Genomic DNA, 72,089 nt, shown 5'->3' on the forward strand with positions numbered 1-72,089 from the left:
TATTATTACCTCTAGTCTGGAGAATTAAAGAACATGAATGACCCTTTGCTGCAGAGACTAATTTACTGCAATGTCTACCATTTCCAAGTAATTTTTCAAGATCTTCCAGAGATATTAACTAGAAGGAATCATAAAGTAGTAGTGTCACAGTGTTCTCATTTCATGATCTAGTTTTGCAGAACTATTTTACTCACGCAAGGGAAGAATGTGGACCTTAGAGTAATCACTTCTTGGTCCAAATCATAGCTTACCTACTTAATAGCATTGTTTTGAAAAAAATCACTACATTTCCTTGGACCTGATTCCCAACTTGGAAAAGGAAATAAGAATGAGGTAATTTGTAGGTTTAAATGAAACAACATTTAATATGTTGATACAGTTTATGGCATTTAAAGAATATTTAAATTCGTGAACATTCATTAACATTTATTACCTTCTTAAATCATTACCATAACCAAAATTATGGTAATGATTTAAACAAATTTCATGCCAACTTTAAACAAATTTCAAACAATTTAGTTCTTTGGAGCAATGTTTTAAAGTACATACAATACCCAAGATAGTAACGGAATTTCTAAAGTTACAAATAGGCTTTATTCCAAAAATTTGGATCACATAATCACATTTTCATATGTAAATCAACAGAACCATCATCGAACATTTACTGAATTTATACAATATTTTTGTATTGCACAAAATTTTATTTAACCCACAATGTAAATGAAAGCCAAGAAACTCCTCTCATTTGCTCCCTCACACATTGCAATTTAAGTCATTTGATGTCACTGAGTTATTTGCCAGTTTCACTACTCGTACTCCTTTTTGTAAGAGTATTAACATTGTAGTTTTTGCACAGGTGCGATACTAACAAAATATATGCAAACATGTCTGTACTGTACAATTTCTCTATGCGTAACATTTTATTCATCTTCATATTGGTCCTTTATAATGACTTGGTAATTGATATTGTGAATTATCACTAATTTATGAAATGCTCTGAGAGTTCTTGCCAAAGCCTAAACAATTTTATTAATTCCATTCAACAAACACATCTAGTGTGATCTAGCTCTGTGCTAGGTATTAGGCATAACTAACAAATAAAGGCATTTTCCAGCTCTGCAATTCCTGTAAAATTTCAAAAGAAAATACACTGCCTTAGCAAGTATGTATTATTTAGTGATGGACAAAACACCAACCTCTGCTTGTTTGACGTTCCCAGTATGCAAACTCACATGAGGTGTAGTAATACTTTGTTATATATAGGGGTATGTGTATGTGTGGTGTTATACACAATGTGTAGCTTAATATGCTATAAGTTGTTATTATAGCTTAAATTTCATTCATTATTCCTTTTTTTGACAAAAATATTCTTACTAGTCTCCCTTCAAACTTGTGGATAAGTTCAATTTCAATTTTAAAAACCTTGAAATTATAGTCTGTTACTTTAACTCTTGGCATTTGCATCTCTACATATTAGCATTTTCTTAAGACTATCAGCCAGAAAAAATATCACAAAAACAAATTATATGCTGAAGTCGATATAAAAGTGCAACTGTTATTAACTTCTGTCTTTACATTTTTGTTTTCAACTGAATACATCTGACATTCTCACTGATTGAGTCTGTAATAAGTAACATTGTTTAATTTGAGCTTATAAAAATACATTTCTACTAATTAATTTTACTTGTAGATTTAATTTTTTTCCTGAAAACATGGACCAAGGAGACAGAACAAAAATATAATAATTATCATCATCATCATTATCAATAACAAGAAATAAACAGTAAGGAAAATATACAGGAACTGGACACCTATATAATCCTTTAGGAAAGCAAGATGTTAAAAAGAATAGAGAATAATCTGTTTACTAAATGGAATATTTTCAAAGGAAAAGAAATGTATCAATTCAAACCTTTGACAGATATTGCTTGAGACAATTTATAAGTTATCCAAATTATACTGCCCCAGATCTCTTGTAAATGTTAAAAAATCAAATAAAATTTCTGAATAATTAATATCTACTGTAGGTATTACATTAGTTTTAGGTCAATTTTATGATATAGTTTATTTGTCTAGTTAAATATAAAGAGATATTGGATATATTGAGGCCCTTTGTATAATTATTATATCTATATATATGCCTATTGTATATTACTATATTTCAATGCACATTTTATATGACTGAAAGTATAATTTTACCATGTAAACAAGCATATAATAGTATTCTTGTTATTTTTATCCTTTGAATGTTTTGCTATTACTATGACTTATTAGATGGCATATTCTCCTCCCTATCATAACATTATTCTATGGAAACAAATGTCCTCCTGCAGGGCAACCTATTTTATGTTGTGGTTTCTAGGCAAGCACTATAATGAAAATATGGGCCCCTGCTGAAAAGTATTTGTAATAAACATAGAAAATGACTTTTGAAATATTAGTAAAGAGATTAAAATTAAATAAGAAATAATTTTTGAAAATATTAGATGCTGACATTTGAGACAAAATAATTAACCAGCCTGTTCCATGGGAGTCATTGTTGGAAGTAATGAAGGTAAGTTACACCAAAGAGACCATTTTGTGTGAAAGCCCTGCCCATATCCATCCCTCTTTCTTATAATGCATCAGGTTAGGTGGTTGAAAATGATAAAAATTTCTCATAAAAAAATATGGCGAGCCTATTGAACTCATAATCCTGCCTGAGGCTAATGTTGACTGGCAGTACTCCTTTGGACGGGGCTGGAGGTCACATACCTCAGGTTCCACCATCTGCAGAGTGCTTGCTGAGGCACTGACTTCTGGCCTACCCCACTTGCCCCCATTTCCTCCGGCACCATGCTTGTGACCTCTGTGGTGATTTACAGAGGGGCATATTGCTCCTGGATTTTCTGCCATGAGGCCACTGCTAAGGGCAGGAATGGCCCTTAAGATGACAGTTCTGAAACCTTGAAACAGATCTCAAAAGTTTCTCTCTAGAGGAGTCTCATTTACCCTCTACAGGAGCAATAATAAACTTTGCCTTTCTCCTATTAAGTTGCCTTATGTGTACTGACTTTTCATATTTACCTTTCTAATCATACAAATTCCATTGACGACTCAATACATTTTTGCTGAAAAGAAGTATCCTCTCTGCCATTTTTTTTTTCTGCAGTTATGGAAAATGCTCCAGCAAAAAGCTATATCATGTATATGCATTCTGCATTGAATCATGTTATATGAGCAGCATTGTACTTCTTTACTTAGGAAAGTTGAACTGTAAACTCAAGACATGGCACTGATCAAATATTTGCTAGGCTCCATCCAAAGAGATAAGTCTAGATCAGTTAGGTGAGTTTCTGAGGAGAGTAAATGGATATATGCAATGTTTAAATCTTTTCTTGACTGACTATAGGAGCTTCCAGGCTAAATAAAACATCTGGGATATGTAAGTTACATCTGGGATATGTAACTCATTTTTCCTCAACAGCTCAGTGGGAGGCCAGAGGGTGAGGAAGAAGGGGAGAGAAGACAGGGATGTGTGGTATCTCAAAGGAGTTGCAAAGTTTGTCAGAGCCATATTTCTAGGATTTTCATTGGACATATTCACCTCAAATTAAGGGCTATTCACTTTATGCAAAACTGAAAAAAAATCAACACGAGTATCTAGGAAGATACTTGTCTTAAGTAAAACTCAGTTATTAAGGTTTTTCCACTGATGTCTACAAGGTCCAGACACATAATATAAATACATGAAGCTGATCAGGTGGGAACTGTGGTAACCCGAAGAGCAGAGCATAGTTTTCATCTGAAAGTGTAAGCCGCTACCCAGTACCAGGTGACCATTGACAGGCAGACCTTTGGGTCAAGTGTTGCCACGTTTGCTGATTTTTTCACAGGAAGTGAGATTTCCCCTCATGAAATCAACTAATTTTAAAGAGAGAGTGAATACATTTTTAACACAGTGTAGACAAAATGAAATGTCTTTATGGGTCACCAACTTATCTCCTCTGAGTTATCATTAGAAATGTCAACTATTGCTGTATATATGAAGTAAGGATGCTTTGAGCTGTAAAACCAATGAACAGAGAACGTGTCAATAGTTCACTTAACAGTCCCAGGGTTGATTCAGTGGCTCAGTGATGTCTTCTAGAAGTCAGGCTGTTTCTACCCTGTGCTCTTCTACCTGCAACATTTGGCTTTTCATCCTTAGGCTTTTCTCATGTCCAAAACATCCCCTAGCATCTCGTCTTTACACATCCGCATCAGAACAGGTAAGAAAATGAGCTTTCCTGCATTGCCTGTTTCTATTTATCAAAGGGAAAGTGATTCCCCTTCTGCCCCTCAGAACACTCCGACAGACTAGTTCTCATTTTGTAGGCCAACACTGGACCAAATGCAAGAGAGGCTGGGAACATGAGAGGCTGGCCTTTTGACCTTAAAGTAGAAGATGGGCAATGTGAAAGAGGGTTGACAAAGGAAGCTGGGAAACCAACCTGGGTAGCATCTGTTGTATCGTACAGTCATTATAAATTTATATTTCTTTCAATTATTCTTCAATAGCTGAGTTAGGACTCATACACTGAATGGTATAATAAAATTTTCCTTCATGAAGGGATAATATTGCCAAGGAAAAGTTACAACTGCAAAATTCCAGAAAAGGTCATGGCAGCCTTGCTGATGTCATTTTATTATAATAAACTTTGACTTATTTAGGAGGTGGAGTCACAGAAAAATGTTTCAAAACCCGGGGCATGATCTATTTAATTTTGTATTTACAAAATAAATGAGTGTTCTGAGAATGGCACTTCACTTCTGTGGGATTTGTTCACCAAAAAAACCCCTGACCCTGGTCTAACCATAAGAAAAACATCAGACAAACACAAATTAGGGACATTCAGAAAATTTAAAAAAAAATTGTCAAGTTCAGCAAAGACAAGAAAATTGTGCAAAACTGTCACAGCCAAGAGAAGCCCGTGACTAAATACAATGTGTTATCCTGGATGGGATCCTGGAAAACAAAAAAAAAAAAATTGGGGGAAAACTAGTGAAATCTGAATAAAATACCAAGTTGAATTAATTGCAATATATTAATATTGACCTCTTAGATTTGAAAAATGTCCCATGAGAATGTAAGATGTTAACAATAGGGTAAACTAGGTAAGGGTCATGTAGAAATTCTCTGTACAATCTATGCAATTTTTCTATAAATTTTGTAGCAATAATAAAATAAAACAATAGTATGGTTTTTTTTTCCCCCAGTTTCCTCAAAGATCTTAGTTGTCAACATCTCTATAATGCAGGAGTCAGGCATCAGCTTCATTCTTCAGAAAAACTTTTGATCAATGAATATTTACGTTTTAGGTCATATTTATTAGTAACTAGTATTTTAAGACAGCAACTTCTATTATCTGTCTAGATTATTCCATTTTAATAAGTTTTATTGTTATTTTTCTTTTCTACAATTCACTCTGTTTTGAATTCCCATAAATCCCTTTAGCTGCTCTGTTACTTTTAAGCCCAGATAACACATGCTGAATTTTAACTAGTTTACCTCTTCTTCTTTGGGCCTCAGTCCCTTTCCCCTTACTCTCCTGATTTGCTTATATTCTTGTTAGATTTCAATGATGGGCTAGAGAAGGAATCCCTTTTCCGTGGTCAGTGTATGTGTAAGTTTACTTTAACAAGGTGACTGGCTTTTTGCTTGACATTCTTAGATTCCTCTTTCTAGTGTCCAACAAAACAACAGATACTGAAGAAATCAGACATTGTGAATTTGTAGGGTAAACCAAAGCTCTAATAAAGAAGGCAGCATCATGATAGAATGACCTGACATTTGAGGGAAAACAGAAGAATTAAGTACTGGAAAGGGGAAGAGGACCTAGGTATAGAATTAAACATAGAATCTAAGTATTCTGAAGGAATTCAATTTTTTAAAAATCTCAGTTTCTCCTTTGCCTGTTTACATCATCATTCTCTCTCTCTCTCTCTCTCTCTCTCTCTCTCTCTCTCTCTCTCTCTCTCTCTCTCTCACTCTCTCTCTCTCTCTCAAGATTTATTTTTATCTTACAGGCATGTGTGGATGTCATTGAAATGTGTGCTCAGAGATTTCAAAGTGTAATTAACAGAAATTACTCCTACAGGCTCCTGAGCCCTGTATTTTCTTTAAAAAGACAATTTCCAATCCTCTATAAATGAAATAGATATCACTTAAAGAAATCAAATATAGGTAAAATTTTATTATTTTTTAATTACTATAATCAGATCCAACACATCAATTTTTTTTCCTGCCATGCACAGAAAAACAGTGAATGTGTACTTTTTTCTAAGTTCCCCAAATTGATAAAAATTCAAATTCTACTGCTCTCTTCTTTCTGGATAAATTAGAAGAATGCTTACACATTCTCAGAGATCACATTTCGCTCTTCTCATTCCTCTCTTTGTGGGTATTGCTTATGTTGAAATAACAAGATCCACTTCGAAGGAAAGTAGTCTTTTTCATATGTCCGTACATTTTGGGAGACTAGGACATTTCATATTGTATCGATTTCCTTTTGCAGTGCACCTAGGGTAGTAATTCTTTGAGGCTACAGAAAAGAAATAGGCATTCGACAGAGTGAATATCTCTTAGGAAAGTGTATAAGTGGTCGATGATGGGACACACTGTATGCAGTTCTCAATAGCTATAGTGAAACTGTCTGCTGGTCTGAGACACATACATGCAAAAGATACTTAAGAATGTTTTAAATTTTTAAATTTTATTTCTCAATTACAGTTGACATACAATATTATGTTAGTTTCAGGTATACAACAAAGTGATGAGACATTTATATAACTTATCCTGATCATCTCGATAAGTCTAGGACCCATCTGGCACCATACACAGTTATTACAATATTATTGGCTATATTCCCTCTGCTGTATGTTATATCCTATCCTTGTGACTGTTTTGTAACTGCCAATTTGTACTACTTAACCCCTTCACCTTTTTCACCCAGCTGCCCAACCCTGCCCCACATCTAGCAACCATCGGTTCTCTGTGTCTATAAGTTAGTTTCTGTTTTGTTTTGTTTTTTTTTTGGATCCCACACGTAAGTAAACATGTTTCAATTCTCTGTGTACTTTACATAACACTTCACTATAGCTTGGAAATTTCTAATCTTTTTGCCTATGAATGCCCCTTTTTAATACATAATATTATTTTACATTAGCAGGGGAACTAGTGGTCTCACAACCTACTGGAAGGAGTATATAATGATAGAAACTTTGAGAAGGTAATTTAACAATATATGTTGAAATCTTTAAAAGTATATACTTTTTAACTTATCAACTTCACATGAAGGAATTTATCTGAAAAAACAATTAAAGATATACATAATATTTAGTCATCATTTATAATAGAGAAATAGTAGAACGACTTAAATTTTCGACAATAGAAGGATGTTCAAATAAAGTATAGAACAAAACAAAATACAAATCAATATTTTGAAATTATTTATAAGCTGGGTATTTTTTCACATAAAAATATACTCATAATATATTAACTAATAATGTAGACAAAAATAGTAATTCAGTATAATGCATAATACATAGTTTATTTTCTATACTTGATCTGGGCAAAAAAGGCCAAGAAGTGATACACATAGTTTATTTTCTTTAATCTGGATAAAACAATGAAATGATATAAATCAGGTTATTCGCTTAGTGTAACTGATTGAAAAAATGCAATAGTGTTAATAAATGAATATATTCTTTATCACTACAATGGCATTTGAAAGATGGTGGTTCCTATTTGCAGGTGATATTATTTAATAATTCTATTGCCTGGGTGCAGACCCATTCATTGCCACTTTTAACAAGTCAACGATCCCTCTAGGGGTGTAAAGTTCTTGGGCTGTAAACTCTTGGGCTGTAATTTAGTTTAAAAATTTCTGCGTGTTCTTATTTTAACTATCTTGGTTTAATTAATTCATACATATCTCTTAGCTGTAAGTTCATTATGTAGGTGGGCAGGAACCATTGTTTTGCCAGGCTTGAAATAGCTGATTTTTTTACTTAAACACTTTTCCTCCTACCCATGGCTCTTAAAATGTGAAGAACCCTTCAAAGCCCAGTTCAAACTCCACCTTTTCTATAAAGTCTTCCCTGATCACACGTTTCCTGAATATCTCTTATTAGGTATCCCACTATTAAAAACAAGGGCTGAGCTACAAACTTCATTTCTCACCCCCACATCTATCACATTGTCTTGTATCCATTAATTGTCTAATAATCATCCTTTGGATTAATTATTTGATAGTGGCAGTGATAGAGGAAACCTGAATGATCAATTTCAAGCAAACCCTTGAAGAGGAATCTAATGGTTATAACATTAATAGCATCTAAATACAGTTGTTACTATAAAAAATATAATTTTTAGACTTGCTTTAATATTTTTAAAACTTATCTAAGGATCCCCTGGGGATCAAAGTACTATTCTGTGTTGGCATTAATTAAATGACTATGATAATTTATTCTGCAAGGACCCTGTCTCTGTTAGTGTTATGTATGTTATTTTAAAAAAAATCTGGGAGGGGAATCTATCAGTGTTTAATATAACTACATGCTGTTATTATTTGAAGAAGATCCAATGACTGGCTCCAGAATCTTCATTCAGAAATTCTCTTTATTTCTTATAGCTTCTAGGCTAAAATTACTCATGTTTAAGACCTACTTTAGTATTCATCCACCAAAAATGAAAGTTAAAAAAAATGAAGGGGTTGGTGAAATCCCACTGCATAATCAGTAAAGTCAGAAAAATATGTCCCGATACTACTCTGATTTTCTCTTTTAAAAAATAACAGATGCCTAATCACATTTAATTAGGAGAATCCTTTTTGTCTCTCTAAAACCCTTTTGTCGCCTGCTTTCTTATCTCACACTTATTCTGTCATTTTTAATTTTGTGTTCTTGCCACTAATGTGCAGATTCCTTATCCACCAATGTCATCTACCCATTTCCTTCAGATCACAGCCTAGTCCAAGTCTTTTGCTAATAACACCATCTGAACAACCTATTATGAGATTCTTAATTTGGCAGACAGGCTGCATTATTTATGCAGAACTGATAAGGCACAAAACACATGGTTGAATTTCCTGAGGAATTTTACTCTTTCACACCTCCGCATGGCTGAATCTTTTTAAACACAGTGTGTTCCTTTTGTTTCTAAGCTTTTTTTGTTTCATTGTTTTAGAAAATGGTACCAATAGTTGGAAAGAAGACAATGTGTTTGTGGCTTTCAGGCACTCAGTATATTCTGAAGATTTAAGTAATATAATCAAATGATTGTGTGTTCATGTCAAATTTTTTAGCATCTTTCTTACTCAGAGTAGTTGAAAAGATAATCCATTCTATTTTTTCCTTCTAATCTTTTTGTTCCCTGTAGGCTGTCTACAAATTTGAGTCCATCACAGAATCTTCTTCAAAGTCACAATTGTTACTTCTACTCCATCTGTTTGGAAACAAAGATTTGTCTCCTAGAGTTATCATGATAAGCAAATCATAATTTATTATTATTTGTAGAATAATTTCCTCTGCAAGGGTAGCCAAATCCTGTGACACGATGGCCATGTTTGTTACCATTTTAAATGCGTGAATTTTAACATTGTATCCTTTAAGATCATACAGATATGGTTTAATCTTGTCCAAAAATGTACTTTTTCTTAGCATAATAATGACCATTTTGCTGCTTCTATATGCTAATCTAATTTTCACTTATAGTTGATCATTCTGTTGGGTAAGTTAAAATCTCACCAATGTAAATGCTTACATTGGTATGTGGCAAGTTCACTTAAAACTCTTTTGTTAAGCCAAATTTAATTATGAATTTTATTAAGTTGCTCTACATATATATATATATGTATATATATTAAATTCTTGTAATGTTTGTTTCTTCCTGGTTGAATGTTAAGAACCTTTTAAAATTTATTTTAGACCATGCAGGAACAATTCATGGCATTTGTGCTGACAATTACTAAGTTGAACTTTATTAAAATTTAGACACTGGGAAAATTTGATATTCACTAAGAATTTGCTCTTTGCTTTTCTAGATGGGGTTGAGAATGTCACCAATGGCCTGAGCTAAGATAGCAATGTCTTATAGTAATCTTTTTCAGGAACAATGATAAGGGAAAGCTGACAACTACATTCCCTTAGTTAGAAAGGGAGAAACATGAGAATGTTTATGCTTTATAATGTTATAACTAAGTGGTTAATATGCTATCAACAAGATATAGCTCAATTCTAGTCCAATGTCGTCTGAAAACTGTAACAAAATCAGAGGATTTTGATTTCTTTTTCTATTTAACTTTTAATAAAATATTTCAAACTAGCAACAAATAAGATAATATTCACCCACATATTTGTTTCCCAGTTTAACAAATTTTAATATTTTGTCATATTTTCATCTGATCACTTTCTCAAAATAAAATTTTATAGATATACCTAAATCCTAATTCTTTCATTCATTTTTTTTCCTCCCAAATATAATCACTATTTAGGAGTCGGAGTGTATTACCTCTATATATTTTAATGTTTTTATCTATTTGTGTCTGTATCCCAAACAATATATACTATTACTGTGTATTTTACAGATAGTATTCTATATGTATCTCTTTTGCAATTTTCTTGATTTTTTTTCACTTGACACTGCTTTTGAAATGTATCCACAATGACATATTTTAGGTATCATATAGCACACCAAGGTGTGAATCAGCTCTACCTCATACCAATGGGTTATTTCCTTTTCATATTTTTCAGTACTGCAGTGAACGGCTTAGCTGAAGTTTGGTTTAGAGACATGCAGAGTATCAGGGAGGGGGAATTTCCCTTCATGATACTGTCTTCTGTCTTCAGAAAACGCAAAACACAATTCTCTGTACAGCTGTTTCTGTTTGATTCTCCTACTTTAATTTCATCCCTATATACCTTAGTTAGTTATGTCTATATTAAGCTTTGTCTGCATAAGATGAAGACCATAATTTTTTTTTCAATTAAAATTACTGCTACTGTAAGCTCTTAGAGTGATAACCATGAAAAATGACTTTTCTAAAAATTAATGCTTTATAGCACTATAGGAAGACATCTACTAAGTTAAATTCACTGCTTTAGGTTATGTATTTTTATATATTTATACTCTAGTTGCCTTACTTTATGACCTATAGTGTTGGAAAGAGAAAACTTTTTTTTTTCTCCTATTTGAGATGCGATTTTCTAATATGTCGCATCAGTAAAATTTGTTTCCTACAATCTGTGATAAAGCAAAGCATTACATGATTTACTTGAGAGAAAGCCAGTTGCTTGTGAAGGTATTTAAAGGGCTTAGAAGAATTAATTCACTTGAGGTGATTTGATAGCAGTTATTATGGTTGATCGTAACAAGAATGAAAATTAAACTAAATAATTTATCATTGGATAAATTTAAAATATCTTTAATACAACTACATTCTCATATATTAGAGAACTTAAACAATGCATATTATCTGAACATCACACAGTCTGGCTAATGCTGATGTGAAAAGGGCTGTGAGAAACCCCAGGAGGATGGACACTACCTGCTTCTTGTGCCCAGAGAGAGCAGCAATCTACCCAGCTATCTGGCCCTCATAATAACATGGTCCTAGGAGGACAGCAGCTACTGCTGTTTTGCCACTCGCCTCTTAATGGCTACTGTGAAAGTTGTAAATAAAGTGCAGCTGCCAGCAGTCTGGAGGGCTAACTATCAATGAGTTTTTCTCCCCATAAATCTGGCCTCTAAGTGGATGATGTGAGAGATTTTTGGATGAAGTAATTGACTCTCCATTCAATTTGAAGTTAATTCTAACCACCCTGATTATCCTGCGGATTTGCTAGATATGCTTTAATCCTTTACTCAGTACTTCAGATTGTAAATTTTGGCAGTCTATCCTTTGTTTTGTAAATAGTAGAGAAGTCATGGATGACCTCAATCCAATCTGGAAGAATAATTCTTTGAAGGCAAACTTTTAATTAGTCAATCACTTCTGCCATATGGAAAGTTATTCTTTAAGCTGTGATGCATGTAACCCATATGGGGCTAAGAAGTTTTATGGCATAAAATAAATACCACGAGGAAGGAAGGAATAGAAAGCATGGTTCCCCTGATACTAAGACACCAATGGGCAAGTTTCTTCTGTCCTTGAATAACTGTACTGAATTAACTGTGCCTTTTAGATGTTAGTTATTATAAGAAAGAAGACTATCTTGGTGATTACATCTGTGGCTTCCTAGAATAAGCCTAACACATAAGAGAACTTAAAACATGTTCAGGATGTCCCTTCAAGAGGCAAACTAGTTACAAATCCATTGATTTATTAGAACACCAGTGTAATAGGAATTAATTCCTTTATTATAATACTCACTCTATCTGTGCAAAGAATACTTAGTAGGGCAAGACCAATGACTGTCTTCACAATGATTGATTCTGGGCAGAATTTTTATATAAAAGCCTTCTTAAGCACATTTTACAAAATATTCTGAAGAAATCTTACACATATGGACACATATTTTGTTACTATATTTTATATTTTATATTTATTTTTTTCAATTTTTTTTTATGCATAGACCATATTGTATAAAATCCTGCATTGAGACATATATTACACTCTTGAGAATAAATATCTCTCTTTCCAAGAAGACCATGCTCAATAGCAGTCATTTGTCAACTTCAGCATCTTAATTACTCAGCCTCATGGGTGCTTCAAGACTTAAGGCTGGGTATGTTCTGACCTCCTGACTTGACAGAAGAGCTTAGTTTCTCACTGTGGCCTCATTTCTGATCATCATAGCAGGAAGCTATGACTGTCAAAATTCCAATTAGTTGTTGGAGTTAAAAAACTCACCTTGATGGACCCAGGTAGAGTTACCCTAGAGAGGATTCAATGAGTAAACACATATTAAATGCTTGAAACTACCTGATGCTGAGTAAATGTTAGCTGTTATTAGAATTATTTGCTATCCTGAATGATTCCCAAAACGGTGAGTCGAATCAATGAAGTACATTTTAAATAGAAATATAAGAAAAATATTCCCCAAACTGATGCTGCTGCCTCAGAGTGGGTAGAATAAGTTCATAATCCTGGACAGCCAATGACCTGGAAATGTTTTTCTTTCCTGAGCTATAAATGTATGTCTGAACTGCTCTGAATATCAAAGCAAAACAAATGCATTTGTTCATCCTCACAATGACTGGCAATCTGTGAGTAGCGAGTGAAGACGTTTTTTGGTTTGGGAAGTTGTAGGATAATGGAGATTCTAGACGAACAGTTTTATTTCAGAGAGCCTCTTTGATTTGCACATGTAAAAATAGTCCTACCGAATCCCAGAGGGGCTTGATTTCAGCAGTCCCAGCAGCTCTGTAGAAGTGCACAGAAGAGAGATTGTTCTAAGAAATGAGCTGTCTGAAATGTCACAACATTCTACTGCAGCATGGTCACTTGCTGACTGTTTTTTCATGTTATATCTAGCCTTCTTAATATCAAGGGTCTTTTTAAATGCCAAAGATACTCCTCCAAAAATACACATGAATCAGTCATTTGCATCTGCTCATAAAACTCCTTTGCCTTTTCAAAGAGCGCTGGGTTGGAGACAAGGACATCTTTCTATCTTTCCACTGAGACACACTCACTCAGAACATCGTATATTTTCCCTAACTTATTTATGCATCATGGGGTACCCTTTACACTTTCAAAACCTGAAAATCTATTAAGCCTTGAAATATTAGCCATCCTGCTCCCTGTTATTTTATATACTATGTAGGAAAATACTGGGATTATGTTCTAATCTTTTCCTTTGATCAGCCCTATGCAATAGTAATTGGGCATCCATTTTTCTCTTCAGCTAATCATTGCCTTTCCATGCTTCTATTAATTGACTTTTACCAGAGGAAGACAATTTTTTCTCCATCGCAGTTTTAATCATCACTACCACAGCTACTTTTATCACCTGTTGGCTCTGTTATCCCTAATTGTTACTTTCTTCCTTTCTCTCTGACTTCTTTCTTCCTTTTTGTCTCCCAAGAGGATCTTTTTATTTCTTTTTTTTCCAGTTTGTGACTAGTGTACTGAGTACAGTGCATCAGGTGCAAATTTTCATGGCTGTGGTCTTCTTCCTGAGCATTCAAAGTATTTGGGGAGCATTGCTTCTGGAACAGAGCAGTCCTAGAATTTTGTGTCACATAGGATTGGTGTCTGATCTCTGCTATTGGGAGCAGAGATGGTGCCAAGGCTGGGACTTGCAGAGTCTGATAAGGTAACAGGCCAGAGTAATACTGAGGTCAGGAGCTGAGTTCCCTGTGGCTCAGATTAAGAACCTGAGATTGACAACATACTGAAATTAAAGACAAGAGATGACAGTAAGGGCAGAAGAGTTTAAAAGTTAAGCTTACTCAGTATTCTTGGGCTTCCCAGGGTATCCAGAAGGCAGTAGGATGCAGAGTTAAGCGAGTGTCCCACAGTGCAGAAGACACTATCAGAGAAGGGCACGGATTCACATGTCATTCAAAACCTGAAATGGGTCTGGCTTTGAGGTGGGCCCCAGGGGCACAGCATTAGCTTCATGTAGGGATTGGCAGCCGGCAGGGAGGCCTGCGGGACTGACACTCTTTCCCATGACATCTTCTGGGTACAAGATCCTGAGCCATGAGTCACCTACATCAAAATTTTGCATTCTCAGCAGAATGAAGTTCAGCATTTGCCTGAGTTCTGATCCTGAAATGTAATTATGGCTCTCTCAAAAGGATTGGAAGAGATTAATAATTTTTCATTTTATTTTCCCCCTATATTATTCCACACATATTAATCATTAAAAGCATACTGTGCTGATCGAATAGGGGAGTGATAAAGGTGACACAAAAGTTAACTGCAAAGACTACAAAAATTTATCTAATTATTGCCATTCACAAAAGTAAATGCTAATTCTTAAGTCTTTTAAAATAAATGGTCATTTGATTTCAAGGATACCTCCGTGATGAGAAATGAGGCAGACCAGGCATCTGAAAAAAATAAGTCTAATTTGTGTGTGATCAAGCCGTGTCTATGTGTAGTAACTTATGATGTGCAGACATCAAGACTTAAAAATTCTGTCTATACTGATGAAAGAGGGAACTGAGGCCATTTTTATTTTAACATTCATTCTTCATCATTTCCACTATATGTTTTTATTTCAGGTGGTTCATTTTTTTTTTTCCGGAGCCCATAAGTGTCTTTAGAAAAAATATTCACTTTCAGGAGGTAGAAATTCCACAGTGAATCTTATGTGACTCTTCCTGGTTGTGGACTATTTAAGATGAGCTCGGGGTATGTGTGTGTGTGTGTGTATTTTGTCTTTTACTGTGTTATGCTCTGCTTTTCAAGGACAATCCAAATATCTAAAACGTTTTTGCAGTAAAGCACCCCTTATTACTTGCAGTGTCCTTGAATATCACTGAATGTGTCAGTTTCTAATATCTGTAGCTAAGAAAAAAATCTGACAACCACGAGGCTGTAAAACATGAGTACTCCCTCTAGTAATGGAAGGATAGATGCAGTCATATTCCTAACACTGCCCTGAAGGTAGAACTCTGCTGGAGCTTATCATGTGCCTAATGAAAGGTATAATCGGACAAATTAGACTCCATATTTTTATTCATATCAATGCAATTCTTTTAGTCATATCCTTCCATGAGAGGCTGAGTTGCACCTCTGCTGCCCCCTGGTCCACCCTGCCCATCATCGTTCTCCCGAGCAAGAGTACAGTCAGCTCACTGACAAAGGGGCTCGGACAGATGGAACGTTGCTGCTACCTGGATAAGAGGACACACTCTTGTCAACTCAGACCACCATTAGTCTTCTTGTTTTCCTAAGTCAGTCATACATAGGCACAATGTGTCTCTCGGATCGTAAAGGCAGTTTGGAACCTCGGTGAGCAGGAGAGCACACAGATGGGGTCTCCTTATTCGTCCCCACTGCTGGCCCATTGTTGGGGAAAGGAAGGTCTAAAGTTACTAAAAGACCTTTAGTGGAAAGGTGGGAAAAACATATAGAATACAAGCTTCAAGAGATTTATTTACAGAGAGTGTCTTACTATGTATAGTCTCATCCAGGCCGGCTCATGGGCATATTGAGTAGCCAGGTCCTTTATCTCACTTGTCAGACTTGGGGGCTGTGGAAACAAGACTACACTTTCACTCCGCGTCTCATTATTTTATGCAGTTCTCTCAGGACACTGGAGTTTTGTTCTCAGTGTGTCTCTCTTGTAGGTAGTGTGTAGTTATGTTTGGTTCAATAGGGTTCAATAGGGTTCTTTTTCTTTTCATTGGAAAATGCAGGCCTTCATTGATATGATAAAAACGTTTGTTCTTAGTTCTATCACCATATTTTGTGTTATGCTTTCTTTCATTATTATGCATAAAATTCTTTTTCCAATGTTTCTTTCTACTGATTTACTTTGTTCAATGTACTGACTCCTCTACTTTTTCAGGCTATATATGGATTGACTCCTTATTAAACAAGAATGAATTTAAAATACATACATTTTAGCCCTGCTCTCTTCCTCCTCAATAGTACCTGAATTTAAGTGGTCTATATATTTTTATTAGTACTTACTCTTATATTTTAAAGATATGTTTATAAGTTAAATTCTTGCTTTATCCACTTTAAATATCTTTTGACTCCTTGGCTGTGAAACATCAGCTTATTTACACTATTTGAACTTGTCCCCTTCTCTTACTAATAATTGTGATTTTTATCATTTCTATATTATTAGGGATTAAGACATTTACATTTTAGTCTGCAATAAAAAATTTGCTATCTGTTTTTTAAGTCCTGGGATTAAATGGATTTCATGACCACAGCCATGTATTTTACCATAGAAAGCTAAAACTTGTTCTCTTTTACTTTTTCAAGAAGCTCAGAGAATGTATATTCATTGCATGTTCAAAAAAAGTTTATTTCTGCCTTTATACCTGATCTACATTTTGTCTGGATGCATAAATCTCAGTTTATTCTCTTTCTTTGAGGACTTTTATAGGAACTGTTCCAGTGCCTTTAGGGAACTGATAGATTCTTATAAATTTTAAGATATATTTATCATGCAATTTATCCAGAAATACAACTTCTAGGTTTTTAGCCGAGTGAAATGAAAATATATGTCCACAAAAACAATCAGATACGAGTGTTCATAGAAACTATATTCACAATAGCCAAAGATTAATGATAACTCAAATGCCTATCGGCAGGAAAATGAACAAACAAGTCATAGAGTGTTCATATTATGGCATATTATCCAGCAATTAATAGGAACAAAACCACTGCTATATGCATCAACATAGGTAAATTTCACAGACAATGGTCCCATGCAGGTTTTGATATCTTCTCATGGGAAGAATATTGCCCTAGAAATCCAGAGGCCTAGGTCCTAAACCTTAGTGTGCAACCAGCTTGTGAAACTCCAAATTTGGGGGGTTTTTACTGTCATTATCTATCCAAGGAGAATGTTAGATCATGCTAATTTCAGAGTTTGTTTTTTTTTTTTTTTTTTTTTTGGCTATCCTAAAATCTAGAGGATTTAATCATTTGTACTCTGCTTGAAAAAAATGTGATAGAGTCTTTTATTCCTTGTAATGTATGAGTCACAATCTCTAACGACTTTCCGGTTTTAACATAATTTCCAAACCATTGTTAGAATTGTTACAGCCACTCAAAATGAAAAATCCAGGGCTATCAGTGACTAAGATCAAGATACATCCGATTCACCGATCTATTTTGTTACTCATTTCTTATTAAACATGTCCTCTTTCACTCTAATAATAGCCAAGCTTTTCTTATATTTAGTTATTAATTCAACAAGTACATATTGAATGTCTACCTTGGACCTGTATACAGGCCCATAAATCTGTTTATTATTGATTAGGGAACTGACTTTATTATATCTTATTTCTTCTTAATGAGACAATACATATGTAAAAAATGTTTATTCTTTATAAATGAACTTAAAGTGCCCTCTGATTAATATAATTTATCTACATGCTGCATTTTTCTTTCTTCAAGAGAGGTTTCTATTCGTAAAGGAAACTGGAACTCATGGAGGAAAGCAAAGAAAAAAAAAGAACATACTAGCAAGTATCTATAAGGATTTTAATGATCTATGGGCCACGCACAAAGTTCTTTTTAAAGCCATATTCAGATACAGGTTATGGCCACTTAGAAAAATTCTATTTACTTTCTAAAGGACATTTACTTGATTCCAGCAGTATTCTACTTTGACCCAGTGGGCTTGAAAAGTCCTGGATTTTAGTGCTGTTGCTATTGTGCTCTGTAAAACTTAAAGATACATTTCCTCACTGCTTGTCAGGCTAGACAGCATCAATACCAACTTCCTGTTTGTCAAGCTCTAGAGCTATTCCTCACACAAGGTAACAAAGAGAAATCACCATAATAAATCTCAGGCTGACCTCACAGAAGTTTCTCTGAATGTCAGAAGTCTTTATTGTGATCATTAGAACCTCATTTATAAGTGCCTGTGGGTTACAGGACAGCCATCTTTATTCTTAGTGAAGGGAATTGTGACATAAAATGAGAGGATCAGAATGCTCTATTCCTGGAGAGCACTAATTTTTCAGGGCTGACCTCCAAATCCTTTACAGAAGATTGAAAAGAGCTTTGAAAAGATTGAAACAACTTTTTGGGGGGGGGGGGCTCTTTTTCTGTCAGAAGCACATCTCGTAGCATTGGGGACCTGCTCTGAAGCGTTGGCTGTGACCAAGATTTATTAATGAGAAACTTCGTCTCTTTCTGTCTGCGTGTCTTGTGGCAGGCTGGCAGTTTAATAAGGGTGGATACTTCATCTCACCCTCCGCTCTTCTCATTGGTCCTCACCCGGTGGCTTAAGCACCACAGGTAGCTATTTAACCTTTTATTTACTGACCTTTTCTATTAAACATTGTGTATCCTCTGCACACAAAAAACTTTACTTAGTTTATTTCTTAAGAATTTCTCAAAATAAGAAGATCTGTAAGTATTGTCCTGGTAAATATTTAAGTAAGGATGTAGAACTTCCTGTCAAGTAATTAGTGTCAAGCTCTCCACGAATTGGAGAAAGGAGCAGAAGACTTATGTGCTCCCAGTCCTCACCCTTTTCCACAATCTCACCTTTGGCCTCATGACTTTGACGTTCCTCCTAGTAAGGGTGGGGTATATCTCTCATCCCACTAAAGTTGTGAATTGCTTTACCCAATACCCTGTGGGTGGGAATGCTGATGTGCCAGCTCTGAGCTAGGTCTTAAGAAGCAGCACAGTGTTTCTTCGCAGCCCTCTGCCATCACCATGAGAACAGTCCATGAGATAGTCTGCTGGTCCCAGAGCCATGAGAGAATGTGATACAGAGGTGCCCCAATGGCTTGCAGGCAAGCATCTGTGGTTATGGTTGCTTACTCCGCCACTGTATGTAGAGAGAATTTATAAGAGTGTGATTGTGACAATAGCTGACTGATTCAGGCAAAAAAAAAAAAAAAAACCACAGAAGACAATATCTCCTGAGATTCATTTAAACAGAAATTCCTCTCAGATATAATACGAAATTCAAAGATATTAAGAGCTTTATAGCAAGTAATAGACATTTTCACCATGCCATGTGTTAAGTATTCATTTTTATTTAAGAATAAGTGGTTTTATGACATCATCCAAGGGCTCCTAATTGTTAAGTTCACTCAAAAGCAGCAGACAAGGATCCATGTGTGCGTTTAAGAAATACACATTCTATTGTACTTATGAAGATATTGTACCTATGAAGATACAAAGCTGTGTAGTTTACCTTTGTAAACTATAAAACCATGTTCCAGAAGTCTCCATGGGTGACCTGACCATTCCAACTGCAAGACAGACACAATCTTTAAAAGAGACACATGCAAGTATAATAAATAAAAATTTAAAAGACTCCCCTATATTTTGGGCACTATAGAAAAATATGTGTGTGAGAAAGAAAAAGAGAGGGGACATACTGATTTTTAACAAAAGGACATACAAAAAGTTAACATAAATTACAGTCCTGGGGGAACACAGTTTGCATAATCAATGAAGAACAGAGTGAATTGAAAAGAAGCCATTGACAACCAAGCACATGTAGACAGGAAAGAAATAAAAGGTGATAGAAGTTGCAAGTAGCTGATTTCCAGTATTGAGACAGCATATAAGCTTTCATTCTTTCATGGCCAAAGGCAGGTAGTGAGTGAACTTATCTGTGTGGAAAGAAAATATCACAAGGTCAGAATATGCTCTGATATCCACGTGAAGGAAAGGATAAGGTGAAGCATGAGGGACGCAGAGACTTAAGAGTACCGCTAAAGAGGTACATTGTTGAGGAAGGAGGGCTGGAGAGAGAAAGATACAGGATGTAGGTTACATTCCCCATTTTATCAAGGGCATCATTCAGCAGCAGTATTTACAGAGACAAGGAAGATGACAGAGTCCTGCAGGCAAGCACAAGGGAGCAGACCTCTTAGGGGGCAGAGGTGAGGGGTGGTCAAATAGCAGGAAAGATGTAAAAAGCTATTCAAAGCCTAATAAAAATGGAGGACAAAAAAAAAAATGTGAGAAGCAAAAATAAACCACCAAACTTGGTTATTAATAGAAGCAATGAGAAATATTAACGGTTGTGCAAAATTTGATCTTTTATTTTTCCAGAAAGAAGTTGAATTCTTAAATCTTTATGGAATATGTATAATACCCACTCCAAGGGATAACTGCCTTTGTTTCTTTTTTAAAACTCATTTTTCACAATTTCATCTTTTTGATAATTGTTACATTCAAAGGAAATTTTGTGCCACAACACACACGAGAGTGATGAAATATAATAATAAGGTGAGTACCCACAGACACACCAACTAGACCAAGACACACTACTCAGACTGGAATGTTATAGTAATTATGTGCTGGCCCCTTTCCCTTTCCTCTGGCATCCTCTCACAGTAAACTTTATCTTGAATTTTCACATTACTTTTCTGCACAATATGTACCCAATTAGACTTTATAGAGTCCAAAAACTTCCCTATCAGGTTGAGTGCGATATTTTCTAAAACTTGTTTTTGTTTTTAACAGGAAGGGATAAAATATCCAAGTCACTTCAATATTTTCACACTTCTTAACCAGCCAGTCTCCTGTGGTCTGTTGAGCTCTCCTCACCAGCCCAGCCCCCTGAATGTCGCATGGTTTGTGGGTGTGGCTGCTGTACTCACCTTAACACAACAGGAGGCCCACATTCCTGTGATCTAATCTGCAATGTTGAACTTTTCAGATGAGATTTCATCCCTCGGGGTGACCTGGGAAAAGTGGCTTTCAGGAGTCAAGAATATTTCGTAAACAAAACGAAGGCTGTTTGTTAAATAGGTATGCAGTTGAAAAAAAGTATGTTTCGTTACTTTTTAAAAACATATTTGCAATCATGTATACATATACAAGCAGGTCCACAGCCTCTTTGTGCCCGCTGCATCCACACTCGGTAAGATTTACAGACATCTCCATTTTATAGCCACCAATATTTTTACTATCTGTGACTTAAGCTGCTTTTAAATATTAAATGACTTCATTTAATAGTCATTTAACACTTAAAAACAACAACAATGTAGAAGTGGGCAAGAACTTTACTACCTATAAAAAAAAAAACGAAAAAAAAAGAGACACATGAGCGCACGCTTCACACACACACACACACACACACACACACAGGACAATTCAATCATTTCATATAATACTGCCTACTTAGTGCAATATTAAAGTGTCTAACTTGTATAATTGATTCTTCTTGAACAAAATCAGATTGTTTCTCCTTTTGTTTTCAAAATGTTTCACCTAGAGTAGGCCCAAATTTTTTTTTTTCAGGATTTCACATTTGATAATATGATGACATTTGCCGTATTTAAATCAGAAGTCAAATTGCACTTAATACAATTAATGCAATGTACTGTTGTTAACATAAGAGAGAGATATTAAAAGTCTGGAAGATACAAAGTTTGTCCTCTGTATATCTATTAATTCTTGCCCACTGAACAATGCCAACCTCATCTTCATCTCAGAATACAGAATATGAATATCAAGTAGGTACAAATTCATTTTTTCTTCAAAAAGATCAAATTATATAATGTTTATTGAAATATTCAAATTCTAATATGTATAAATATCAGAAATAAAATATACTGTTCTATGTAAATGAATAATCATTTAGGAAATTTCAGAAATAAATCTCATAGTAAACTCCTAAATATTAACTCAATATATTTTTGGTTCAATATCATTAGGAATAACCATACTGAAAAAGATACTCCCAGTGATAAGGAACTTTTTAACCCTTTTCTGGATGGAAGCACAGTCGTTGAGACTTCATGTTAGTGAAATATGTAGTAAATGTGAAATAGGAAGTAAACTATGTAGGAAATGGTGCTGGATATCTCACAGCTATCGCAATGACACAAACTGAGCAAAACTTTCTAACAACTTCTAGACCCTAGAGGTAATGCTTCGCAATACTGCCTGGTTGAACGTAGCATAGATTCTGATTTTCAGGGCTATATTTCAGCTGATTTCTCCAAATGTGTGCATTTCAACCTACTGTCAGGGCAGAGATTTCTCCTGCTGGCCTCTATAATTCTTTCGATAGCTAAATGTTCCCTCCCCACTCCACCGAATTTTCCCATAAGCATCACAAATCCCTTGTTCATTGGATTGCAGAATTTTTGTCATTATTATTTTTAAAATGTGTTAAATTGCTTGTTCTCTAAATTATGCTCCAGATCATCCAACAGTGAGCTCAAATATCTTAAACTTTACAAAAGGCAATTATAGAATACATTAAGTTGTACAATCAATAAAATTCCAGAAAAAATCAGCTCTTGATCTTATATCTAAGCTGTTGTAATTTAGGAGAAAGGTCTTTATTATTTGCTTTTGTGCTTTCAAGGCATTATGGAAATCTATAAATATAGTAATTACCTTTTAAATAGCTATTCCATCTTGAAAGCACAATATCTGTGATTGATTTTTGCCAGATAATCAGTGAAAACTGACATAAAATACTGCTACTTTTTTTTGTTTGTTTCATTTGTCAGAATGTTTTATCACTTTAGCTTTTCATTCTATATTCAGCACATAATCGAACCAAGTATAGTTTAAAATGAAATCTATTCCCTTCTATTAGAACATTTCTTTATTAAAGGTTAAATAAAAGTTGAAGAGCTTTTAACTTATCTTGAATACAAATGACTTAACTTTGACTAAACATTTAAATGTTTAATGACCGATTTCCACCAGTATCCAAGACTTCTATATTTCTAAATGTATGAGCATATATCTTTTTAAAAAATTAAGTGATATAGGACTTACATTGACTTTCTAGTATTTTTGAAATAATTTTAGAAAGTAACTTAGATAATCTCTTATTTATTCTGCAGTCTTTGTGTTTAAATACATATATAAAATATTTTTAAAAACTTATTCTCTTTTGTACTTATAATATTGTATTTCAATTAAGTTAATGTATATTTTCTTACTGTGTCTTTTTCTTAGTTTAAAAACTTAACCAAAAATAATAATAAACTTTTTTTCATTGGGAGTTAACACTTCACACTATTCAGAACCCAAATCTATCTATCTACCTTATAAATTTTCCTTCTGATAACTTTTCATGAAATGGATTTTAGAAAAAATATAATTAATCATATTTTAAATAATCCAGAAAAAAATTAATGACATTCACATAGTTAATTAGTAGAGCAAATTAAATCAGCAGAAATTATTTTATTGCTGTGCATTTCTTGAAATATTGTGCCCTGAAATAATTTTCACACTTAGTCAAGCTACTGCTTAAGAGAGCAGTAATTAAAAAATGTGAATGCATCATCTTTAATTATGCCCAATTTGTGTGTTGCCTGTAATCACTTTTGAGAGGATCTTAATTGGGAGAGAGTAACATATATTTCAAGTAAAATCCATAATCTTAGAAAATTTAGGCTATATTAGTACTTGTTACATAGACAATTTTGACTAACTAGTCTTATTTCGAGAGGAAATATATCAGAATATCAAATATGTGAGGGTTAAGAAATTTTCCTGGATGGTTAGCAAAGAATCACTTCTCAGATAGATTGATGTGGATTTTTTTTTTCTTTTTTCACTGATATATGTAAAAGCACTTTGAATCAACATGACATTTTCCTTTTTGAGAATTAAAAGCCTTGCCATTATTTAGACAACATTTTTGTGAGGAGTAGAATGTGTAGAATTCAACACTTTATTGATAAGGGGTTTAGAATCAGAGCTAATGTTCAAAGGAAGTTTAGACATGATCACGTCCAATAGTCCCCTTCAGCTTCTCCAAAGGGTGAGCATTTGTTCTTTGCTTAAATATGAGGAAAGACAGGGAACTTGTACTTCATGAGATTGTTCATTCGGTCGTGATATGAAATGACTTTAATTATTCCAAAAAACTCTCTATTGAGACATTATCTACCTCTTAAAAATTTTCACTGTTTAATTTTAACTTTGACTTCCACACAAATAGGATTCACCCTCCATGCCTCTCTAGAGGATATGTGCTCTGGTGGAAAGAGAAATGAGCCACAACCCAGCACACCAGGGGTAAACCTCAGTTTTACCATGCTCAGTCTTGGGGCATTAGGTAAGTGGCAACTCTACACTTCAATTTTTTCATTTATAGACTAAGAATAATGATGCATGCCTACTCTCCCTCCCTAAATTATACAATGATTGTGGACATCAAATAAAATAGCATATGGAAGCTCTTTGTGAAATATTAAGTGTCATTAGGTTATTATTATTTGCATTAACAGTTCTTTAAATAGCATGTTTTTCTCTAATCTCCCCTCCTTTAGGACAAGCATTCCAAGTGTCATTAACTATTCACTGTATGATATGTATTTAGATTTCTTCATCATTCTAGACTTTCGTTGATTTGTCAGTTTTCCATTCATATGATTTCCAGAAGGATGACACTGCTAGGTGCTTACATTTATCTTATCATTTAATCCTCAAAATATCTCTTATTATCTGAGACAAAGAAACTGAGGCTTAAGTTAGAAGATATGCCAAAGCAAAGGTCATACAGCTAGTGTGTGGTGGAGCTGATCATCTAACTCGAGCCTGACATCAGAGCCTGAGCTCAGACCAATGTGATGACCTGCACAAGTCATAGACGTGGTGTTATTTATTCTTCCATTCTTTTCATTTGTTCATTGAGTACATTATATTAGATACTGGAGATACAAAGGTTAATAGGGCAGAGATTCTGCCCTTGAAGAACTCATGGTGTAATAGAGAGTTAGGTAAGGAAACAAATTATTGTCAAAACTTTGATGTGGTAAATATCATAATAGGAGTGAGAGCAATCTGAGCACTCTAGTTCCACTGATTCAGCTGAAGATTATTTTATTATATTTTATTTAAAATGTTCTCGTCGACAAGCACCTGGCTGGCAAAGTCATGGAGGTGTTCAGACAGAAGACAGAATATCCCTTACCAGGCACATTGCTGAGGGGACTGAAGAATCATGAAGAGGGTTAAACAAGGCGAGCTGTAATGTACTTTCAAGCTCTCCGAGCTTGAGCTAGAGTCAAACAAACCCTGAAGTCATATTTACCTAAACTAATATTCCACAACCCTACACCCCACAGTTCATTGTTTAGAAGCTAAGTGCAAAACTTGACATTTTCCCTTATGAAATTCCTTCCTGTCAGATGTGGTTTGATGTGCTTTCAGAAACCATTTTTATCACCCAGCAAAACTGCTCTCAAGTCCAACCTTGTGTCTTCTGTAAATGTTATCTGAATGCCCTCTCTGTCCTCATCCATCCAACAGAATTTATTAAGCGTTCACTCTGGGCCAGGTGGCATGCTGATGCAGGTAAGAGAGGGCCTCTCTGATCGGTTATTGGAATAACACAGTGTCGTGTTCAATATCACAATCAAAAGATGCACAGGGCTTTAAGGGAGCACTGGGAAGGCGGTGCCCATTGAAGGCTGGGGGTGGAGATGAAACAAAGAGGGAAGCCTGCTTGGTGTGGTCTTGAGATACATGTAGAAGTAGAGGAAGAAATGAAGCAGAGGAGCAGCCTGTGCATAGTGAGGAGTGTGGAGAGGATGAAAATGAAAAATATATGAATTCATTCAGTAGGGCTATTGTATGGGATGTAAGGGACAAATAGTGAGAATGATGCTAGATATGTCTTTCTAAAGCCATTGAATGGTGAGCACCTTGCAAATCACAATTGAGAACTCACTCCAGACTCACATCAATAAGCCCTTTTGTGAGTTAGGCTTGCTCTTTTAGCCAAACAACTACACTATTTACTCATCCTTGGTACAATTATGTGGGTCAAAAAGAAGAGGAAGGGATAATGAGGAGGAGAGGAAGAACAAGGAAAGGAAAAAGGGACTTCTGGCTACAAAGTGTAAAAATACAAAACTGCTGGGGAAACATTTCAGGCAGTAGAGAATATGCACCTTAAATCTAAAAAAAAAAAAAAAAAAAAAAAGGAGAATTATCTGGCAGGATGCCAAACTCTCAATCTGAAGCAACAGTTACTTTCTGCTTCTAAAAAGCCATACATTGTGTATGTTTATTTAAAATTCTGTAAAAAACTAAAACTAGATACACAATGGCAACAAATCTACCACATGATAAAATAAATTCTAATGCCATCATTGCTTAATTGACAAGATTAAAGAATAGTCAGTCCTGTGTTAAACACAGTTAATTTCTTGGTAAGGAATGATGTGCAAATCTTTAGAAAACATAATGAAGAAAGCTAGGGATAACTTTTAACATTGCCCATTTATACTTACTTCATTAAGTGCTATGTATCTCTGACAATAAATTATCACCAAGACATCTTGACTTATTTGTTTTCCAGGCATTGTGGCAATTAAATAGAATCAACATTAATTGGATAGTAGTTTAACCACTTCAGTAGATTCATAATGAACCTGATTTCTACTACTGTATAATGTATAGGTCTGCCCAAAAGTTTTATACAAATAAAACGTGGAAATTTAAAGAAAGCTTCAGGAATTCCTTATCTTCTTACCTATTTGATTCTTTGTAAGGGTACTTACCTTCTTCAGGAATTCCATGCAATTTTATCTTCTTTTTAAATATTGTGTACAATAATTAATTATTGTACAGGGTTTATATCATAAAGCTCTATATATGCAATCTTTTAAATCTTGTATGTCTTATCTCTTCCTTTAGATTTTGAGCTGTGAGGGTGGAGACACACCCTGGACCTATGTTAGACTTCTTTTCTCTGAACGTCAGCCGGAGAAGAAAATGTACAAAATATATATACATTAAAATGGAAGTTCTCTTTCTGTAATCAGCTCAAAAAATGATAGCACTGGATGTGAACCATATTCTTTCCCCTGGAGCCTTTCTCTGAAACATGGAGGAATATGTTGTCTGTACCTTTGCCTTCTGACAGACCCATTGTTATCCTGTCTTCTTTCCAGGCAAAGGGGTCATCACTCCTGAACCAAAAGTTTAGGTTCATTCTAGTCAGTCCTTTGTTATGTAAAGCAGGCACACAGTGACTCTGCTTTGCCCCCATTCCTTTAAAATGACCTCTTAAATTTAAAAAAAATCTTTCTCCTATGTCCTGGTTTTATGTATTTCTTTTTGAGCCACTATCCTCCACATCTTGCCATCTTCTTAAGCACATTCTACTGTTAAGATTTCCTTTGTTGTTTTGGCTTTTTTAGCGTGCATGAGTGCTTCACGCTGATCTATATACTTACATCGAGATCTATAAGAAAAAATTGAGACATATGGTGGTAGCAAACACCACTAGCTTGATGCATTCTACACAGTTTTGGAAGGTTTAACTTCCCATTACCCTAATTTCAGCTTTGTATCTGATCACTTTACCTTCTATTTTTATATTATCAATACAAATTTCCCTCGATTTCTCCTCTGGGCTAATTTTTTATTTTCTTGCCTTTTATCTAAATTCCCTGACATGCATTTACTCCACTGTAGATATCCATCCAAGTTATATCTGAATTATCATGTCCTTTTTTTGTGTCCCCATTGCATACTGCACAGACATCTAGCACTTATTATGCTTTCCTATGCAGAGTAAACATCTTTCTCACTTGTTTTTCTATCCTAATAGCCTTCTAATGGCACAGCGGCTGGCGCGTAATAAAAATCTAATGCATACTTACTAAATAAATGGATAAATGTTCTCATCCTCAACTGGGCTAGACCTGCATATATATATTTAAATTTATTTTGAATCAGTTCAAGCAAGTACCTACTACTTTCCTACACCATGCACTGTATATTAGACCTCAGTGAATGCCATCTGGCCCAACTTTATAATGCAGTATCCTCCGTTATGCAGATGACAATCACGTTACCCTCCATTCGCATGAATTTAACTTCCGCAAACTATAAAATATGAATCTTCACATGTAGTAAGCCATTTTTTTCATGAAAGACAGATTTTAGATGTTTCAACTGTAATGGATAGTAAAATGGATGGCCAGATGTTTTATTTAGAATTAATGAAAACAAGTATGTACTGTGTATAGCATATGGAGGAAGGAGAGAGTAATAGGATAGGATCTGGAATTCAACTTCTGGGTTCAAATCCTTACTTCTCTTTTATTAGTTATGTGACTGTTAGAGACTGGATTTGTTCCCCTCAAATCCTTTAAGGAGGTAATCAAAGTAAAATGAGGTAATGAGGGTGGACCCTAATCTAATAGGTAGGACAGGTGTCCTTACAAAAAGACAAGAGGAAGAGATACTAGAGCATGCTCATGCTCTCGCTCTCTCTCTTTCTCTCTCTCTCTTTGCAGGGAAAAGACTATGTGAGGACACAGCAAGAAGGCAGCTGTCTGCTAGCCAGGAAGAGAGGCTGCACCAGAAACCGATGTGGCTGTCCCTTTAATCCTTCTAGCCTCTAGAATTGTGAGAAAATAAATTTCTGTTGTTTAAGCTACCCAATCTTTTCTTATGACTGAGTAATATTCCTTTGCATATATGTGCCACGTCTTCTTTATCCAATCATCTATCGTAGGACACTTTGGTTGTCTCCATGTCTTGGCCACCATGAATAAAGCTGCTATGAACATCTGAGTAGACATATCTTTACAGATAATGGTTACCAGAGGACAGGGAGAAGGGAGAGGTAGATAAGCGGAAAGGGGGTCAAATACATGGTGATGGTAGGAAATTTAAATTTGGGTGGTGAACACACAATGCAATATATATATGATGTATTATTGAATCAAGCACTTGAAAGCTATGTAATTGTATGAACCAATGTCACTCAATTAATTTTTTTTTTTTAAAAGCTACCAATTCTGTGATACCTAATAATGGCAGCCCGAGCAGACTAATGCAGCAACCTTTAGCAGATTATTTAAATTTTTTGATCCTTAGAGTTTTTTTTCTTTTAATCACAAAATGGGTATAATGATACTATAGCACATGTCATAGAACTGCAGTGAAGAAACAAGCAGATGATATATCTTGCACTAACCCAGTGTCTGGCACATTGTAAGTACTCAGAAACCATTAACTATTATTATTACTTCACTTTAAAATCAACCACTATAACTTATATCTTGTGACAGGGTCATTGACTCTGATTTGGAATGACTAGGCCAAGAAAATTTCAACCAATAAGCACCCTGTTCACTCTCTGTACACACACACACAGGTTGGTTGTTCTTGCTTACTATGGAGGCTTCAAATATGCTATAGTCATAATTGATGAAGCACTTGGTAGTCACATTAATAAATTAAAAAGACAATTTACCCATGGCTCAGAAGTAATTATTATTAATTAGTCATAAATTAATAGAGTTACAAACATACAAAAAGAGTGGGAAAAAGTGAGAAAGGCAAAAAGTGTGAATCGGGTTTTATAGAGTATGCGAATCTGGCCTCATGCATAATTTTTACCAGGATCTCCTTCATACAGAGCTACCTCTGTCTCCATATCACTAACTCTACTCTCATTTCTATACTCAACTTATTAATTTGGAGCTGGACTTTCTTTGATGGATAGCCACATACATTAAATAGCCTCATTCACCTTAATTTCTTTCTCTTTATGCTAGTCACCTTGCTGTATGATGTCCTCAAAGTTTATCCGGAATATCTTTGTGTACTTTTGCAGAAGAGCCATTCTCCAATGAAAGCTTTTATTTCTGTCTAACTAGGAGAATGCTTGCCCCGGCCCCAACCCTGACTCCTCCTCTTAGCTAATTCCTGCTCTTAGTAGTTCATTGCATTGCCTTGCGTTCAGGCCCATGTTTGCTCAGAACGATTTCTGCAGTTTGAGTAGGTGTTGGTATTGACAGCATTCTCCACTTCTTACTATTCTCCCTTTCTCCTGTTCAGGACTTCAGGGCTGTTCCATGGTACTGGTCACTTCTACTTTCCTTCCAGGGTAACTCAATACCACTGAGTGTTCTGCACTCAGAAGCTTCCCTGAAAGCAGTTCTGAGGCTGTTCAACTTACTCTGAGTTTACTTTATGAACTGTGAAGTATGTGGTTAAAGCACATGACTTTTCCTTTTCAGAATTGTATCAACGACACTCTAAGCATTTCTTTTTCTTAAAATAGCTCTGTAAAAAACACTTTCATTTCCTCACAGTTGTTTATTAAAGTCAGTTTTGCTGCCACATCAACATTCACCTTTATTTGCCTATTTTTGAAACTTTTATGATTCTAATGATATCTACATCATTGCCATCCATTTAATGAGTCATCTTTACTCTTTCCACTTTAACTTCTTTACTTTTTCTCTAAATGACTCCATTAAATATAACTAAATGGAGGTATCTGCTTCACTTTTTACGACTGTATACCTTTTTAATTTGCCTCATAGGTCTCTTGTATTTGAAAGTGGAATAATGCTCATTTACCCTTAATTACCTCTCATATTTTAAATGTTGTTAATTTCTAAGAGGATATTCCACATTCTTAGTATTTGCATTAAGTATCATATTATTGTGGACAATTCTAAATATTTGGGGTTATGGTTCAATATTTTATTACTTCTCAATCCATTTCACATTTCTATAAATATACTTAAATTCTCCATTTGACATTACACATCTTAATAAATTTGGGGATGGTGCCACATTATTGATCAAATTTTCCTTTTTGTATCTCTTTTGGGAAACATAAACTTTCACAAATTTAATCTTGCTACCTTACTCTTGCTACCTTACTATCCTCAACTCTGTAATTTTCTGAACAAGATCATATATTTTTTAACCATATCCATCATGAAGAGTTAAAAAAAAAAAAACCCACATTGTTGTGCCTCATCTTTTGAGTAACTTGTTTTTAGAAACTCTATTTCTCCTCATTCTTATGTTTTAAAGGAAAAAAATTTCAATCTACTCATCAAGACAAGGACATATTGAAGAAATTTTCTATAATGAACTTCTCATTAAATTGGAGAATAATTGCAATGAATTCACTCAATCTCACAGTGAGACTGGGAATTAGGGAGAGTGTGACATCCTCTGAACCCTGGTAGTCAGGGGCTGTGTCTGCACTAAAATCCAGGGCTTTGGCGTGACCCTCTCACCACTTTGGACTGTTGCCGTTCAAATCACGTGCTGCCTCTGCTGCTTTACTCTTCTCCACATGAGAAACACCGAAGAGCAGACTCTCCTCGCCGTGGTGGAACCATGTTTTTCTCTAGCTTCTCTGATGGGCTTGAGTGTTTAAATGTGGGAGATATGAGACCTGAGGGCAATGGGAGGCTCCACTGTGTTTTCCTGACATATTAATAAGGTCGTGTTGATCAGAACTTATAGATCTCAACCACTATAGGTTATAGTGGTTGGTGGACATGTGTTATTAGCCACAATTCTCAACTGGAAGAACATATGGTGTTATTTAAGCACTAAACCCTAAAAGAGCCTTCTTTATGTTTGGCGGTGTGTGCGTGTGTGTGATTTGCATTTATTTTTAATTATTAAAATTATTGTAGACTTACAGAAGAGTTGCTGAGGTAATTTAAAGATTTTGCAGATTATTTCTTGTTTTTCATGACTTTGACAGTCTTTGGGAGTCACTCAGCATTTCTTAATATTAACATATCAACATAACTGTGATACATTTATTAAAACTAAGAAACTAACATTGATATAATACTATTAACTAAACTACAGACTTAATTCCACTAATCTCCATCTCCTGTTCCAGTTTCCAGCCCAGAATCTCACACTGCATCAGTTATTATGTCTTCTTAGTTGCCTTTGATATGTGATGGTTCCTCTGTCTTTACTTGTCTCTCATGACTGACACTTTTGAAGAGTGTGAAGAGTTCAGGAGTTTTGTAGAACATCCTTCATTTTGGCATTGTCTAATATTTGCTCATGTCTTAGTACTAGTGATGTTAACCATGATCACTTGGTTACTGTGATGGTGTCTGCCAGATTCTTCACAGTGAAGTTACATTTTTAAATAGTTAATAAACATTTGTAAGAAGATAGTTCAAGGCTATGTAAATATCCTTTTTCATCATAAACTTGCTTTCACTAACTTTAGCATTCTTTGATTGATCATCCTGTAGCAATTATTTCTGTAGTGTTGTAATAGTATTTTATATTTTCCTCATGTCTTCTGCACTTATTAACTGAAATTTATTTATTCAATCATTTATTTATATTACTATGTAATAATGGATATTTATTTTATATTTTTGATTATAATCCAATTCTATCATTTTTTGGCCTTTGGAGGCTATTTCAGTTGACTCCTATATCCTTTTGACATACTATTATCTTTTGAAAAATAAACTATTTTAATTCAGAATAATTTTAGATTTACAGAAAAGTTGAAGAGCTATACATAATACCTTTTACCCTATTTCTCCCATTGTTAGCACCTTATACTATCGTAGTATGTTTGTCAAAACTAAAAAGAACCAAGACTATTAGTCAGCTCCAGCCTTTCTTTGAATTTCATCAAATTTTCCATTAATGTTCTCTTTCTGTTTCAAGAGTCAGTCTAGTGTACCACATGGCATTAGTTGTAGTGTCTCCGAGTCTCCTCCAATCTGTGACAGTTTCTTAGTCTTCCTTTGTTTTTCATGACCTTGACAGTCTCTGGGAGTGCTAGTCAGGTATCCTGCAGAATATATCCTAGGTTTGTCTGATGTTTTGCTAATGATTAGAATTGACTTATGAATTTTGGAAAGAATACTGTGGAGGTGAAGCACCCTTCTCATCGCATCCCATCAAAATGTACGTGATTTCCACATGAGTTCACTATAATGATGTTAACCGTCACTACTTAGATATGGTGGTATTTGTCAGATTCTCTTACTCGAGTCTATGAAAGCAAGTCTCTAAGTATAGCTCACCCTCAGGGAAGGAGGTCCAGGAATCAAAATTATCATCTTGGAGTGGGGAGTAACTATATACATTATTTAGAATGTTTCTATAAGAAATGTTTGTCTCTTCTCTTCCATTAGCCATTGCACTAAAAATACATCCACTTTCTTTTCTCCGAGAGTCCCTTAGGCCACATCTCCAGATTTTTGTGTTCTTATTTATGTTATTTTCTTTCTGTTGATTGTTCTTATTCAACATGTGTTGGTAATTAGTGGCTCATCTCTCGCACTGATTTCAGGCCTTAATGGAATGCCTAGGCTATTTTACACTTGCAGGCTCTCTTCACCTTCACTGGGGCTGCTCTCTGAGTTCTCTTTACTGCTGCAATTTCTGTAGATATTTCCCTTGCATCTTTGCTCCTAATCTGCAGATTTCAGTTGCAAACAGACTAGTCAGAAGTAACCAAGCTCATCTAGCCTTGTTCCACTTTTCCACCCATTTTGCCATTTAGAAATCAATGTATTTATTTACTTCTCCTTTCTCTTTTCTTGGTGCCCCAAGGGATCTTCTTGAATTTATGTGGGTAGATATTATCTGCTTAATTGTTAGATGTCCTCTTTCATCATGGTAAACTGGCCCTTGAGCAGCTCTGCCTGTTTTCTTCTTATGGCTCCTTTTTTACACACAGTGTATACACAATTTACCTTGTGTGACAGATTTTTTCTTATGCTCTATTGTAAAACATGTGAACAGCAATTACAATAATCCTCCTAAGAAACAATGCACTTGCTCACCGAAGTGCTAAGCACTGTGATAGCTACTCTTTTTTAGATAGTAAGATTTATTTAAAATTTTCAATCTGACCAAAAAAAAAAAAACCCCTCCAAAACAAACAAACAAAAAAAACTATGTTCATAGATAATGTCAACATTTTCACAGTACTTACATTAGAAAACATTGTTTCTCTTTAACCTTATGACAATACTGTATATGCCACAGTAGATTTACAAAAACAGTCATACTGACACCATGATTTTGTTTCCATACACAAGAAAACAATAGACATCTTCTCAACAGTTATGTTTCCTCATAACTGTTGCCTGTTTCCAGTCCAGCAGAGCAGATTTCCACACATGCTTTGAGAAACTTCAGCTTTTAAAACCTAACAACGGCTATTTTAGAGTCATATCTTTTGCAGATTCAAACTTATATAATGAGAAATCTACCATTAAAAAATAACTAATGGTTTGTTAATAGGTATGGTGATGTTTACTCACCAAAAGATGTATTAAAAAATTGCACAGAAGTGAAAATAAATAAAGCCATTTTAAAGCAGCCTTGTTTACACTATAGTTTAAGACACTTAAACACACATAAAACTGTTGTTACAGTTTTAAAAAATAATTATCTCCAAATTGCAACTGTTCAACTTTCACACTCTAGCACAGTGTCATTTCATACAAGTACACACTCCCACTGTGATGGGCAGTAGTGATGACATATCACTGTGTTCTCACATAACTAGATCTGAATATGCCACACACTCACCTTAAGTCACATTACCTATTACATTACAGTGATTCTTTGAAATGAAAAATAATAAACATTTAAGGACACAGTGTATCTAAATGACACAGCATTTGAAATCTTTCGAAAGTCTGAAAACAGTCCTTCAATGCAAGCCTGAGTCTTCAAACACACACAGTCTTTTTTCTTTTATGCTTAGTTTGACATCACAGGAGAGAACACCCATCACTAAATCCTGATATACATTCTTAGCCATTTTCCTCTCTCCTATTGATGTCACTGCTCATGAGGCAGAGCATGACCCAGAATTGTTCAAGTTCTCCTACAAGGGTTTCTCCAGTCACAGTGGTCATTCAGTTTCTGGCTCCTTTTGTTTGGCCTCAGGGAGCGTGAGGATCAGGGCCTGCAGAATGTCTGACAGGAAAATAATACCCACAATATATCTGCTTTATTTGCCACTACCAGATGATGGACTTCAGCTCTCACTATTCTATCCACATGGTCTGCAGAATTTTCAGCTAACTAACTGTGTTTCACAATACCCTCGAAATACTGTGAATGGTGCTGAAGCGCCTGGGTCACTGTGATATCTAGATTACTGTATGTTTTTTCAGCAGCAAGGTTAATTGCATTAAATTTAGAATAAATATCTACAACAGGCAAGGCAGACACCCGTCTTTCCACAGACTATCAGGGCCTTAATGATGGGCGCCGTCAGGTATAGGAAGGTGATGTTGGGGTAGGTCCCGATTCTCAGTGCATCCAGGTTCTGCTGCGTGGAGACAGACTTTGGCATATCAGACATAAAAAGCTGGAGGAACTCGAGCATTTTTTTGTGAGTGAGTACATAAAGTGCATTCCCACCGATAGGGTAAATAACTGGCAATCTGTGGGTTTTATTTTTAATCAACGAATATATAGCATTGAAGGGGCTTACATCTGAAGATATATTCTCCAAATGATTAAGCATTTCCTGTAAATAATGCTCTCTCTATGTTTCAAATCTTATGTTCCTCTAATGCATAAATCTGTATCATGAGAGATTTATAGTATCTATGTAATATATTCGTGAAATCTGTAATCGTTAGCATTCCTACAAGACTTTTTTTTACTCTCCCAGAGAGGCGCTGTTCAAACACCATTGGCTATTGAGGCAAAGAAAGCCTTTTTAACTTGTGTAATCGAAGACAACAAGCTCCTACCTAGTTGGGATGATGTCGTAACACTTGTATGACCTCATGAGTTGCATGTAAACTTCACGAATTGCCTGTCACTTTCCATGTCTTCTGTTTCTTCTTCCAACTTGAATTTCTCCCGCTTGCTGGCTTCCCCAAGTCCCAGGGTTGCGTCGGGGTCAGAATGCGCTCAGCAGCGCTTGACCCGCAGCGCGGTCGGGGCCTGTGCTATCTACTTTATATTTATAGGTTTGCTGAATTCTTACAAGATATTATTATCATATATTCATTTTATGGATGGGAATGTAGAAAATAGGAAGGTTAACTAACTTTCCAGTTCGCACAATTAATTTTAAAATTCCAAAGCCAATTTTTTCTTACTATGTAATTCTGAGTCCTTAAATCATCATTCAGATAATCTTGAGCTAACTCTATAGCACATCTTTAGGTCTCTGGATATTGTGGCCATGTTTAAGTGAAAGCACCCAGTTCGTGGGTAAGCTCATTCTCCTCTTGCTATAAAATTTGAAGTTTTTATCAAAATAATGACCTCGAACAATAATAAATGATAGATTGCCTTATGTAACCCTCTTAACAATCCTTTGTAGTAGGTATCGTCCTCATTATACATATAAAAATTGAATTTTAAAGAATTTTAGTAATCTGTTCAATCTAATTACACAAACAAATTAGCAGTCAAACTGGAATTTGAACTTGGATTGTCAAACTTGGTGTCCATAGGCTTAAGAAACTCTCTATACATTGCATGTTTCCAGGGGCTAACTCTAGCTGTGCTCCTGTCGCTTCCCCTTAGTCACTTGTTCATACATTATCTGTTTCCTTATCCTTTCATTCGTAGCCTTAACTAAGAATCATCATGTGGGAAATAAAATTTTGAGTGGATCTCCAAGGTTAAATGAAGCGTTTCATTTAGAAAGCATCATTTAACATATTCTCAGACTATGATATCATATTTGTCTCCAGACCATTGAGGACAGTTAGTCATAATGGAACATTAAGAGTTTAAACAGGTATTAGTCACAAAAGAAAAGAGATCTTACCATCCTGCTTTGATTCATAGATTCCGGTAATAGAAGGGTGGTCACACTAAGTACTATGTACTCATCGCTAGGTGACATATTCTTAAAAGTTTCCAGGTACAGCATTAGTAATTTACAGTATGCTCTTTCTCATCAAGCATTTTGAAATTGTATTACTACAAATTTTAAGAGAGTGTTTAGATACTTCCATGCTGCAGAAGGTGAATGAGATGAATATGTTTTCCAATAGTTTGCTTTTGAATTGCTACATTTAAGCCATCTAATAGAAAAACAGGATAATGGCAGAATGACTGAAAAATAAAGTGCAGGAAATAACATTACTCTCCAAAAACCTTCTGAACGATCATTCCTGCCTCCCCAAAATGAAGCCCTCAGACTTCGCACCCTCAGCTCTTAGCTCTTCCACTGTCATGAAATATACAGGTACTTTATCTCAAGCTCTACTATTTGAGCCCATTGATTCTAGGCTATTGCCACTCAAATTTTGTTCCACTACGTAAAAATGTCCACTTTAGAAGATAGGCAATAAGCATTTTACCTCTCAGACTGTCCTTTGCAGTGATTCCATTACTATTGACTTTATTACCATCAATGGCAGTCAAGTATCTCCTAGCAACCAATCGTGCAAAAGATTTTAGGCTGTTATTTTTTGATTAGTGATTACACACATGGTATGAAATCCAGAATCCAAAACATTACACAGTCCAGAAGAATTCTTCTTCCCACCTCAGTCCCTTATGCCCATTTCTCTAGAAGCAGCCAGCGTTGCCAGATTCTTGTGTGTGCTTCCAGAGCTACTCTGCTCTTTTCCACAGTGGTAGCGTCTTAAACACAATGGCGTGAAGTACTTTTTAAAACAGTAAAACTTCGTGGAGGCATAATTTACACGCAAAATAATTCATCCATTTTTAGATGAACCTCTGATGATTACTAGTAAGTTTACAGAGTCATACAACCACTGCCACAGTCCAATTTTGAGAACATTTACATTGCTCCCAAAAGATTTCTGATGACCAGCTCTGGGACTTTCTGTCTCTGTAGATTGGCCTTCTCTGGACATTTTATATAAATGCAGTCATATAATATGTGATCTTTTGTGATAGGTTTCTTTCAATTAGCCTAAAGTTTTTAAGATTCATACGTATTATAGCATATAACAGCATTTAGAGTCATATCATTCTTTTTATTGCCGAGTAGCATTTTATTGTATAAATATACTATATATGGTTTATCCATTAATCAGTTGATGTCCATTTGGTTTGTTTCCACCTTTGAGCTATTATGAACAATGTTACTATGAGTGTTCACACACAAGTCTCTGTGTAGACATATCTATTTATTTCTTTTAGGTAGATATAAAGGAGGAGAATTCCTGGCTTGCATGGCAAATTTATATTTAACATTTTATGCAGCTGCCAAGCTGTTTACAAAATGACTTTTCATTCCTAATATCAAGGAAAGTGTTAATTCAATTGGGCTGGATTGCTCAAAACCTGCACATTTCCAAGAAAGATCTATCATTAGGACAGACTCATGGTTGGCTCTTGGGAGGTGATCTCTGAGTTCTTGGAATATTCTGCTTGATAAGGGTGTTTTTGTCTGCCTGATACATTTGATCAGATAGCTTATGCTAACAGTGTGATTCAAAGCAAACATCCATTTTTGCTGTGGGAGGGGGCTGTAGTCTAGGTAGCTGAGGTCAGAGGCACAGATGTGGCATGTCAACATAACTGATGCCCTGTAAAATCCCTGGATACCTAAGCTCAGGTGAGCTTCCTTGGCTGATACCACTTTGCATGTGTTGCCACACATCATTACTGAATGATGTGTGTCCATGTGATCCCACTGGGAGAGGACATCTGGAAGCATGTACCTGGCTTCTCCTGGACTTCATCCATTTGCCTTTTCCTTTTGCATTCTTTCCTATAATAAGCAGTGATCATTACTATAACAGCCTTTCTTAGTCCTGAGAGTCCTAGTGAATCATCAAGTCTGAGGGTAGACTTGGGGACCCACGACACACAAAACTTTTCCATTTTTTTTATTTTGTTGTTCACCTTACTGTTATTTTATAAGATGTTTGTAAGTAATTAAGATGATTAGCTCCAGTCTGTGATATAAATTATAAGTATTTTTCTAATTTATTTTTTGTCTTTTGACTATATTTATGGTGTTTTAATCAATGCAAAAACTTTTCTTTTCTTGAATCTAATTTATCATTTTTATGGTTTCTGTGTTTTGTGTCATAATTAGAAAGTCCTTTCCCAGTCTAACTTATTGAAATTTTTTATATATTTCCTTCAAACTTTTTTAAAAAATTAAATCTTTGTCAAGAATCTATTTTGATAATAAGGTATAAGGTAGGAATCTAAGTTAATTGTTTTCAGTATAACTAGCCATTATTTCAACATCACTTATTGACTAGTTAATCTTTTCTCCACCAATTTGAAATGTTTCCCCTGTCATATATTAATTTTTAAAATGTATTATAGCCTATATTTTGGATTTTTTTTTGGTTCCACTGATCTGTTTGACTATTTATGCCAACTTCTTTTAATATTACACTTTATAATGTTTCAGCATTTTGCAGGGCTAGTTCTCCCTCTCCTTGGCTTCTTACTTTTCTGTTTCAGAAATTTCCTGGTTATTCTTGCTTTTTAAGTTTTTAAAAAATTTTAACTTTTGCTTTCATAGTTCCAAAACACATCCTATTGGCATTATGAGTTAAGTTGTTAAATCATATAAGTATGATTTAATTTATAGATTCATCTACTAAGATATTGGATCTTCTTACTTGAATAAATAATATGTTTTCCACTTGTGCAAATCTTTTTGTCTTTCAGAAGTGTTTTACATTTTATTTCATATAAAATTTGACATTTTTAACTAAGTTCATTTCCGTTTCCTTTTGTTATCTTGCCTTATCTTTCCATAATGCAGATAAAGACTGCATTATGTCCTTTACTTATAGAAGCAATTGCTTTATTTAGATTTTCTTTTTCTTGACCATATGCTTGGTTACCCACATAATCTAAGGCAATGTTATTCTAATAAATTGTAATTTTTATTTTTTCATTCATTTTCTTTCCTCACAGGATATTTAATAGATTCTATTCTACCTCTGAATGAGATGGTTTACCCTGGAACAGTTATTTTCAGAAGTATTATTGAGGGGTGTGTGGAGAAAGGACCTGCCACATAATGCTTGGTGTGTTATTGGCTTTTTTTTAGCCTTTTCTTTCTCCACAACAACTAAGACATTTTCTTAGGGCTATTAACAATGCAGAATATTTCCTATTTACCTGGCCTCAGTGACAGTTTCTTACAAATATGATTTGTTTGCGTGATTCTACATGTCTTACTTCTCACTCATGCCTAGGTCCTTCTTAAGAAGTAGGTCCAATGACTCCTGCTGCCAATGCACACAAACATTCTTGTTGTACTGTTTTCTTGGATTACTGTGGGAATTGAGCTTTGCCATGTTTTTGAGACCTACAATGTGGTCATTCTCTCTCGGCAGCTTCCCACAATCACGAATTTGACCTCTCTCATATAGTATGATCTAGAATTGATGACATCTCCAACTTTTAATGAAGATGGAGTTTCCACTTTTATTTGTTACTTTGATTTCCAAAAGAAAAAGTAAAAATTGCCACCTCAATTTCACAATTAAAAAATGGAAAGTCTACCTTCCCTATTCATGCACTGTTTTAATACTTTAATAATATTTAAATAACTTAAAAGTAGAACCAACACTGTTTTCTGAGTTCCCTTTAATGATCCAGATCTCCTCAGGTGGCTTGGATACTTATTTTTCTGGCAGGGACCCCCCTTTTCCCTAAATATTTATAACTCTGAAAGCATAAAGCTTTTCTTTCTTCTTCTTCTTTGGATTATTCATCAAAACTCTCTTTACCAATGAAAAGAACAAGAATAAGTTAGCTTATTCTATTTCCACTAGTTTCTTTTCTTGACCACAATGTTGCCCTCTCTAACCTTTGACTATCAATAAACAATCTATGTGCATCTCTCAAAACCTACAGCACACTTACCTTTCATCTGACATATTGGAAAACTGATGGGATTTGATTCCTTAGGGCGATTCTCCTCAAAGTGGCATTAGGATTTCAACATATGCATTTGGTAGGGAGATGCAAAAACTCAGGCTATAGAATCTCAAAAATATTATTGAGTTTTATTGTAAATTTTTGTGAAAGATGCACAAGAGGATATTTACTTTATACCCTTTAAACAATCACTGGACAATCTCTAACTTGTATTTGTTTTCTCCCAAGAGTCTTTTTGGAGTCTACATTTAAAGAGTTTTATTCTCTTGTCCTTTTATTGCTCAGAACTCAAGCTTGTTGCCTCTCTATCTTTCCTTCCCCTTTATTTCGATTTCCCCTTTTCAGGAACAGCAACGTTTTCTCAATTTGACTTATGCGTAGGATATTAGCAATCCTTGTTCGCCACAGTTCCCCATGCTTGAGCTTTATCCTCTAATGAGTTTCTAATACAAACAATGGCTGACTACCTAAGAAATACTTTGGTGAATAATTTCTTTTATCCCTTTATTGCTACATTAGTGTAAGGAAGTTCTTGGGAAGCACATGAGAGGCAAATGGGTGAATGAAAAAGCTGAGACAATGTCAAATGTAATTACAGCCTTTTCCAGATGTGTCCATGCTCATTATAACACACCAAAAAACATACACCTTCTTTCATTTAGCCCTGCCAGACTTCCATGTATTTGGATACAATGACACATGATAATTGAGTGTGTTTATGTGGTAAAACCTTAATTAGAAAGAGCAAGAGGCTTTAAAAATGAACAGATCTGAGCTCAAATCTCAACTCCACCACAAAAAATCAATTATATGCCAACAAATTGGATAATCTGGAAGAAACTGATAAATTTCTAGAAACATGCAATTTTCCAAGACCGAATCAAGAAGAAATAGAAAAATATAACAGATAGATTATTACTAATAAAATTGAATAATTAATCAAAAACTCCCAACAAACAAAGGACTTGGACCAAATTGTTTTACAGGTGAATTTACCAAACATTCAACATATCCTACTTAAACTAATCCAAAAATTTCAAGTGGATTGAAGACTCCCAATCACATTTTACAAGGCCACCATTACCCTGATTCCAAAGCCAGACAAAGACATTACGAAAAAAGGAAACTTATAAGCCAATATCTTTGATGAACATAGATGCAAAAGCCCCAATAAATCTTAGCAAACCAAATTCAGTGATACATGAAAAAGATCATACATCATGATCAAGTGGAATTTATTTCTAGGATGCAAGGTTGGTTCAATATCCACAAATCAATATATATCACATAAATACAATGAAGGATAAAAATCATATGATCATATCAATAGATTTGGAAAAAACATTTGACAAAATCCAGCTTCTGTTTATGATTAAAACTCTAAACAATATGGGACTAGAGAGAATATAGCTCAACATAAAAATGTCAGAATGACAAACCCACAGCTAACATTATACTCAATTATGAAAAGTTAAAAGCATTTTTCTCAAGGTCAAGAACAAGAACTATATTGTATTGAAACTCTTAGATACAGAAATTGGACAAGAAAAAAAGATAAAAAGCATCTAAATTGGAAAGGGAGAAGTAAAACTGTCATTATATATAGATGATATAATACTATATATAAAGAACCTAAAGCTTCTGCCAAAAAACTATTAGAATTGATAAATGAATTCAGTAAAGTAGAAGAATACAAAATTAATATTCAGAAATCAGTTGCATTGTTATACACCAATAATGAATTATCAGAAAGAGAAATTAAGAAAACATTCCCATCTACAATTGCACCCCCCAAAAAAGCCCTAGAAATAAATTTAGCCAAAGAGGTAAAAGACTTGTAATTAGAAAGTTATGACAGTAGAGAAAGAAATTAAAGAAGATACAAATAAATGGATGCATAGATCATGCTCATGGATAGGAAGAATTTACATCATTAAAATATCACACTATCTAAAACAATCTATAGAGTCAATGCAATCCCTACCAAAATACCAATGGCATTTTCCACAGAGCTAGAATAAATAATCCAATAATTTATATGGAACCATAAAAGACTCCGAATATCCATGGCAATCTTGTAAAAGACAAAGTTAGAGTTATCATTGCTACCTAATATGAAACTATAGTACAAGTCTATATTAACCCAAACAGCATGGTACTGGCATAAAAACAGACACATCGATCAATGGGACAGAAGAATAGAGAGCCCGAGACAAATCACACATATATGGTAAATCAATCTATGACAAAGAAGGCAAGAATATGCAATGGGATAAAGACAGACTATTCAATAAATGGTGTTGGGAAAATTGAACAGATACATACAAAAAAAATGAAACTAGATCACTTTCTTATACAACATTCAAGAATAAACTCAAAATGGATTAAAGACTTAAATGTGAGACCCCAAACCATAAAACTCCTAAAAGAAAACATAGGCAGTAAACCCTCTGACATTGCTCTTAGTAATATATATTTTTTCCTGATGTATCTCCCCAAGCAAGGAGAAAAAAAAAGAAAAAGTAAACAAATGGAACTACATCAAATTAAAAAGTTTTTACACAGCAAAGGAAACCATCAACAAAGCAAAACAACGTACCAAATGGAAGAAGATATTCACCAATGATACATTTGATAAGAGGTTAATGTCCAAAATATATAAGGAACTCATACAATTCAACATCAAAAAGACAAACAATTTGATTAAAAAATGGGCAGATGACCTGAATAAACATTTCTCCAAAGAGCACATACCAATGGCCAATAGACATATGAAAAGATAGTTAATGTTACCAATCATTAGAAAACTAAAAATTAAAACCACAATGAGGTATCACATCACACCTGTCAAATGGCTATTATCAATAAATCAACAAAGTGAGGATGTGAAGAAAGGGGACCTGTGTGTACTGTTGGTGGGATTTCAAATTGGTGCAGCCACTATGGAAACAACTTCCTCAAAAATTTAAAAACAGAACTATCATGTGACTCCACAATCCCACTTCTAGGTACTTTTTCAAAAAATCCAAAACATTAATTTGTAAAGATATATGCATCTCTATGTTTGTTGCAGTATTATTTACAGTAGTCAGGTATGGAAGCAATTTAAGTGTCCATCTGTAGATAATTGGATAAAGAAGAAGTGGTACATATATTCAATGACCATAAAGTAAGAATGAAATCTTACAATTTGTGACAGTTTGGATGGACCTAGAGGGTATTATGTGAAGTGAAATAAGTCAGACAAAGACAAATATTGTATGAGCTCATTTATATATGTAATCTAAAGAACAAAATAGATAAACAAATAAACCACAAACAGACCAATAGATACAGAGAACAAACTAATGGTTGCCAGGTGGGAGTGGGTGGAGTTGGGCAGCTGGGTGAAAAAGGTGAAGGGATTAAGAAGTACAAACTGGTAGTTACAAAATAGTCAAGGTGATGTAAAATAGAGCATAGAGAATATAGTCAATAATATTGTAATAATAGACTAATCAGAGGGGATCACTCATAAATTATATAAATGTCTAACCACTATGTTGAAACTAATATGAAATAATATTGAATGCCAACTATAATTGAAAATAAAATTTAAAAAGAATAACAATATGCACTTCATCATGTAAGGATCAAAAGACAAAGTATACAAAGACCTAGAACAGTATTTGGCAGTTAGCAGGTGCTAAATGAATGGCAATTGTTATTTTCACATTTCTAGAGAGAAATAACTGCCTTTATCTACTGATAATCTTATCTTTTTCCATCACTAGTGAATAGATATATTCGAAGATGATCATTAAGTAAATTAAATTCTCAGTCTTCATAAGCAAAATCACTATAGCAACTTTATTCCCTCAAGTTAATATAATAATTGAATGTTGTTTTTAAAGGCTTTAACAGTTCCCATGTGAGAACCAGTGAGGTATTCTCACCACCAATCACCATGAAAAATGATAGATGATTAAATTATAGGTTGTGGTTTAATAGACTCTGTTATAAAAATAATACCTAACAATAAAGCTGAAATTGTTTTCATATTACACTGTATCCTTTGACATTCATAACTGCCCCTGGAGAAATGTAGAGTTACTGTGATGATCTCCAGTGTGAGTGAGAAAACCAAAGCTCAGGAAATAAGAATGAATTACATTTAAAATCTTAATCTTAGGCTTTTCCCTCCTACATTGTAAAACTTGAATGAGATGAAATAATAAATGTAAAAAGCTTCATAATTTATAAATCATTTGTGCAAATATAAGTAGTTATTGCAACTGTTCTTATCTTGGAGTAGACAAGCTAATAAATCCCAGAACCCAAAAGTTGCCATTTATAGTGCAAACCAAAGCATTTCATCCCACTACCAGAAGCTTCGGAAGACTGAGTTCTTCTCAAACAACCTTAATTTTGGTTCTTATTCTGAATGAAGGAAATGCCTTTCTTAACTTAGGTGGGAGTTAGGAGAGAACTGGCCTTGGGGACGTGGGTTGCCCAGAACCAGGTCCCTAATAGGAATCAGGTAAAAAACTTTGTAAACAGAAGACACATTTAACCCATTACACTTTAGCTTGTGAGTACAGGATGGGGTACTGTAATCTTGTGAATCCTAAAATCTCTTCCCTAATGCTTCCTGGTCAAAGTGGAATTTAAGAATCTTACAAGTTTATAACACTTTTGCCCTGCTGTGCTCCTTTCAACTGTGTGGTAAACATTCTCCTTATGTATTTATTATTCTTCAAAATTCAGGTTGGCCCAATATTTCCACTTCTAGGGTACTGTCACCAGTAACTATTGAACATTAAATAATTTCTGAAAGCAACTTGCAAGTCTATTTCACATTATTGCTTTAGTGGACTTTTGTAAATCTATTTCTACAGAATTTCTGGAAAATAGACAAAACTTGATTTGCTTTAGCTAAAAGTATATACTCTTTATTTATAATCGGAATCTAGATGATTTCTGGGTGGGTTAAATCAGCTTTGTATTTCGGAAGGTAGAATACTTTACAATCTTGGTGGAATACATTTACATGTTGATTTTAATAAAAATCTCAAGTACCTCTCCAGAAGTGAACATTCTGAATAATTCTTAGTACCTTTCCTATTGACAAAATCGAAGTATCTAATTCACCTTTAAAAAAATCTTATGAAGCAACTTAAACACATAGAAGCTCAACACTGATATGCGTCTGTCAACTTAAATTAGTCTTAGCCTTAAAAATTCAAGACCCTCAAAAGAATTTTTTTCTCTTCCCTCATGTAGTAGAGGGTGAATCATAGACGTTTTCCTGAATTACTGACAGAAATGACCAAGTGGTTATCTTCTGACTAAGCATTCCTCACTGCTTACTTTATTGCAATACCCAATACCCAAGAATGAACCAGGTGCTATCATTACCTGCTATCTTTCTTCTCATGTCTGAGACACAGAGTGCAAGTGGAGAGAGGAAACGTTACTAGAGAAAAAGAGAGCCAGGGGCCATCACACTGCTGCCTCTGGGCATCTCTCGCAATTGACATAAGTTTAGAATATACCTTTAAAGTTCAGTGGGAAAAGGATTTGCCAACTTCTGCATCAACGGGATTTTAAGAAACAATATTAGGTGACAGTTATGGGCTGAATTGATATGATCAGTGTCCTTATAAGAAGAGGTTAGGATGCAGACATACACGAATGGCCAGATGAAGACACAGGGACAAGGTGGCCATCTACAAGCCAAGCAGAGAGGCCTCAGAAAAACCAATGCTCTTGAGACCAAGCTTGAACTTCTAGCCTCCAGAATTGTGAGAAATTTCTGTTGTTTATGTGGCATTTTATTATGACAGGCTTAGCAAATTAATACAGTAAAACTAAACACATATACATAAACACACATTTAGATTACTTTAGAGTCCGTAATCAGAGTTCCCTGAAATAGCAGTTCATGGCCACTGATTCTATTATTATTCCTGGCCTCTTTCCCACCAAAATTTGAAAGTTATTGTTTTCTATAATTTATTGGTCAAAAGGCTATGGGAGAGACAAAGATTAAAATTCCTGCTCTTATCATGTGATCTTTAGGAGATGACAAGTCTTCTCCCTTACATTTCATCCTGGATGACAATACAACAGACTTGGAAGCTATATACCCCTATTATTGTTGGAAGGATTGTATGAGTGTGTTGGGGGAAGGTGAGGTGGAGAATATAATAGTTCAGGACATGCAGTAAGCATTATGTAAGTGTTTGCTTGTTATTTTTCTTAGTATTGTTTTCATCATCATAGCCTTCTTGAAAAATAAGGCAAAATATGTAAACTATAGCCCTTGCAACATTATAGGTATTCAATAAATGAAAACTGGTATATTGATTTGTTATAGTTAAGAATACTGGCTTTGAATTAGACAAATCTATACTAGAATTCTGGCTCTATTCCTTTCCTTTCACCCTCTCTCCTTCCTTTCCTCCAAAGACCACTTCTCTTCCAGTCTTTCTATCTTACCTAATGACAATTCCACTCTTGTTCCTCAGACTAGATGTCTTGGTGTCATCCTTGATTAGTCTTTTTTTTACAAGCCTCACAAACGATCTGCCATCAAATCCTGTTGATTCTATGTACAAAATATATTCAGAAACAACACATTTCACACCCCCTTTCCTGCTGTCACCACCATGGTCTAAATCACTCTCTTCCCTCACTGGGCATATTTTAATAGCATCCTAAATAGTTCTCCTATTTTTTCACTTTTTCTCCTTCAGTTTGTCCCGAACGCAGCAGCAAGAATCCTTTTAAAATACATCACCCTTCTGTTCAAAACCCTTCCATGGCTCCTCAAGGTAAGAACCAAACTTAACAATGAACTACGAGGCCCTACATAATTTGTACACCTCAATAACCTCACATTACCTGTATGACATCATTTCCTACTACTTCACCCCTATTCACTCCACTTGGGTAACGCTGACGTCATTAGTTGCTTTTTGAACATAGCAGGCAGACTCTTGCGTCAGAGCCATCACACTTGTTTCTTCTGCCTGAAATGTTCTCCCAGATAACTTCATACTTCTCTGTCACCACTCCGAGGTTGCAGTTTCCATGGGAACTCTATTTGTTTTTTTAATTAAAAAATGTTTAATCACTGTTATAGTTGACATTCAACTTTATATTAGTTTTAGGTATACTGCCTAATGGTTAGATAGTTATATAATTTGTGAAGTTATCCCCCCAGTAAGTCTAGTACCCACCTGACACCATACATAGTTATTACAATATGATTGACTGTATTATCTATGCCATACTTCACATCCCCATGACTGTTTTGTAACTACCAATTTGTACTTCTTAATCCCTTCACCTTTTTATTTATCTCCCCAACCCCCTCATACCTGGAAACCATCAGTTTGTTCTCTGTATCTATGAGTCTGTTTGTGTTTTGTTTGTTCATTTACTGTGTGTTTTAGATTTCATATATAAGTGAAATCATATGGTGTTTCCTTCGTCTGATTTATTTCACTTAGCATAATCCCCTTTAGGTCCACATATGTTGTTGCAAATGGTAAGATTTCATTCTTTTTTATGGCCAAGTAAAATTCCATTGCTTATATACACCACCTCTTCTTTATCCAATTGTCTATTGATAGACACTTAGATTGCTTCCATATTTTGGCTATGGTAAATAATGCTGCAATAAACATAAAGATGCATATGTTTTATGAATTAGTGTTTTGGATTTCTTTAAATAAATACCCAGAAGTAGCATTGCTGAGTCATATGATAGTTTTATCTTTAATGTTTTTGAAGAACCTCCATACTGTTTCCATAGTGGCTGTGCCAATTTACAATCCCAACAACAGTGCATGAGAGTTCCCTTTGCTTCACATCTGAGCCAACACTTGTTTGTTGATTTATCGATAGCCATTCTGACAGGCACGTGGTAATATCTCATTGTGGTTTTAATTTTTCATTTTGTTGATGGTTAGTGATGTTGAGCATCTTTTCATATGTCTATTGCCCATACATATGCTCTCTCTAGAGAAATGTCTATTTGGGTCATCTGCTCATTTTTTAATTATATTATTTGTCTTTTTGATATTGAAATGTATGAGTTCCTTATATATTTTGGACATTAATCCCTTGCCAAATGTGTCATTGGTGAATATCTTCTTCCATTCTCTAGGTGTTCTTAACATTTTATTTACAGTTCCCTTTGTTGCGCAAAAGCTTTTTAATTTGATGTAGTTCCATTTGTTTATTTTTTCTATTTTTCCCTTAACTGAGGAGATATAACAGAAAAAAATATTACTAAAAGCAATGTCAGAGGGTTTACTGCCTATGTTTTCTTTTAGGAGTTTTATGGTTTGGGGTCTCACATTTAAGTCTTTAATCTATTTCGAGTTTATTCTTGTATGTAGTATAAGAAAGTGATCTAGTTTCGTTTTTTTGTATGTATTTGTTCACTTTTCCCAACACCATTTTTGAATAGACTGTCCTTACCCCATTGTTTATTCTTGCCTCCTTTGTCATAGATTAATTGACCATACAGGTGTGGCTTATTTCTGGGCCCTCTATTCTGCATAGAAACCCTATTTAAATGTTCAGCCATCATCCTACTCTCTTTATCTTCATATTCCTGTATTATTTTTCATTGATAAAACACTATTTTATTTTTTAGCTTGTTAATTTTTTATCATTTCTCTCTAATATATAAGTTCTTTGAGAGAAGATACTATTATCTCCTGTGTTAACTGCTGACTTACCACTGTCTGGTGTATCCCCAGCTGGCACATAATGTGTGCTCAATAAACATGTTTAATAAATGAATGAAAAGATTATATTAAGTATCGATAAGATGAATTAACCAGTGTTTAGACATACCATAAAAGATTGAGTGGTAGATAACAGGAGAATTTCAGAAAATTTAAAAAGCTTAAAAAGTTCAGCATGTGGATTTTAGTATTTTTACACATTCTAACATGTCAGTAGCTCAAATGGGCTTTCATGAGTTATTCCTGAAGGTCAATATATAATAATTTTGTGGTTAAACAAGACATTTAGTTCTCTTTCTCTGAGGAAATTTTTTTTATGGTTGTTTTCATTTATAATGTATATGAACATACCAGAAAAATTTCTATGCATTTAATTTCACATATATAAATTGCAATAATTACAATAAAATTCATTTGCTGCACATTTAATATATATAAGAAATACATTATATTATTTAATCATTGTAAAAATGCTTAATGTATTTTCCATCTCAGAATGAATGACAGCTCTGTGGTCCATATACAGATTTGGAATCCATAGCTATGACTAACTTGAAAACCTGGTTCTTATCATTACTCTGATGTGCCATCTAGTTAGTAGTATAGTTATTTCCTTGAAATATATAACATGTTCTACAAATATTTGAAATTAAATTCCTAGGCAGTAATCATTTCATAATAAGAGTTTGATTGTGAGAAAGCTTTGCATTTATTTTTGGAAACTTGACGTTTTCTCGCCTAATTTGAGTATAAATCGACAAACAAAGGCCAATTGTGTGTTTAGTTTAAGACTGCTTCCCCTAGATATTTCTACTTCCCCTAAAATGTTCAAAACTCCTTATAAAATAATTTAGTAATACATAGGATTTTATGTTTTGTATAATAAAGAATATGGCTGGTCTTTGTACCTTGTTCATGATAGGTGACTTCTAAACCCTTGGAATTTTTTGAGTAATAGATATTCCTTTGTTAATTTTGGTGGGTCTATAGATGGTTTATTTTAACAAGATGACCTAGAATGGGGACTGACTATGCCGGAAAGACCAATGATTGGAGGGTTGGGGCTTTGAGTCACGTGACACTAGTTCAATCTCCATGGAGGGGAAAGGAGTTATAGATTGAGTTCAACCGTGGGTCAATGATTCAATCAACCATGCCTATATAATGGAACCCCAATAAAAGCCTTGAAAAATGAAGGTCAGGTAAGCTTCCTTGGTTGGCTAAACTCTGTGTATTGTCACACATCTATGTACCAGGAAGGTAATGTGTCCTCCGTCCATAGGGAGAGGACAATGTAAGCTTTATGTTTGTGATGCTCTCAGACTCACTCTATGCAGTTCTCTTTTTGGCTGTTTCTGATTTATGTTCTTTTGCTGTAATAAAACTGTAATCACAAGTATAGCACTTTCCAGAGTTCTGCGAATCATAAGAGTAAATTATTGAACTTGAGGGAGTAGTGAAAACTCTCAAATCTATAGCCAGCTGGTCAGAAGTGAGGGTAGCCTGGGGACTCTTTAATTGTGGTTAGTATTTGAAGTAAGAACAGTCTTGTAGAAGAGCCCTTAACGTGTGGTTTGGCTCAACTTCACCCTTTTGGTGTCAGAAGTCATTACAGCTTGCTTTCCCTACCTCTATTCAAATAATTAAATCTCTTTTAATAAAGGTAACTCCTGGATAAATATTGATTCTTTTTAACATAAGAAGGCATGTCTCCTCTGTAACAGGAGATAGTACTTTAACAGTGACAGATTCATTCACATGATTTATTTTGCAAAATAACTGTATCGTCATGGTCTCTTGAAAAGATACAGAATGAGATTTTATCTCAAATATCTATGACTTTGTTCTGAATCTTCAAGTGAATATAAAATAAAGTCTTATAAGAGGAAACCATAACTCATGATCACTACTATAGGAAGGTGAAAATTAGATTGCCATAGTTCCATCAAGAAAGTACAAAATGTATAAGCTCTCTGTGTGTTTCTAAAATACCTTTAAATTTAGTTTCTAAATAAATTTTAAATTTAAAGACATTGACATGATGAAACCACACACGGTCATTTCTAAACAATGGTAAAAATAAACCTAAACACAATTTTCTTAATCTAGAAGATAACCTTGCATTTTTGATTCAATTTAACTTTGGAAGATTTAAATCAAAAAATTATACTCCTTCTTAATAATCTTTAAGATTATTACAACTACAGACAGAAAAAAATAATACCATTTATTCTTCACTAAAGTATATCATTCCTTAAAAGAAAGGGTAATATTTTAAACTTCTTTCTTCCTGCTGTTCATGTAGTAATATCAGCAATTTTTAAATGTTAGCATTTTACTTACATGACTTTATTAAACAAATCAAAGGGTACACAGACATTTTTATTTTTAAAAGTAGTTCTAGATCATAGGTTCCAGGTGATGGAGCCATGACATAGAAAACCCAGATGCATCCTTGAATTATCTCAGTTCTGGATGGAGTTATGTTGGGAGAGGCTCAGTTCAACAGCCAAAGATAATTTAAAAAGCAATTAAGAAAGATTCAATTCAAAAGCTAGATTAGCACTTTTCAATCCCCTTCCTTTATTCTTCCATTTTCTTGCACATGGGAGGAGCCTCATAACTTTTCACAGGTAAAAACCCAAAGGGTCAATAGCATCCAGCCTCTAACAGTCTTTCTCTCCCTCTCCCCATATCCCTCTTTTTAAGCTCTTAATAATGAAGACCAACCTGACCTCCTACTCTTTTAGTGAAAATCTTAAGAAAGAATTCAAGTGGAAGTTCTAGAAAGAAATTAGATTTGAGTCTACAAGGTGCTCTTTTTCAGATTTTCATAGCAGAAGTAGCCCTAAATCATTCATGATAATATCATTTCCTTCACATCTCGTCTATTCTGATGTACCCATTATCATTGCAAAGTCTACATGAAGATATCTAACATTCTAAATTGCATTATACATAAAAGTAACACTCCACTGAGTCAACAGATTGCTGCTCTAATGATAAATGCACTTCTTTAAAAAGAACTATATATTTAAGACTTTTATGATTCACTAAAAGGGTAGGAGGTCAGGTTGGTCTTCATTATTAAGAGCTCAAAAAGAGGGATGTGGGGAGAGGAAGAGAAAGACTGTTAGAGGCTGGATGCTATATTGTTACTATTACTTACAGGGGTCCAACTCAGAGAAGGCTACTTTGTTAGGCAGGCTAGTGATATTTCTGTACAAATGTTGAAATAAGCACCTAGATGACCAACTAACGAGCTAGCCTGCTGTTCCTTTAATTATTTGTTTAATTATTTTATGAGATAGAACTATTAAATTAGAACATTTTGACAAGAAAATATTTCTTAGTGTAAAAGTAAGTGAAGTTCCTTAGGTTTGCTTTTTTTTTCTTTTAAAAAAATACCATACATTTTATTACAGCAGGGGAGATGGACAGCCCATTTAAAAATACTTTCCCATTGTCATTGCTCCTTTAATTAGAATAGATGGAATTGGTCTTCAACAATTGGAATACTAGCTGGTTGACCTAATTATTGTTTGTTGCTTTTCTATCTCACCCAAGTAAACTACCTGCTCACTCACTATCAGCACATTCTCTATTTTCCTCACAGGAAGCAGGAAATTTTATTTTTTTGTATTTCTACTTACTCTTCATTGTATTATTGTTTTAACAAAATTGAGTTTCAACACCATAAAGATTTTAGTTAGAAGGTTTCTGTTTTATCTTCACTAACATTAGCCTTTTTTTTTTTTTTTGGTAATTATATGGTTCATTACACAGAATACAGCCTTTGTTTGATTGCTGCATACTTTTTGTTGTTTTTATTTATTCATTTTTATATTTGGTGCTTTTAAAGGGAACTTTATTCTCCTGGTGTTCTCAGTTACCTAGTGAATTAGCATGCAGATTGTTTTCTAAGGATTGTTGATGTCTTCTGTAAATACAGTCATTAGAATGTATTCTCTGTTACTTAATTGGGTGGAAATTGTATTCTTGGTTATTTTACAGTTTAAAGATTACATTTTAATGTAACTTGTAACATTATTTCTGTTTTGGCGGGGTGGGAAGGGGGTGTGAAATTACTAGATGTAAGCTGTTCTATCATGAGGAAAAAGCTCTTCTAGAACTCTGAGACAGCTGGTAAATGAACTTGTGAAATTTCAGGGGAATCAAAAATATCATTGTCATACAACAGGGCTGAGTAATAGAGACATCCTCAAGGTCTAGGATATGGGACAGAGTTGCCTAGAATACAGAAAAGACCCATTTATCTGATATTCACAAAAAATAGTACAGAACTTTTGATGCTGTATTGTATATAGGTAAGTGATATTTGAGAGTAACCTTGAAGCAATTTGAATGTTACAGGAAATAGCAAAGAAAGTTTCAAGTAGTTTTCATAAAAATTTTAAGGATTGTTTTATTACATTTAAATTATTTAAATTGTAAATGTATTTACATCTATGTATACAGTATTTTTCTATAGTAATTCTTAAATAATGATATGAGTATATCTCTTAGTCACTTAAGACAAATGAACTTGCTATAATGAATACGTATGTCTTAATCTAAGAGTCCGAAATCAATCCATGTTCTCTTGAATTTTGCACTGTAGCAGATGGCATCTAGAGTGAATTCCAGTTTCTTATACACTCATGCCGTGATAAGTGTAACAATTAATCATTACTATTACTAGGTATTTTAAGTTTAAATTAAACTCATTATAATAGTAGAGGACTCACTCACTTTGTAGTAATTGGTTCTTAGATTAGAAATTTCCTGTAGCTATAATATATGTTCTCATACATTGTTTTCTCTGTACTTATCCACATGCAGTTGATATCTGGTCCTTTCTGATGGCTGACTAGTATTGTGAGCATTGAGTTAATTAACTCATACTATACAGTCATAAGTTGCTGGATTCAGCTAGCTGAATAGGAGAGATCCACATCTTCATACTTCTCTGACTGCTATTAATGACATGTTTGTAGATTTTTTTCTTTCGACTGGCTACCATCCTGGCATGACAAGATAGGATTTCAAGTTTATATACATTTATGTGTGTGTATGTACATATGTATATATGTTTATATATGTGTTGTATACATATGTGTACTTTTGTGTATTTTTTGGTGGGGTACCAACATCATAAGTAGCTATCTAAAAATATTCTTTCTATTATGTAACCAGTCTTAAAACAAGCACATTTTCAGAAACCTAATGAATAAATGATAAATAGTGTGCCACTACAGTAAAAAGTGGCTTCCTTGTGGGGAACTGACATGTTAAGCAGACCCAAGCAACAACAAATTAATTTATCATTTAATAGTTTTACCCTGAGTGGCAAATAAGCATTTTGTGTTGATGTGATTAGATAAATACAAAAAAAGAAAGATTACTTACTCTTTTTTTAAATTTTAAAAATTTAGTTGTATTTGATGAAACTGAACTTGATCTTTTTTTTTTTAAATATAACAAACCCACCTTTACCAGAATAGACTAATATTGTCCAGTTTTCTTTATGATGAAAACTATGAAAACTAAAAGTAATCGGATTGTTATGTGATGGGCCAATAAATGCTTGTTGAATGAACAAGCACACTTGCAGTCACCGGGCTTGTTCAGCCATTGCAGCGTTGTCTGAAAAATGTCAAACTCACATGCCCTAGACTTCATCGTGTTCTTCACTAAGGGACGGAGACTTTACTGTGGTTAATTTAATTAGTATATTATATCACTCCATTATAATTTTAGGATCTGCACTAATTTGGTCATGGGATGAAGTAAATCCATTTGAGCTTGAACCATGAGAAAAAAAGAATGTTCTAAGTCAATTTAAAGTGTAACTTTTGACCTCTGAAAGGAGGTTAGGAACTCTGCCTTTCTGTATCACCTCACTCCAGCCCCCTTGCTACCCCTGAGAAAAGTCCAAGACCCTGACTGTGCTTACAGTGGTGAAGTTTTCCAAGAGGTTTGAGATGGCTCCTATTCACACAACCCAAGTTTACATGCAAACTTCACTTGAGGGAAAAAGTGTTACTTGATAAATGACAAATCAGCTTTGGTTAGAAACTCGTACAGACTTACTTAGTATAGGAGAGGCTTACTGTCCTCTTGGTCCAGTCTAAAGTATATTGGGTTTGGGGGTCCAAATTCAAGATGTAAACAAGGTGTTATTTTAAATTAAAACTTCACAGGAAGGCAGAATTGGGCCAAGTCAGGATTTCAATAATATTGGGCTCCTTGGTCAAATAACATTCTAATGCCACCTTAAACTCACCATTATTCCTTATAACAACAAATCCAGGGAGATATTTAATTACTTGGGAAATACTATTGTAAGCACAAAATAGCACCTATTTCTATTCCATATCTAATAATGATATCTAATATTCATATAGTATATCAAGCACTAAGAAAAGTATTTTACATGGCATACTTTATTTAATCTTCAGAACAACCCTGTAAAGTGAATGATATTATTCTTAATTTATAGATGAGAAAACTGAGGCTTATGGAAGTACCTGCTAAGATTTTTCCCATCTTGGTAAATGGTATCACCATTTATCTATTTACTCAAGCTAGAAATCCTAGCTTTTCCTCACCCTGCATCCAATTCCTCACCAAGTCCTGGTGATTTTTATCACCAACAGATTTCTTGGTTTTGTTTCTTTGCTTCACTTTTGTTAGACCATTCTGACCTTATACCCACATTATTGGAACAGACTTCTTACTGGGTCTCCTCGCTTCAATGCTTGCTTCTGTCCAATCCATTCTCCACAGCAGCAAAGGTGGTCTTAAATGCAAATACAGTCACATCAATACTTTGCTTAAAATCATCCTGTTCCTTCCCATAACAATGAAATAAATTCCACACTCTGTAACATAACATTAAAACCTCTCTATATCACTATATTTCTGTTATTTATTATAGTCATGTTCAATAAAGTTGCTAGAAAAACTAAATTAACAAATACTGAACTATTGTTCTTAGGGGAATTACACGGTTAGGTTCCTGAGAGCCCTCTGATCACAATATTTTTATCAGTCAGTCATAGATAACTTTGTTTTATGTGTGTTTCTGTTTAATGACACCTTATTTAATATATATTATTGTTTTACTAACATTGAACTACTATTTAATTATGAAACAATTCCTGCTCTAGGTGATTGAACACTTTCTAATCTCAGAATATGAAATTCATTTAGAGAAGACAAGTGATACTCATATGAATTAAGGTATTTTTTCATATGTCTAACTAGATCTGCTCTAATATAGTTGAGAAAGAATGAGGAAGACAAGCCTGTAATTTTATATTCCATTAGGTTGTCTCATGCCTGAACAAAACGTATCTAAAATGTCTATTTTCTCCATAAGGTACATCATAGCCTTCCTGTGTTTAGGAGCACTAGCTGAAGTACTTTGTGGGCAATTATGAACAGCAAAATTAGCAAAAAACACAAAAATGCAAAGAACATGGAGCTAAATGGACTGCAAAAAGGACATGTTTATAATATGAGATCTAAAACAAGAAGGCGAAGCATGGCCTTCTTTGACTTCAGTGAGAATATGCTCATTGATTTAAATTTTTCTTAGCTCTGAGCATTTCTGTGCATTTTAGCATGCAAGCCAATTAATTCATAAATACAGAATCCATGAATAATGAGGATAGATTGTCTGTGTGGGGGCAGAGGAAGGGAGCTATCATCATTGATTTTAAAAATAAAGTTGGAAAAATTAAATAAATTTATGTTCATGAAAAACTCATCATATTTTTCTTATTTTTCTCATTTGACCATGAACCCATAAAAGCTTCATCCTGTCAGAATAATGGAAGCATTATTCTAGGTGAGAATAACTAGCAATTTATTCACCTACCAGATTTATTCAAATGTAACAAAAACTGATTTTAGTAATGTCTATGGTAAATATTGATAAACATATAGTGATTTTAAGAGGCTATCATATTCTGAAAGGATATAACAATACCGACCTAGAATCCTAAAATCTAGCATCTTCCTTCATCATCTGGTCCTAGCTTTTGACATAAAAATGACCACATCATATGACCGCATCAATACACCAGAGACCTTTTATAGAATGTCATAACCAGAGAGCAAACTTTTCCTTTTTATGTTTTTTTCTTATTACAAAAGTAATACATGTTCACCATACAGAATTTTGAACTCCTCAAAAGTTTAACCAATCAATCAATCAACCAGTTAATTAATCAATCAACACCCCTTTCTAGCATGCAGAGATTATCACTTAATTTTTCAGTGCACATCTTCATAATAGTTTTCCTAAGCCTACACATGCTGGCTCTTTTTCCCCTTCAACCATTACTAATGTCCATATTAGACTGGACTTTCGTAACATTTCTTTGTGTTCTAGGTAATTCTTCGAGGATATCACATTGTCTTCTCTTTTCCATGTGTGGTCAGGGGCAGGGACACTTCCTTGTCTTCAACTTTCCTCTATAGTTCCATTGTAGTTCTCTGGTCTGATCTGAATAACCCCTTGCTAGGGTGGGTGTTGGGGCGCTGACAGAGAGGAATCAGTCTGGACCACCACTTTCAGATGTACTCCTGAAAAAATCAGTGTCACGTTTAAGAGGAAAATGGTGTATAGTTTTTCCTTAGAACTAAAGCTCTGACCAACTGTTTCTTCAACTTGTATTTGTTTTTAGTTTATTTCTTCATGATTATGGGTCTGGAGACACAGCTTGTGTGCACACCTCTGAACAGCTAGAAAAAAACAGACAAGCACTGGATGATAGAGAGAAGTAATATGCTCTCAGAAACCAGGACCAAACCAACAAGCTGCAGAAAGATTTCAAGAAAAGTGAGTAAAATATTAATGCAATTCCTGATCTAGATGATTGAACACTTTCTGATCTCAGAATATGAAACTCATTTAGAGAAGACATGTAATACTTATATGAATTAAGGTATTTTTCATATTTTTAACTAGATCCGCTCTAATACATTTTGAGAGGAAGACAAGCCTATAATTTTATATTTTATTAGTCTGTCTCTTAGCATCTCCAGTCATAATTTTATAGAAGTCAATTACTGAACCAGAATTAAGCTCTGGAGTGACTTAATGATATTAGCTTCAGGTAAGTCTCATTTTGATATACCTAATAGGGATGCACACACTAAAATAGATTATCAAATTCTGAGAGAGATATTGATTACATATCATACATACATTTAAACTAATTCATGAGATTCTTATCAAATAAGCTTTCTGGCAATTTACATGATAAAAAAAAAATGATGATTGATCAGCAAGCATCACATTTAAAGACAGTCTCCCCTGAAAGCCCTTCTATTATATTGTATGGACATACTGCCTTGATGAAATAGTACACCAATTTGCCCCTAATCATGATGTTTCACATATACATAATGAGAAGATGGTTCACTCTCGTGCTGTTCACAGATTTGAGCCCAGGTGACCTGGTTTATTTATGCTTCCTCTACTTTTACTTCAGTGACTATTCACCATCTTGCAAAATATGGGAGGGTGGATAAACTCCCTATTGATACTACCATATGATGCTGCACACCTTTATGTTTTATAAATTATTTTCATAAGCATTATTGAATTTGATAAATTTAATAATCTCATGGAGTAGCAGATTCAGATGCTGTTTCAGTTACTTTACACAATGAAAATCAGAGTTTAGAAGGATTCCGTGACCTATTCAAGATATCATAACTAGTAAGTTTTAAATCCAGATCATATTACTTTTATGTTAGTGTGCTCTCTCTGTATTATTTTTCATATTTTCATGCTTAAGGGACTAATGAAAAAGAAAAACATAACTTTTGGAAAACCAGATAATTTTACCAAGTGAGGATAAAATAATTATTAATGTGCGATAGAAAAGATGTCATAGAAACTATTATTTTGAGCCAAATCCTAAAATAAACAAAAATGCTATAAGTTTACCTATATTATAAAAAAGGAAAAAAAAATAAGACTATCCATTACTGAAATGGCTTTCACACAAAAATAATTGCAAAAATGCTGTAATATGATGACTTCTATCCAATTAAAATATAGAAACGTTCAGTTAATTATCAAGGTGATCGATCCACAAAGAATGAACTTTGGAACTGGTTAAGTTAGTAATTAGAAAGTTCTGAATAACAGGCAAAGTCTGCATAAAGTAAAAATAATTGTAACAGGAGCTAGAGAACACAGATAATTTGCTCTGGTTAGATGAGCAATTTTCAGTTCTGCTCTGACACTCTAGTTACCTGAAGGGATGCCGCTAAATTCTCAGCAAAAGTTTTATAACCAATTTTATTTCAATTTACTGTAATTATTCAAAGTACACACACATACACATCTTATTGCACAACTGTACTGAGTGTTAAAAACTCAAAACAGTGAGATATTTTTACCATTCCAGATAGGTTAGTAAGCACAACTTAATATCTTTGGATGTTTGCCTTGCTCCTCTTCAGCAGAGTCCCAAGGATGGAGCTCTTATATTATAAAGAAATGCATCTTCTCCTGAAGAAGAATGCTAGAAGACCTCCTTGCTATTTCTCTGAAGATGTAAACTGTCTCTTCCCAGTCCTGCTCCTTCCTAGAGAACCAGTCCATAAGCCCTGCCTGCTCTGTACCCTGTGACCTTAATGCCCACACAGGGTCATTGTTAATTAAACCTGAACCAATTAGATTCAGTTAAGAATCTGGATGACATGGAATCTAAGTCCATCTGGTATACTAACTTAAAAAGGAGATTATGTAGAGCTAGGAAAACCATTTTTATTTTTCTACCACGTAAGCACTGCAGCTAAGAATGCTGGACAGCAGTGAGAAGCAGGAAAGGAAGACAAAGATTACAAATCACTTTGACCAGAGACATGAGGAAAAGGAGTTCTCAGCATTCCAGTTCCCAGTTTCCCTGTTGAGACTTCCTGCCCTGGCATTCTCTTTGATTCAATAAGATATCTCTGTATTACTTGGATAAGGAATGCTTGAGCCTGCTTAAATAAGTCTTTATTTGTTCCCATCAAAGGGTCCCCAATTATGGCACCCCTGACCTCATCCGAAAGCAATAGCAACTCTGTTCAAAGGAAGTTTGCCTAATGGCTATGCTGCCTCAGACAGGGTTTCAATCAAATTGAATTCAGAGTCACCCCTCCCTCCTGGGAGAAATCACACAGTTCATTCAGATTGATACCCTTTGAGCGGGACTTGAAAAGCAACACTGGTTTGTGTCTTGCTCTCTCTTACTTGTAAAATTGCAGAATTTTCAACCTGAAAAAAAAGCATTAGTGATCAAATCCAGCATCTTTGTGTGGTAAATAAGAAAACTGAAAAGCAGAGAGGTAACTTGCCTAATTCAAGACTTAGAAAATTTCTGGCCCAGATATCTTCACCTAGGCTTCTTCCATTAAACCTCCAGCTAACTTTATGTATCCAGCTAGAATCATGTTCAGATGCATAAAACAAAAAGCCAGAAATAATAATTGCTTAAACATATGACGATGTATCGCATTTTCTCCTACATAAAATCAGTTTGGAGGTGTGCAATCCAGAAAGAATATGGTGGCTCCACGGACTTCAGGGATACACCTTCCATCTCTATTTCTGCATTCCCATTCTCAGTACCTGGCTTCCATCCTCAAGGGCACCCCAGTAGTCCAATATGGTGTTTGGAACTCCAACCATCAAATATGTATTCCAGGAAGCAGGGTGTAAGGAAGGGGAAGGTGCAAAGTAGCACACCCTAGCTGTCTGTCTTCTACACCTGATGGCTTTTGCTTGCAGCTAACTGGTCATAGCTCAGTTAAATGGCCACTTTAGTACCAAGGAAAGCTGAGAAATGCATTATTTTAGCTGGGAACATTGCCACCTGAATAAAATTGGAGGGGTTCTTACAAAGAAAGAAAGGGTAAATGGATGTTGGGACAGCAACTAGAAATCTACGCCACGGCTTCTTAGAATTTTAATCACCAATTCTTCCTCAAAGGATATCTTTAATGAGTATCTCGGAATATTACCACGATTAGCTGGCATCTGAAAACTATCAGGGACAAAAAGTCCTTCCTGAGTTTTTTTCCATTTGAGAATCCCCCAAAGTTGTTTGAATTTCTGCCTAGTTTCGGTCTCCACCATGAGCTGACTCTTCTTATCCTCTCCTGTGAGGAATTTTGCTGCAGTGCATATTGACACCAGAAATACCAAAATGCATACCCAAGATATGTTTTACCTACTGCTGAAAAGATTTTGCATGTCATTATAGAATTCTAACTAGGAAAAAGAGACTCCTAAGTCACTAGCAAAGCAGCCTCTACCTCTCTTTGAAAGATCAACTTTAAAATGACAGATAATAATTGCTTCAACCTTATAAGATTTTTATGTTAATTAAATGAGTTAACACATCTACAAAGCACATAGAACACTCTTTTGGAGTAAAATAAATTTTCCATGAATGCTGGTAATTGTTATTGTTGTTATTATTACTATTATTATTGTTGTTATTGTTGTTATTGTTGTTATTGTCGTCATTGTCATCATCATTACCATCATCATCATCATCATCATCATCACCAATATATAGCCTTTTTTTTTTGTACTGAGGACTATTTAATGGGAAACTAGGAAGAAGTTTTCGTCCTTAGAGCATTTGCTCCCAGAATGATAACTAATGAATTTAGATGACAAGGAAAAGGCATTAATTATATTCAGGAAGCTGCTATTCAGAAACATAGTTTAGCAAGTCACTCAGTTGGTATAATGGTCTCTATAGTGTGAGTGTTGGAAGATATGCTTCCTGTAAGGGAAGTTTCATATCCCTGGTAAAGGGTGGTCCTCTGAGCTAAAGATGGTAGTGAGGTGGCAAGGAGGGTGTTTTAAGGACAACCAGTACACCAAACCAAGAAAGAGACATGCTAAACTTGCTTTCTTCACAAGTTTGCATAAACCCATTCCTGGCAAATTGGGTTCCAGATGTCTCTAGATGAAGCTTTTGCCAGCAACTGGGTTTCCTAACTGCATTCCAATAATCCACATATACTTTTGTGGGCTGCATGAAAATTTAATATTTTAAGCCAAGTAGGGAAGAAAATAAGAAAGTGTTAATTATATGCAACAATGCACCGAGTGTAAAAGCTGAAATCTTTAAATTTATTCTTCGAAGCATATTCCTAGTTTATTACAAAAAGATAAAAGTAAGAAAATTAAAACCATTTTTAGTGCCTGGAAAAACCTGGGTCACCATTAGAACTGTATTTTTAACAGTTAACTTAGTTGCTATTGAGAGGCCGACATGCCCTCAATAGTGATTATAATTAAAGCCTCTGACTGGGGAGTCTTTTTATCCTTGATATAGCTCTAAGAATGTGGAAGAAAATTTTGAGGATTGATTGGCATTTGGAAAGAAGCAGAGTGACTTTGACTTTCTGTAGTCCGAGTAAATCACTTCCAATGAACAGTGAGAAATAGAGACAAGGGCAGTAACAAAAGGCATAAAGAAAAAGAGGATGCTAGGAGAAAATGAAACATATAATTGCATCGAAATCATTTATACTGATATGCAACAAAGACCCATTCACCTGGCAATCATTTTTTGCAACAGGTGTAGGAGAGAGAAATTTTAAAGCTTGAATTGATTGAAATTCACTTCAGATACCTCTTTAGCTTTTCTTTATCTGTAGTTCACTTGGAAGTGTGCAAAAATAGATTGTAGGGTAGGATTTTTCATTCCCCATTGTTGGCTAAATCACAATTCCTCATGTGTCTCACATGAGGAATACTAACACTGAGCACTTTTTAGTTGAGGATAGAGAAGGTAAAGATTATCAAGGAAGATTTCAGAAGAACATGGAATTAGAATTCAGGAAGTTAACTTGCCCTCTCCAGAACTAACCTTTTTCCTTCTAATTCTGTGGCTGAGTCCCTCCTCCATTTTCTCAAAGGTGACTCGGGTTCCCCAGTGAAAAATGAGAATCATTCTTACCATCTATTTCATCTATATGAGTCAAATTAAGGTTCAATATATAGTAGGTACGCATTTGTTTTATATGTCAAATAATGGCAGAATCTTTTGAATTTACAAATTTGCAGCACAGTCTAGAAGATAGGAATATAGATATAAATATAGATGGTATATAGTATGCTTTATAATATGTGGATTATTAAAGCCTAATATTAATTGGTGATCATTTCCTAGTTAGGAACCAAGCTTTTACCTAATCGGTAAAGATAGTTTAGGGAGTATAGTGGATAATTAAATAGCAGCTCTCTCCTTTGCAAGTGGGGAGAGAAGGACCTGAGAGATGCAGACGTTATCAACAAACTGCATGTGGATTCTGTAACACAGTTGAAGATACTGTGAGAAAGAGTCTTTCCAAAGGAGGGGAGCATTCCATGAGGGGAGAAACATGAAGGTTGTTGGCCTACCATCTGGCAGGTAAGGAGGAAGGAAAACACCACTCAAATTAATCTGTGAATTTATAGAAGGATCAAGTTTTACAGGAGAGGAAGGAGGAAGTTGTGGGAGGTCCCCGATGACTCACCAGTGAAGAACTGGATAACTGGCCTAAAGTAACACCTAGAATATCCACTGCCTGCAAACCAGTCACGGAGTCTGAGTAATATTAAAAACAAGAGATTTTAGGATCAAATAGCAGGACATTGTGATTTTGTGGTCATGACTGAGACTTGGAAAGATAGTTTCTGTTTAGCTGAGACCCTCTCACTTGGAGGCTTAAACCCCTGGGTTTTACCTTTGCAGGACATCTTACCTTGGAAGCTGGATCCTGCCCAGTTTCCTGGGAGTGAGACGGCATGTGGAAGTTTAAAATTGGGAGGGATATCTCGTCTGTGGAGGTCTCCCTGCATCTCGCCCAGAGTAGCCTCCCCAGCCCAGGGTTCCAGTGCTGGGAAAAGAAGTCCCCACAACTTCTGCTTGTGAAAACCAGCAAAGCTTGTGGTTGAGTGAAATGAAGGACTGTTGGAGTCCCAGGCATTTCTCTTAAAGGGTTCTTGCTGAACTTACTCACTGACAGATTCACGCTGAGCTCCAGCATTGGGGCAGCAGCTTGAAAGGTGCCAGGGACATATGGGGAGGAACCAAATTATCTGGCTTCAGGGCAAGGGCTAAAGGGGTAACTTTCTCCTAGACAGACGTGCTGGCAGAATCCATTGTTCCTTTGTTGAGCCCTCCCCACTCCTGGTATTCAGGCGACCACCATATCTAAATCTCCATCAATCAGGCTGATACTGTTCACCCTACTGTGGTGATTCCATGAGAGCCAGCACCACCCAACATGCAGGCCTACTCAAAAGCTTCCAGTGGATTTTCCATACAAATGGCCTGTTCTGGCTCATGCTGTGGACTTTCTCAAACTCTCTTAAAAGTTCATAACACCCAAACAAGCAGCATCTGGTGTTGGCATGCTCTGTACCTCTTGCTGAGCATCACCAAGCCTAGCGTTAGCAGCAGCCAGCCTCAATTAACAACTTGGCCTCTCATGGAATGTCAAAGCCCAGTGTGGGTGTGGGCCATCTGTGGATTGCTTGGTGGCTCATGCCAGGTCACAAGTGGCTCCAGGCAGGGCACAGGCTGCAGGTGAACCTGGCCTGTGATGGAGGCCCTTCCACAAGGCCCTGGAGCCAGTACACCTGGTGGCTGGCTTTAGACTGAGTGAGAATACCACCTAGGCTACATCCAAGGATGACATAACCAAAGGGCAGACTGGGAAGACACCAGAGCCTGCTAATGTTAATCTTGCTCCATAAGGTCAGCCCCCGCAAAATAGCTCCTCCACTGTAGCCACCAACCAGTCCTGACAACCAATCAGCCTGAAGGTCAATCTCTTTCATTGATCTGCAAACAGCAACCAAGGTTTAGCTACAACAGAAAGGCACACACAACCCACATAATGGCACACCTGGAGCACCAGCTCAGGTGACCAGGGAGATTGAGCCACTAGGCCCCACAGGACTACATAAAACCTACTACATAAAGCCACTCTATTAAAACTAGGAGATATAGCGGCCCTAGCTAATACATAGAAACAAACAGAGGGAGGCAGCCAAAATGGGGAGACAAAGGAACATACCTCAAATGAAAGAACAGAACAAAGCTCCAGAAAAAGAACTAAATAAAATTGAGGAAAAGCTATCTGCTAGATGCAGAGTTCAAAACACTGGTTATAAGGATGCTCGGTGAACTTAAGTGAAGAGTAGATGAACTCAGTGAGAGCTGTAAAAAAGAGAAAGAAAACATAAAGATGGAGATAGAAAACATAAAAAAGAACCAGTCAGAACTGAAGAGTACAATAACTGAAATAAAGAATCCATTGGAGGGAATCAACAGTAGATTAAATGAAGCATAGTATCGAATCAGCAGTTTGGAAGATAAGGTAGCAGAAAACAACCAATTAGAACAGCAACAGGAAAAAAGAAACCCCCCAAATGAGGGTAGTTTAAGGGGCCTCTGGGACAACATCAAGGGTACCAACACTTACATCATAAGGATACCAGAAGGAGAAGAGAGAGAGCAAGGAATCGAAAAACTACTTGAAGTAATAATGATGGAAAACTTCCCTAGCCTGGCAAAGAAAATAGAAACACAAACTAAGGAAGCACAAAGAGGTGCAAACAAGATAAATCCAAAGAGGCCCACACCAAGACACATCATAATTAACATGCCAAAAATTAAAGACAAAAAAAGAGAATCTTAAAAGCAGCAAGAGAAAAGCAATTAATTACCTACACAGGAGCTCCCATAAGACTGTCAGCTAATTTCTCAGTAGAAACTTTGCAGGCCAGAAGGGATTGGCATGAAATCTTTAAAGTGATGAAAAGCGAGGACCTACAACCAAGATTACTCTTCCCAGCAAAGCTATCATTTAAAATTGGACAGATACAAAGCTTTACAGACAAGAAAAAGCTAAAAGAGTTCATCGACATTAAACCACTATTAAAATGTTGAAGAGACTTTTTTAAGAGGAAGAAAAATGACAAAAATATGAATAATAAACTGGCAATAAGTATATATCTGTCAACAATTACTTTGAATGTAAATGAATTAAACACTCTAAAGTTAGTTTTGTTCAATGGATCAGAAAACAAGTGCCTTACATTCACTGCCTACAAGAGACTCACTTTAGATTGAAAGACACACAAAGACTGAAATTAAAGGGATGGAAAAAATGTTCTACAAAAATGGAAATAAAAAAAATGTTGGGGTAGCAATACTTATATAAGACAGAATAGACTTTAAAACAAAGGCTTTATAACAAGAGACAAAGAACCCTAATTAGTAATCCTAATTCTGGGTATTTATCTGAAGAAACTTAAAACACTACTTTGAAAAGACATGTGAATCTGTATGTTCATTGGAGCATTATTTACAATAGCCAAGATATGGAGGCAACATGGATATCTATTAATGGATGAATGGATAAAGAGGAGATGATGTGTGTGTGTGTATATACATATATACATATATGTGTGTGTGTGTGTATTAGAATATTACTCAGCCATAAAGAAGAATAAAATCTTTCCATCTGCACAACATGGATGGACCCAGAGAGTATTGTGCTGAATGGAGTAAGTCAGAAAGAGAAAAACAAATGTCATATGATTTCACTTACATGAAAACTCTGTAGAACAAATAAACAAACAAAACGGAAACAAATTCATAGATACAGAGAATATTTTGATTGCCAAATGGGAGCAGGGTTGAGGGTGTGGGTGAAAAAAGGGAAGGGATTAGGATGTGCAAATTAGTGGTTACAGAATAGTCATAGGGATGTAAAGTGTAGCGTAGGGAATGTAGTCAATATTGTAACAACTACGATGTTAGGTCAGTACTAGATTTATTGATGTGATCAATTTGTAAGTTATATAAATGTCTAATAAGTATGTTATACACCTGAAACTAATATAATATTATATACCAACTGTAATAGAAAAATAAAAAAATAATAATTAAAAAACTAATTTAAAAAACTAGTTTAAAAAACAGCTTTGTTGCTTTTATGTGCTATTAGAAGTGCCTATTGTAGGGAGTGCAGGGATTTGGGGGTATATGGCCATGGGTGGCAGTAACACATCCTTTATTTGTAGCCCTTGGGCAGGGTCATGAGAGAAGTCCTTCCCAGCATGAAACTATCCAGAGGCTTAAGGTGAGGGGGCTACCATCCCAAACAGGAGGTGGGCAAAAGGACTCCTGTAGGGAGATGAGGATCAGAGAGGGAGATTATATATCTACATGATATTGCTTAACAGCAGCAGCAGCAGGGACTTTCAGGATCTAAGAGCTCTAAAGAGCCAAAGCAGCTTGGAGGCTTATAAACCACAAAGCTCTATCTTATCAATGGTAACATCTGTCTGGTAAGTTTATGCAGGGTTTGCAAAAAAGGGAAGTCTTTAAATGGCTAAACACCTGCTTGCCTAGGCTATTTTAAAGACTACCGGATGTGTCAAAATTTGTGTTTGGTGCTAGTAGACTCTAAGCTAATGAGTCAACAATGAAAAAACTAACAAACTGCCCTATACACCCAGGCCATCTTTAGCTCATTTATGTAACACCTGTGATACAGTGCTTAATATAAAACATTCAAACAATATAACAAATAAAAAGAAGAAAGTAAAAACGACTTCATATCCTTCAACCAATAAATAAGTACTGTTAACATTTTGGTCTTTATTTACATTTTTACACACATACACATAAATATAAACAATTTTACACAAATGGAACCACATTCTAGAAGCGGACTCTAATCTCTAACATTTCTTTATTCAAAGACATTGTATACATAAGTGTAGATCTATATTATAATTTTTATTTTTGCATAGAATTTTATCATGTGTATGCTCATACTGCAATTTATCTTTAAAAATTCTTATTGGTGTATATTTAGGTTTCATCAACATTTTCACTAACATAAGTGATTCTTCAATTACTAATTTTGTGTATTGTTTTCTAGTTTTCATAAATTCATGGAAGTGGGATCACTAAATCAAAATGTATGAACCTTTAACATTTTTGATACCGATTGTCATATTGCCTTCTGAAATTTTATCAGTTTGCACTCCCCTGCTTATTTATGAATTTTAGAATAAATTAAAAGGGTCTGTCAGAAAGATTAAAATACAGAATGGATTGAGATGTGTAAAGGTTGCTATAGGTAAAGTTTACCCTTAAAATTGTATTTGAAACAAGAAGGCGACCACAGAAGTGTTATATCCACATCCCTTCACTCTTGGTAGATCCACCCTCAATGTCTCAGAGAAAGCAGAAGTCTTCCAGCCTGCAGTTTTACTCCTCAACCACATTCAGTGTCGCTTGTTGTGTTTGAAGAAAAGGTATCTGTACTTCTTTCTGAAATCTTGGTCTCACTATTTCATAGATTTGTTATTCTTTCACTTTCTCAATCTCCATCAAATACTTTAACTCTAACACCTGTTCAAAACATGTTTATTCTAAAAGCTGTACTTTAACTGTGCCTCCTCTTCAAATCTTTACTTAGGGCAAAAGAAAAATGTTCCAAGTCCCAAGGATAGGCCAATGTATACGAAAATACCCAATACACAGTCCAAAGCCTAACAGAGCATTTCTGGGACTCTAAAAAATTTGTCATACTTTTGTAACATAAAGCAGACTAATGATCAATTCAAAGAGATAATTTATAATCTTCACCTTAATAATTTAGAATTTAATACTCAGAATCCTTTCTCATATGGAGTAAACTCCATCTTTGGCCTCGCATCTAGTGCTTCCTCTGTCAGCTGGTAGAGACCCACTGAACTCTTCCTGAGTGATTTGATTTGCCTCTGCTTAGCAAAGAAACACATTCCATTCTGATTTTGCTCTGGTGCTCTTTGTGTCATTCCTGCAAAAGCTGTTTTGGTGAAAGTCAACAAAAATGTATACCTAATTTACAAAGCTAGTGTCTATTTTTACTTTGAATTTTGAGTGATCTCCCTTGTAGAATTTGACCATTTCTGTCTTGAAATCTTCCTCAATCCTGGTTTCTTCAACACTATTCTCTCATTATTTCCCTTCTTTCTCTGATTTATTCTTCTTAGTCCTTTTTATGCCTCTGTGTCCCTTATGTTAACTGATTCCTTAAACATTATTTTCCTCAAAGTCTCTTTATTAGTTGGTTTTTGCTTTGTAACAAACCACCCCAAAGCTCAGTGATATAGAACAACAAAGATTTATTCTGAAAGTTGGCTGAAGCTCAGGTTATCTAGAAAAAATTCAGCTGGGCTTAATTCCAGAGACAGTTTGGCTCCAGGTCTGTTTCATAAATTCCTCATCCTCTTTTGACTAATAAATAGCCTGACTGGAGCATATTCTTTTCATAGTGGTGGCAAATGTACCAGAGGGCAAGCCCAACCATGCATGCACATTTCAAATTTCTGCTTACATTAAATCTGCTGACATCTCAACTACCCAGAGCAAATCACATGGCCAAACCCCAAATCAAAGGATAAAGAAGTGTACATACTTATCATGAAAGCATGACAAGGGGCAGCTACATAATGTTAATATAGGTGAATGAAGAATCATCACCAGTAATTTAATCTATTAAATAATTCTTGTAGCCTGGAAGGCTTTGCATGATCTGAACTTAGCTATCTCTATAGTTTTGTTATTTGACACTATTTCTCTTAATGACAAAGTTCCAGACACCAAGCTGCATTTCGGTTCCTCTAACATTATGCTTCTTTTGCTTAGCCAAACAGTCTTCAGTTCTTAGCATGAATGTCATTTTACCAGGAACTCCATATTAAGTCCTGTTATATCTCCTTACTCATTACTTCAATTTTTCTGTCACACTTACCATGCTTTTGATGGTATAATTTGTCTATTTATTTATTAATTTTATATCTTTCTTCTTCCCTGGAATTTAAGTTTTATTAAGATAGAAATTGTCTTTATTTTGTTAACTATTATATTCCCAGACCTTCCCATTTACTCATCATATAGTACATGTTCAATAAATAATAGAGTTAATGAATGTGTTTGTTCTTCCTAGGCAATTTCATCCATTTGTATGACTTAACTTTCACCAAAGGTAAATCTAGAGTCTCAAAATCTTTCCTGAGCTCCAAACAATATTTTCAATTGGCTATTCCATATAACTTCATACCATGGATGTCTAGAAGTCAAATCTTTCTTTTCCTGCTAGCGAAAAACTCACTATGCACCTGACTACATGGAATGGTTAATTTTATGTGTCAACTTGACTGGGCTTGGGGGTGACTAGGTATTTAATGGAACATTATTCTGGTGTGTCTGTGAGGGTGTTTCTGCATGAGATTAGCATATGAATTGGAAAATCAAATCAAGAAGACCGTCCTTTCTACTGTGGGTGGGCCTCATCCAGTCCTGTGAAGGTCTGAATAGAACAAAAAGGCCAAGCAAGGAACAATTTGCTCTCCCGGCTTGTCTTTAATCACCTGCCTTTGAATTTGGACTAGAACTGGGACTTGCCTTATCTGCTCTCCTGGTTCTCAGGCCTTCAGAATCAAGCTGGAATTATTAGCTGAACCATTGACTCTCCTGGGTCTCCAGCTTGTTGATTGCAGATCTTGGGATTTCTCAGCCTCCATAATTATGTGAGCCAATTCCTTACAATAAATCTCTCTTTCTCTCTCAATATACATATATAAACATACATATAAAACATGTATGTGTGTGTGTGTGTGTGTGTGTGTGTGTGTGTGTCCCATTGGTTCTGTGTCTCTGGAGCACCACCCAAAGTCCTAAAAATTGTCCCCAGTTCCATACTTCCCTGAACCTTCACATATAATTTATCTCTAAACCCTGATGCTTCCAAAATGTCTTTTTAGTTAGCACCCTAATTTTTCTTTTCTAGCACAAATAATATTGGCACCAAAAAGCATAGAAAAATATTGTTGGTAGGACAGGAAATTCAAGATGGTGTAGAACAATCTGAGAAAACACCTGGCTGTTCTAAATGTGTTCCAAGTTTCTTAGCCAGGATGAGTCACATCCTGGAGAGTGAAGAACATGTATAAATGATAACTCCATGAGGGATTGTTGAAGAATTGTATAAAACAAAAACCAAGAACCAAAAAAAAACAAAAAACAAAAAAATAAGATAAAGT

At 35.0% G+C, this 72,089-nt stretch overlaps 1 pseudogene; it reads right to left on the minus strand.

Moving 5' to 3' along the window:
* Positions 1 to 35,094: 35,094 nt before the first annotated feature.
* Positions 35,095 to 41,209, minus strand: LOC107507487 (annotated as a pseudogene).
* Between the last annotated feature and the right edge of the window lie 30,880 nt (positions 41,210 to 72,089).

This window comes from Rousettus aegyptiacus, unplaced genomic scaffold (assembly GCF_014176215.1).
Source record: "Rousettus aegyptiacus isolate mRouAeg1 unplaced genomic scaffold, mRouAeg1.p scaffold_m13_p_3, whole genome shotgun sequence".
Classification (NCBI taxonomy): Eukaryota; Metazoa; Chordata; class Mammalia; order Chiroptera; family Pteropodidae; genus Rousettus; species Rousettus aegyptiacus.